At 45.5% G+C, this 71,707-nt stretch overlaps 2 protein-coding genes and 1 long non-coding RNA gene across 8 annotated transcripts; 1 reads left to right on the forward strand and 2 right to left on the reverse strand.

Moving 5' to 3' along the window:
• Window positions 1-2,103: 2,103 nt before the first annotated feature.
• LOC127593299 (enhancer of polycomb homolog 1-like) lies at window positions 2,104-16,995 on the reverse strand. 5 transcript variants are annotated; one of them, XM_052054645.1, is made up of 14 exons: window positions 16,667-16,995; window positions 15,703-15,817; window positions 11,134-11,293; window positions 10,766-10,911; window positions 10,416-10,622; window positions 10,148-10,296; window positions 8,890-9,037; window positions 8,138-8,296; window positions 7,566-7,655; window positions 7,298-7,446; window positions 6,253-6,674; window positions 4,717-5,148; window positions 3,924-4,326; window positions 2,104-3,490 (listed from the first exon to the last, which is right to left on the reverse strand). In XM_052054645.1, exons 2-14 carry the CDS (start codon window positions 15,805-15,807, stop codon window positions 3,418-3,420), a joined length of 2,643 nt encoding a protein of 880 aa, XP_051910605.1. In that variant the 5' UTR covers window positions 15,808-15,817; window positions 16,667-16,995; the 3' UTR covers window positions 2,104-3,417. The 5 variants fall into 5 exon arrangements, with proteins under 5 accessions (XP_051910605.1, XP_051910606.1, XP_051910607.1 ...); XM_052054646.1 differs by having other exon boundaries at window positions 15,721-15,817; window positions 16,667-16,994; XM_052054647.1 differs by lacking the exons at window positions 15,703-15,817; window positions 16,667-16,995 and adding an exon at window positions 14,347-15,673 and having other exon boundaries at window positions 4,717-4,855; window positions 4,928-5,148.
• A 6,383-nt stretch (window positions 16,996-23,378) lies between these two features.
• On the reverse strand, window positions 23,379-47,405 carry LOC127593317 (serine/threonine-protein kinase H1-like). Of its 2 annotated transcripts, XM_052054682.1 has the most exons (7): window positions 47,297-47,405; window positions 47,034-47,118; window positions 46,161-46,387; window positions 32,709-33,075; window positions 30,271-30,746; window positions 29,925-30,166; window positions 23,379-23,661 (listed from the first exon to the last, which is right to left on the reverse strand). In XM_052054682.1, exons 4-7 carry the CDS (start codon window positions 32,969-32,971, stop codon window positions 23,386-23,388), a joined length of 1,257 nt encoding a protein of 418 aa, XP_051910642.1. In that variant the 5' UTR covers window positions 32,972-33,075; window positions 46,161-46,387; window positions 47,034-47,118; window positions 47,297-47,405; the 3' UTR covers window positions 23,379-23,385. The 2 variants fall into 2 exon arrangements, with proteins under 2 accessions (XP_051910642.1, XP_051910643.1); XM_052054683.1 differs by lacking the exons at window positions 46,161-46,387; window positions 47,034-47,118; window positions 47,297-47,405 and having other exon boundaries at window positions 32,709-33,194.
• LOC127593333 (uncharacterized) lies at window positions 29,388-29,916 on the forward strand. Its single transcript, XR_007960380.1, has 3 exons — window positions 29,388-29,532; window positions 29,593-29,699; window positions 29,772-29,916. It is a non-coding gene; the product is annotated as an uncharacterized LOC127593333 (long non-coding RNA).
• Window positions 47,406-71,707: the final 24,302 nt, after the last annotated feature.

The raw sequence follows: 71,707 nt of genomic DNA on the forward strand, positions 1-71,707 counted from the left end.
AGCCACTTATGAGAAAACTGCTCACACAGACCCGCGCAAAAAAAACAAACAAACAGCAGGCATCACGAGTGGCCGCAAACATTTCAGCGGCACAGGAAAGACATGTCGCCTAGGTGTTGTAATTCCCTCACTCATGACGACAAATGGTCTTGCTGGAGCCCTTTGTGCCAACATAAAATGTTTGGACACCTCGTCGCCCGGCTTTCCATTGTCTGCCTGGCCAACAATAACGCAGTAAAAGGGAGTTGGCCGTTTTTTTGATGCCATCATGATTGTGTCTTCTCTGATTAGCCAAAAGGCCCCTGGGACTAATTTGCTATTTTTTGTGTGTGTGTGCGTGGGGAGGGGGACTAGCACTTGACAGACAGAATGGCAGAAATGTGATTTGGGTTTGTTTTTCTTTTTCGAAGGAATCTGCCCGTCAGATTCCTCTCAATTTAGGGGCTAACGGCGTCTGGTCCTAATAAACCGACGCGGCTTTCACGTTAAGTATCGGGTTGTTGGTCCTCGATAAGCCCTTGAGCCCCCTCCCGCACGCTTTCCCACAAGGATGACGAGCTCGGTGGAAGTGAGTGGGTCCATGCGTGATTCACTTGGTTTGATTGTCTGGAAGAAAAACAAAAACAAAAAAGTTGTCAAGTCACAAGTAGTTCATTCCACGACAGCTCCGGAGATTAGCTGTACTGTATGCATGCGCGTGTGCGCTCACGACAGGCTGCACTCGTAACACTTGTCCACACGGCGGCGCTAAAACATTTTTACCACATACGTATTTTAACGAGCTACATAAATGTGGATATATAAAATCACAAATTGATCAAGAACCATTTTATTTTACGTATTTTATTCATGCGTTTATTTACTTTGACTAATCCGACCAGTTTAAAAAAATGCAGTCTATATTTGTAATTGATGTTTAATTGGTTGAACGAGGGTTCATTGTTTGGTTCATAATTATTAGATTTGAAAAAAACGACAAAATAACGAAGTGGGTTAATAAAATAATCACGGGGGTGAGGGAAACCCTTCAAGTAATCAGCGTTTCATCTCCAGACTGTGATGTTATTGGTCGTTCACACGTCACGTGAAAAGATTATCCTTTAAAACAGCGTTGGCCATACATTTGCCTCTGATTACATGAAAGATTAAGGAATTTTTTCTTGATTTCTGTAGGCCACCTGGTAAAAATGCACCGCTGCCAATTACCCCAATTTGTCCCGGTGGACCTCTTGAAAGCGCAATGACGATGCAGTTGCGCAACCTAGCGGTCAGGATGGCCAATTACAGTGTCAATTGAAGAATTTGGACCGTGTCCTGAGATGTTCCTGATATTCGGTCCCTATTTAGCTGTGACTCGGTGTAATTTGATCTTGAAAATTGGTGCTTTGTGTAAATAGTTCTGTACGTGGGATGGATAACCTCAAGGATGAATGCTTTGACTATTTGAATGAGGGGGTTGGGCGGAATATGAGCCCTATGCTGCAATTGCAGATGAAACGATTTCCCCCCCAAGTTTCATTTTTATGTGACATCCAAAAGTCCAATTGAGCTACACAAACAGTTTAGGATGCACAGTTAGATTTAGTATCGTAGATGCGCAGGAGGAAAGCAGGTTTGTGACCCAATGTGTAAAACAATGTTAATTTGTTTTTAAGTCCAATTGAACTACAGAAGCAGCTCACCTAACTTCCACCGTGGCATTTTAGTTCAAAGGCTATATTATCCTCAAAAAATGCTTTTTGTCCCAACTCTTAATGATATAGCAGGTTTCAGCAAGTAAAGATAGTTCTGTGATATTTTCAGCGCACTTCGGTTATATTAAGTTAAATCAAGGTGCCGAAAAAGGAGCTTGCAGTCCGCTTTAACCGCAAATGCACGTGCTACCTTCCATCGGGAAACGCTCAAGTCTGCTTCTGGAGCTGTTCAGAATTTAAAAAATAAAATGAAGTAGGACATTTCAAAATAGAACATACTCACCATACTCACCAAGCAATCAAGAGGATGAATGGAAAAAGTCGCTGTTATTTCAGGGTGAATTTTAAATCGGAAGAATTGAAGGAACAGGCTCATTGCTAATGCGGGACAGACAAACAAAAGAAATCAACATTGTAAGTCACATTTAATGCCCTGGGCTTTATTGTCTTATTTTATTTGGGAATTGTCACATTTTCTCTTTTTTTTTTCTTACATTTTTTTTCAGCTTCCAGGTGGGACAAGTAAACCCCAAGGACATCCCGCCAGCTGAGCCGGTGTTCAAGAACCACCCCCCAGCCCCTCCACAAAGCGCACAAGCACTACTAAGTAATGCTGCCTTTGTGCCGGACTCTTCACAGAAGAGAAGTCATAAAATTCCCCAAAGGAAGGCACCCAAAAAATACTTGTGGTTTTGTTGGCTTCAAAGCCATCTGGAGATTCTTTTGTTAGTTTCTCAAATAAAGAAAGAAAAAAAGGAGGGGGGGGGGGCTATGATCCCCTGATTTTGCTTTCTCCCCTCTTAAAAAACTGGAATGATGAAACACGTTCAGTCGCCTCCCTTATCGTCATCTATGCATCAAACAAACCAAACCGTGACATTTAAAAGCTTACAATCGAGTTGACCACAAGAACACAAAATAGAAAAATAACTCTTAATACAAAAAAATAAGTTGGTGGGATTTAACGACTCAAATGATATCAAAAGAAAACCGGGGCTTGTTGCATGAAATAATGGACGATCCCCCTTCCAACCCAAAATACAAAAAGCAGCATTGTCGTTATCAAAAAGCCATCGACGGAAAAGACAAAACCCCCACAAAAATAGTGCTTTTAAAACGAAGCAGCAAAGGCTTCTGGGAAGAGACGTCATCCCCGTTTGAATAGGCGCCGTTCAGCACATCCGACAGGTTGGGGTTGACAACGTAAGAAAGATGCACGGGAGCCTGCGGCCAGCTGACATGTATAAGAGCACAGGAAGCGAACAAAAGTACAGTGTACAAATAAAGAGTCCTCCACTCCCACCAAAAAAAAAAAAAAGTGTAAACACGGCACAATAAATAGATCAAAAGCAGCATCTCGCACCATGCATGTGATAAAACGTCTCTATACAACTCCCACACACAGACACACACACACCGTACTTTTTTTTTTTCCATTCTCTTTTTCGCTCCCAAGTGCAAAACATCACAAACGGACAGTTGTGTATTCAAGTGGTATGTACAAATAAGTCCTTACTGTACACATATGCACAATGTACACCACACGCATGTCTCTGAAAGGTAACAAAAAGAACAAAACACGTTTTTAAAAAGGACGACGTGGTGATCTGCCCGTCATCCTGGCAGTTCCTTTTTGACCCCCCCCCCCCCAAACCCCACCACCCCGACGCTACGATGCACAGCACCTGAAAACTCAAATCGATTCGGCTGCCCTCCGCCGCCATTACGTCACTTCCATGGCCACTGTGTTGTCCACGATGTTGTTCAGAGACGATTTGTCCTCCTCGCGCTTCTCCCTGCCCAGAACGCACAAAAAGGGGTTGACTTACATCCAGCTCATGACAAAATGAAACATGTAACATGTCTCGATTTAATTTCACCTCAGAGGACAGACTGGAATAAGATAACAATGATTACAATTTGCAATATGATTATATTACGATTCCAACGGGCAAGATTCACGTCCATTCAGATTCAGATGTTGGACCATTCTATTAAAATCAAATTCCGAGAACTTTAATTAGAATTCAAATGGCCTGGGTTTGATTATTTGTCAAAAGAGGGCCGCCCACGGTTCAAAATTGAAAAATTATATTATTTTAGATAGTAACTCCGGGGTCATCGGATTTTTAACCATTCATGTTGTTAAGCGACCTAAAAAAACTGATTCCACTACATAATGCCAAACAAATTTTAATTTTCTTCTAATATTTCCGATCTTGTCCTCACCTCGAGTTGATGTCCAATGATGGCGCGGCAGGGACTTTGGGCTTCTGCAGGGTGGTGGCGGCGGACAGTTTTAAGGCAGAGGGCGGCACGCCGGCCAGGCCGCGCGGCAGATGGCGCCCTGCCAGGTTGCCGGTCGACGGAACGCTCAGACAGATGTTGTTACCGATGAGGACCTGAGTGGCGGGGGCGGGGGCGGTGCCGGTCGGCGCGCATCCCAGCAGGCCGAGCGCCGCGTGGTTGCCCGGGGCGGCCGCCAGGGAGAGGGGGACGGCGTTGGCGGTGGGCGGAGGCGCGGCCGGATGGGGCGGGGGCTGCAGGAAAGCGGGGGCGGCCGCGGTGGGCGACGGGTGGCTGGGGTGAAGCGTTGTGGCCGTGCTGGACAGATGCAAACCTTTCAAGACACCTGGCGACAACAACCAACCAACAAACCGGCTTTAGAAGGAAGATACGTGCTAACGACGACGTTACTGACATTTTAGCTCCCTGTGAGCTAATGCCTTCTTTCTTCCGTATGATTTAAGCCTCTCAGAAAATATTGATTTTGTCAGGTAGTGACCTGCGGGTGGCTGTCGGGCCACCGTTTGTGTTGCACCCTGCGTAGATGGGGGAACCAAGTGGACAAAAATAATACCTGAACCTTTCTTGCACGTCATGCTATTTTTTGTCAGCGAACACAAAGTATAGATCGGTAGAATACTTGATTCAAAAATATTCAAGCGCTGCAGCCCGATATGTCAACAGCGACTTGAAAGCAAACCGAGATGACAAAAACTGCGCGGCGGTTGCAACAAACCTGCTCCCAGGACGCCATTGACTCCACTGGTCAGCACCAGCTCCTCTTTGGACTTGAAGGTCAAGAGCTGGTCGGCGGTGACCAGGGCCGAAGCCGCAAACTGAGCGCTGGCCTGGTCCAAGGTCTTGGACACCAGAACCTGAACGGACGGACAGCGGATCGTCTCACGAGTGCACGGACAATGCGTGGTACCTGGCGGGGATGTAGACACCTGACTGATGATCGGGGCGGCCCCGCTCAGGGAGTTGTAGGCGTGTTGGATTTGTTGCCGCTGCTGCTCCTTTTGCTCCTTGAGTCGCTGTTGCTGCTGCTGCTGCTGTTGCTGCTGTTGCTCCTTTTTGTGTTGCTGCTGATGTTGGCTCTGCTCCAGCTGCTGCTTCTGCATGACGGCCAGCTGCTCTTGGTGCTGCTGGTACTGCTCCGCCGTGAACACTGAAACGGGGCAAAAGAAGCGGAGAAAGTGGATGTTACTTTTCCGATAAGGCCGGCAAGCATGCAAAGAGTCGCGTTGGCGTCCGGTTGAACGCCTTCAGGCCTTTTTGGCTCAACTCCCGTTCAGCTCGTTTGTGGCCACGTCCCGGTTTGTTTGAAAAACAACCTCAACTGTATATTCTCAGCACCGCAATTTTCAAATGATAGCATTCACAGTACTCTTTCTACTACAGCCAGTGGGGCGTGCTTCCGCTTCTGCAAATGGAAATTGTGTCATTCATTCTTTCTGATGCAATGCGGAAAGCCATGAAAATCCTCTTTGGGAAAAACAGTCTTTGGACTGAGCAATTATAGAAATGGACTTCTGTTTGTTTTGACGGCGTGGGTGCCGCCTGATTCCAGTTTGACGAGCAGGATTTTAAAAAGCTGCACCAAGTACCAAGATGTAGCGACGACAAAAAAAAAAAACAGACAAGACCAAGATAAACGACAGCTCTCGCGGGAGCAGCTGCAAGTTGAACTAAAAGGCTTCCATTCATGGAAGAGCCGCTCTCCAGAGGTGCGCTCACATCAATGAATGAATCAATACATGAATGAATCACACGGACTCCATCTTTTGAGGTTGAGCTCCACGGCAGCACAATGATGAAAGGCTGAAAACCGACACCGAGCGGGTCGACCTCTTAGATATACCGTAGCGTAATAGAAAAACATCGACGTACGATGAAAGCTGTCATAGATCGTTAATTTTTGATCTCGGGCTACCCAGTAGATTATTTTCCTCCGCTTTGTAACATCGCGGTACTCATGAGTAGCAAAGGGAAAATGCACGTTTGGAAACCGAGCACCTTCACCGTCACACCTCCACCAAGTCCGGCGAAGAAAGATTGAAATAGCAAGAAATGTAAAGTTGAACGACTGTCCAGCTTACTGGAAACAAAGAGATGCAGTCAAAATGACGCAAGAAGATGACTCGGCAAGTGCCACGCGTGTCCTCGCTGTCCCCGAGAGAAAATGGTGACGGAACACATCAGCAACAAAACATGAGCGTTAAGAGTCGGTGTTAAAACAGAATCGACGATCGAATAAATAACATCCACTTACTTTTGCCAGGAACAGCCGGACCAGTGCGGTTCTGTGGGAAGGATCCTCCAGACAGGTTCCGAGTTAGTCCCGATATGGCCCGACTAAAATCCCCAAATCCTTTCAGAGATGAGACCCCCGTTCCCCAAGCGTGCTGGGATAGCGTCCGCGGTCGGAAATGCCTCCAGCGGCATGATTTTATGTTCAAAAGAATCCGATTGAGGTCCACGGTCACGGTGGGCGACAAAGACGAGGAGGAGGAGGAGGAGGGGGAGGGAAGCGGGCGGGAGGAGCCGGTGGGGTCCGAGGTATTGGTTTCTGAGGTACTGGAGTTGCGGAGTGGCAAGCCTGGAAGCGGCGAGGAGAGCGAGTCGAGCTGCGGGTCCGAGTCCAAGTACTGACAGACGGCGTCGAGGTCGGCGTGCGCACGATCCAACAAGAACCTGGAAACGGCCAAAGACACAGCGTGACCCTTTTGCAAACGTGCGGGGAAGAACACTGGACACGCGTGTACGGTCGGGTCACTAACAGCATGCGTCCCCACTTTTCAGACTATGAACTGAGAAGAGACTTTGGACAAACACACGTCAAGAAGTAATTTTGCTTTGCCTTGCTGGCATGAAACACTCGGCAGCCCCACGGCCAGACGCCGCCGCGCGTGTCATCTGCGTAACTACAAGGTGACATGAGACAAACGCGGCGGGAGTGGGGGGGGGGGGGGGGGGGGGCTGGTAGCGGAGCGGGAACGGAGTCAACACTTCGGCAAGCGGCTTGATGTTCAGATGTGTCAAAAGGCTGGCTGGTGAGAAGCCGGCGTGCCGCTAACATCCAGAGCAGCTGCTTCTGCAGCACGCGCTATCATTTCCCCTGCTCGTTCAGCATTAAAAGAACATTTGCCCCCCCTCCACCCCCAACACGCACCTCAGAGAAGATCCTTGAGCCGAGTTAAATGCATATTAAAATTGTAGGGGGCCTGCCGCTGGCTCAAAAACCTCAGCCGCATTAAGCTAGCTAGCTTGGTGTCAAACCCGGGAAGCGCCTCGTGACTGTGCGTTTCTCCACTCACCTGCCCCCTCGGCCCACGCGGCGTCGCGCCAGACCCACGCAGCGCTGCGGCGTGTTTAGGGAGGTCAGGCAGTAACGGAAGCGCGGGTGACCCAGGCCGCCCTCCAGCGGGCTGACCCACGGCCAGCTGCCGCTCTGGCCGGGACTCGCCTGCAGAGACGGAGGGGGGGGGGGGGGGGGGGGGGGAGTCATCACAGTGCTTCAGACTAATGGGCGCGACATTAAAAATAGAAGCGCAGGAAAGGGAGAGCGAGCGAGAAAGCACTCACAGCGTAGTAATGGCAGCCGGCCTTCCTCCTAAATGCGTAGCAACCATCTGGGTCATTCTCCTCTTCCGCCTCCGAGGAACCTGAATGAATCTGTACAATGGACGAAACACAAATCAAGCAATAAAAACACTGGCGCGAAAATGAGCTCAGCCGGCTCAATGTTGATGATTACAGAGCGAGCGTGGCCGGATGCTTTGTTTGTTTTGTTTGCCCAAACAAAGACGCTTTTTGAGTCCCCCGGAAACCCAGCGCACATTTTCGTAAACAGAAAAGACAATTTCGACTCGTCAACACACCAAGTTCGAATTTCCGTCGCTATTCAAGATTTGAAGACAATTTCAAGTCTACAATCGAAAGGGTGGGGGGGCCTTTGTCAACACTGAAGGCAATTTGGACTGCTCAACAATCTGAATGAATCTTTTTTTAAGAGCAATGTTTCTCCAGTATCTTCAAACAAAAACAATGATACCGAACACAATTTTCAAATCGCAAAGGCTGCAATTTAGACAATAATCCAAAGAATAAAAAAAACTCTTGACTCTCTTTCTTTCTCTTTCTTGACTTGGTTTTACCTGTGACAAGGGTTCGTCGTCGGAGCTGGGAAAGTCATACTGGTTGAGGTCCTTGAGATTGAACACCGAGGGTCCCGCGTGATGGGGCGCTGACTGAGGGGGGATCTTGGGCTTCTTTTCATACTTCCTTTTGGTTCGCACAACCTCCGTCTTCTCCTGCTGGGGGTGATGGGGGGGGGGAAGGAGAGAGAGATAAATGAGGGGGGTGGGCAAGTTGGAGGAGACGTTTTTGGACTGAGTGAGGAAGAGCGCCATTGATATGCAGATGGCAACACGTGCCAGATGCCGTCGCCAACGAGCCAGATGGCCGTCCTGTCCCCCCCTCTCCCCCCGCCATAAACCATCCTTGCTCCCGCTCACCCCTCATGGAACACCTTCCCCCACCCCCAGACTGAGCACACTCAAGCAAGAATTAGTCAGATCCGTTTTCAGCTGTGAGGACGTGAAATGACAGCAAAGAAGCCACTCAACGGCAACTAAGGGGAGGCAAAAGGCATCTGTGAAACAAAAAGCTGAGGAGATTGGGGGGGGGGGGGGGGCACGGTGGCAGACGGGCTTGTTGGTCACGAGAGCTAATTGAGTCATAATGACGACGGATGACACAAGAGCAACTATAAAGCGGTGTAATGAGGTGTTGCGACACCCAAACAGACGCAATCCCAGCTCTCGATCAAATATTTTGGGTCCACAGAATTAACACGCTGCCACGGAACCATCCAAAAGGGGGCGGCGTGCTTGTTTTGCTTTTTTACCTTCTTGTAGTCCTTCATGTCCAAGTGGTCCTGGTGTCGGTACTGGTTGGCACTGGGAATAATGGGGATGGTGTAGACGGGCTTCACCAGAGCCTGCTGGGCCAGCGCCTCTGCCATCACCTCGCTGCCAAAGTCAGGCATGGTGTTTCTGTTTGGGGAATGAACGACCGGGATCAAATAAATGACTCCACACCAGCGACCGAGCCGTGTCGCGGAGGAAAAACTAAACAAAACAGGAAAAGACACCCCACAGAACTATGTCCAGAACTGCCCGTGTTAACGTTTTCAACTGTAAATAGACGACAAACTATGAGCCAAAAGACTTATTTACCGAACAAATTTACAATGACAACCTGGCCTTTAGTAACAGTTCACAACATTTTTTATCACCCATTTATTATTTTTTTTAAAAGGCTGATAAATGATTAAAAAATAAAAAAATGCACTAGAAGTGGGCGTCGTGTACATGTGCCAAAGACTTCGGCAAACTACCATTAACATGTTCCGATAAGCTTGTTTTATCTCTCAGTCCAGTGGGGGTCAGTTCAACAGACATCCCTATTTGTAAGCGTCAGACTACTCGATCAAACACTATCAGAATCAGAATCAGAATCATCTTTATTGGCCAAGTATGTAGAACACACAAGGAATTTGTCTCCGGTATAACCCTATTCTGCAGACACGCTCAAAAGTACAAAACCCGGAAGAGAACTCCAGGCACCAATTACAGCACTTTTTTTTTGCTGCAAAACCACGTTTCCTCCAACACTCGAGATCGACACTTTGCGACCGACGCCGTGCTGCTCGCTTTGCACCCGGGCCTCTCGACATCGGCGCCGGCAAACGGCGCGAACCAACACAAGTGCGGAGAGAGAGCGTCAACGCTGGCGACCGTGCAACCGAGACGGGCGGATAAGAAGCGGAAATTGAAATGTCATGACAAATCAAAAAGGCACTTCAAGGAGAGGGCTCCAATTTGCGCTCACGGTTTGGGCAGGAAATTCATTCCGTTTGGGGTGTCGTGTTGGGGTGGATAACGGGGGCTCCGCTTTGCGGGGCGAGGAAAAAGTCCGTGCGACAAGGTTAGAGCATTAAAAAAAATAAGGGGGGGGGGGTAGCTGTAAAGCACCTTCAAGAGGCAGTCTTCCTAATATGAAAGCACAACGCAGGGCCAGTCAAAGCAATGCACAAAGTTGCATGGAACGATTTTTTTTCAGGGGGTGGGGGGGGGGAGGCAGTAACGGCAGGTGTGTCTCACCGCTTCTCTACAACCTCCAGCGTGAGGTGCAGCATTTCCCGCTTGCTCTTCTCCCTCCTCTTGATCATCTCCAGGATGGTGACGGCGCGGCTCAGGTCCCTGCGAAGCTTCAGCATCTTCTCGTATGACGCCTCGTCATTCTTGCGGTTCTGAAAATGGCAACATCCATTTTTTTTCTCCCCCGCACCACTCCGTCACGTTCAGTTGCGACAACATGGGGGGGTGGGGGGGGGGGGGGGAGAGACTCCCGACATGTATGTAAGCCGACCTTCCGAGTCTGCATCTTCTCCGTCCGTCTGCGAAAGGCCACGTAGGGGTCGCTGGTGCTCGAGCCGTCCCGCTTTTCCTGCTTGATGTTGGAGACGAAGGTTCCAAACTTGCACGTCTTCCGCTTGCGGCTCCAGTAGTCAAACACCTCCTTGATCAGTTCGTCGTCCTCCTTCAGCAGCAGCTTGGCCTCTTGGAGACTGACAAACTACAAAGAAACGAGATCATATACATATATGTATTAATTAAGGCCTGGAGTGAAACGCTCCCCCCCCCCCCACACACACACACAAAAACGGAATTGAGCTGCAGTGTGAGCAATCAGCGCTCGTGCATTTTGATGAGCTTTACCTGCTGTCCGCTGCCTTTCTCCAGGCGGTCGATCATCTCTTCAAACTGCAGTGCTGTGATTTCCATTTTCTTCTTTAGCTTATTCACAAAAGTCTCGTCCCCCGAATCGAGGTCGTAGTCCGGCTGCTCCGTGTCCAAACCGAAAGCTGCGGCGAGACGAGAGAGGAGGAGACTGTGAGTGGCGAAATCAAGACGTAAGTTGTAACCGAGACACCCATTCACGCCACGTCATTCGAGAGATGACGGATTCACTCCCCAGAAAAGCGATTTCGCTTGACAGAACGCGTTTGGGATTTGCCGACGGTGGGCGTAAAGCAGCGGCGCGGCAGCTTCTTACAAAAACGATTACCGCGACGACGACGACTCACGCTGTATGTGAATAAGCTGCTTTGGCATTTTGAACTCCCCGGGGTAGAGCGACTCGTAGTGCGTGATGTTGCGTTCGGCCTCGGGCACGGGGATGACCATGTTGTCCCGCTTCTCGCCGTAGACCTGCTGCGCCGAGATGGCCCGTTGGAGATGGTGCTCCTGCCAGACGACGGGAGACACGAGCCGTTAACGCCGTTTCGATCGTGACGTCGCACGAACCTGGATGAGGAACGTCTCAAAAGCAGATGCAAGCTTATTAAAATAAGAAACATAAACTGATGTCTACAAGCAACAAACAAAACAAACGATGCCACTCATCAATATGAGTTCAAGTGAAGCTTCTCCTCACCATGCCAGGACTTGGAACAGGACGCAACAGATGGCTGATACAGTTACGGCTTGTTCTCTCAACTTTTTTTTTTTTTTGACAGAGCTCCCACTCGTTTTGACAGGCTACAACATTTTTACAGCCACATTTCCTTGGCCGGCATCTATAAAGTGGGTCAGCCAAACATGGCAAAAATGGCGTCACAGAAATATAGCCAAGATGCTGACAAGTATTTTTTTTTTTTAATCGTCAAGATATTGTCCTCATCAATAAGGGGCCACTTTGTTTAACATCTAGAAATTACAAATCAAACTATCACTCAAATATTTGCAACGCCATCAGGTTGCAGCTCAATTAAAACACAACGCCATTTCTGACAACAAATGAAACCAAAAGCCACAACGTATGCCAACTTCCAAAAGTCATGGTTTCAAATCCGCAAAAACGTTTGCATCCATTTAGTTTTTTTTTAAAGTCATGATTGCAGGAGAACTGACAAGATGTATCGTTATAATTTTACTCAAGGTTTTCATACCACTCAACTTGGATTTTCTCAATACATGCCAATTGCAACACTGTTCTGCCTCTTGGGAACAGTTCACAAGCACAATTTGCAACTATTTGGCAAGAACGTAATCAATGCTATGGTGACTGAAAACAAAAGTGAACAAAGAAGGTGTCTGCAACTCAAAACGGAAAAATAATGACAAAACACCTTTTGGTAACACACAATCTAGTCCAATAATCACAAATCTGCCACTGCAGTGAACATAAAAGGGCAGTCTGCGAACAAAATGTTCTGTGAACAAGCTTCATTTTCTGACAGGGCCACAAAGTTGCATAGAGTCCGAAAGGAAGAGGGGGGGGGGGGGGAGCACTTTCTTATAATTAAATGTTCCAAAGCAAAAGAAAATGCCTTCCAAAAAAATAAAAAATAAATAAAAATAAGGGTTCCTAAAGCAACCAAAGAGTTGCCTCCAGCATGCGTTTTTAGGAAAGTCGTTTATGATTGCCTGAGCTGCGAAGTGAATCAAGGCATCAAGGCCACATTGGATAACTAGAACATTCGTTCTCATTTATGTATTAAAAAAAGCGAAGTTTGTGCCTGCTGAACATACCCTTGCTTCCGTTTATCAACACAGGTGTGTTACTGATCAGTGCATGTTCAGCGGCCAACATGCGGTCAGGCAAGTCCACTCCCAGAGTTCTACTGACCCTGCGGTGGATGTAGGTCATGGAGTTAAGCCACGCCGCCTGTAGTAAAACAGCCCTCTATCTCTTTTGTCACTCGGTTATGTAATGCCGCTAGGGGAGGTGGGGGCTGAGGGGCGCGACAGGAGAGGGGCTGGATTTCTGCTGACTTGGCGGCCCCGTCTGTGTTTTCCCTGACGTTTGTGTCTGCCGCACAGCATCACAGATGGGCTCGCCTGCTGATGAGCTCTGGGACTAGAGTGTGGCAGTGGAGCGGGGGACACGGGAGGGTTTCAAATACAACCGCAATGAATGCACTTCAAGCTCCAGCTAATTTAAATGAATATGGATTGTAAAGATGACTTGCCTCGCCATTAAAAAAAAAAAAGCCCAAAGTTATTCATAAATGTGGAACATATGCAATATTTTGACCAAAAAGATGGAATCTCATCAACCGGCAAACACTTGTAAATGTAGTCAATTTGGTTTTCTTTATTTGGTCACGGTTTTCAGAAGGTTGACCAACGGTGAAGAACCATTTGGAACATATTTGCAATGTTTTACTTATCTTGACAATAAACCCCCCAAAATTGAATACTCGATGAGATACCATCTCATGGGATCACAATTGCAAATTTTGTGTCCTATCTTGAGCAGGTACCGTGTTTTATGCCTGAAACGATCAAGACTCAACCCAGCAGCCAATCAAAACATGCAGAGCGCTTGGAACGTCAAGGTGTCTACAGTTGCATGAACAGACGAGAGTTGAGAAAACAGGAGGAACTTTACACATTAAAAGAAATACAAGCTCAATAATTCTACAGTTCTTTAATTATTTTAAACTCCATTTAGAGCGGATTTGTTTGCTTAACTTTAATGGGGCAAGTGACTCCCATTACAGTTAAGACCATACATGACCTTGAATTTAGTATCAATTGAATTAAGTGTAGTTACTTTAAACACACCTCGTTCATATAACGTGTGAAGCACCATTAAGTCTACTAACTTTACGAAAAAAATATACAAAACCAACCAATTCAGGGGATGATTTTAAAAAAATTCCACAACTGAGTTGAAAAGTCGCTAAAATAATTGCGGCCCAATGGCGTTAGCTACAATGATGTAGTTAGCAAGCGACAATGTGCTGCCCTCCACGTGCACTGATTCAAAAGTGAAACTGGATTCAATCATCCCCGAGCCGGCACCGACAAGGCGGCGTAACGACGCACATGGCCGCCTCGAGAGCTGTCAACTCCGCCGACAACAGCTGTCAAAAGCCGGCGGAGGCTCAGCGTCTCCCCCTGGCCTTCGCACGCGGAAGGTACACCGCGGCCTTGCGGACTAGCCCAAACAGCCCGCCCGCGGAAAGTCAACAAAATGGTGGAACCGATACACGTCACGTGACTTCTTTGTGCGCTCCCCCGCATTTTGTGGCGGACCGAGCGGGCGCGACGCGGCCAACCGGCGGCGTCTCGACCGCTCAAGTCCCCGCGACGACGCCCGCGTTGCAGCGAGGCCTCTATGCGACGAATTGGCCGAGAATCCGTCGTCGTGTGCTCGGCAAGCGCAGACGCGGTAGCCATTTTGAGCGAGCCTGCGCAGGCAGCGTAGAGGCTGGGTTGTTGCCGCCAGGTGGGGGGAGGAAAAAAAACGTCGCCGAGACTCCACCGGGCCGCTGAAAAAAAAAACATACCGATTCCTCCTCCTTTTCCATCCCGGTCGGCATCTGCGGCACTGCCCGGTTGATCGAAGCATATTCGTGCAAGTCCGGTAAATCCTCGCAGCGGAAGACTGGCAGGGGCTTACTAGCATCCAGCGCCCGCGCCCGAAACGACAATTTATTCATTTTTTTACACTTATATTAGCCAATGCAGCATTAATCTAGTCTATCTGCGAGGAATCCTGCCTCTAGTTATCATTGATGGATCCGGGACGGTCTCTTTGAGCGGGCCGTTCGATCGGGGCTTGGCTGGGGTGCGTAGTGACGCGAGCAGAGCCGGGCGGGCCCGCGTCTCGGCGGCTGTGTGTCGGTGTGCTTTCCTCTGGCGCTCCGCTCACCCTCCCCGGTTCAATGCGCCATGGCCAACATGGCGGACATTAGGAACTCGTGCAGCGCTCGCTCGCTCGGCTGCCTGCGCGCGGCCCAACCCCCTCCATCGCTTCAACAGCCATTCCCACGCAGCTTGGCACGCGTGCGCGCTCCACACAACCGGCCGTGGGGTCCGCGGAGAAGAGGAGGGGGGAACCGGGGAACGCCAACGACTGGGACGGAGGAGGGGGAACTTTGCTCCAACATAAATACATTTTAATCCCAATTTAGTGATTTATACTGGGGTTGGACAAACTTTTATTACAGAACTAAATGCTAATACATATAAATAGTCGATGGAAATGACGTAAAACGGTTTAATATAATGCATTCAATCAGTTCGACAATTTAAAAAAAACCCTTCAAATTAGAGTCAAACTATTTCTCCTCATTTTATTCCCATTTCGTATTCCACCCCTTTGATTTGTTGGCAAGTTTCATTTAACAATATCAACCAATTTTTGGCCAGGGCCAAAATTTCAAGATGTCAACAGCTCAAATTTTTTTGTCACGTTTCAAACACAGACACCAAAAACTTGCCTTAACTAGCACATATGGAAGATTATTGGTGAGAAAAGCAGTGTGGTCAGTACAATAGCAGTCAATTGTTTGTTACGGGGATTTTAGTGGCATGTTCAGTGCTCATCTATTCCCCCCTCTGAAAATTCCTCAAATATTAAACTTAAATGAGATCAATACTTGCAATGTATACGCTTCAAGCACTGGATGAATAAATCTGACATAACCTACCTTGAAATCATTTCTCATAGTAGCAGAACCTTTGGCCACTTTCAGATTATTCAAACAAGTATGCCATTGTATCATCTCATGACACAACACCAAGAACATTGATAGGACAATTAAAAAAAACATTGCTACTCAACACAAGCTGAAACGTTTGCAACGATTCCACAGATAGAGAGTAGAACCCCAAAGTGAAAATATGGAACAGCATTTAACCTGAGATTCCTTGTTTACATTCCGGAAGCATCCAGAGAGGAAGAGTACCAGGCGAACCATCATCCATTTGCAGGAAAAGTCACACCGTGGCCATGTGTGAGGCATCCAGCACAACCTAGAGCAGTTGGTGGTGAAAACAACACGTCATCGGTAATTTTCAAGAAATCAAAAACACACCATCTGGCTTGAGTTACATCACATACATCGTCCTGTGTCCTATGTGTTGTGTTATTTTTGTTATTTTGACTTCAAACTGGCGACGCGAGAGTGGCTGCCTTTCCAGCAGCTCCTATATTTTGTTGTTCTACTTCTTTTCATAACTTTGTTGCTGTGAATTGGGAATTTCTCCATTGCGAGACTAATCAAGGTTTTCTTATGTTATCTTATACCATTGCCTAAAAACACCACCACCCCAAAATCATGCTCAACTGCGAATTTCACAACACACACAAAAGTTCTAAAGATTGTTTATTGGGTACTGTTTAATGACTGGTATCAGGTGTATCGATAGGATATTTCAATCGTGCAAATTTAAAGAGTCAAGAATAAAGCGTTTTTGTTTACTTGAGTTGAACAACTGTGACGCAAACAACGGTGATTCGTCGTGTTTATTGTACATGTAAAAACAAACTACTATTTCATTAGGAACACGATGCGTCCAAGTTAAAATGCAAGTCGAGGAACTTCTACTACAATACACATTTTTTTGAGTGAAAGCGGACAAGCAATGGAAAAAGAAATGAATGCAAAGAGGACACTTTAGGGACTCACTTGTCGGTCACAGCTGTTTACACAGGGCTAACATTAGCCTAGCCTAGCCGCCTGTTTAGCAAGCCTGACCCTGCGCCATTACAGTATCAGCACTTTGCCAACTCGCACCTAACGTGCCCTCGAAGCACAGTCGTGCCACCTGGATTATCCTCGGCCACACACCGGCCATCGCGAGGTCGTTGTGCCAACATACCGAGTCGTGGAGCAAAGTCCCCGGACTGGAGGAGGAGGATGATGATGACAGTTTTTCTTGTGGTTGACATACTGCTAGCCCAATGCTAACAGTGGTTAGCTCCCCCGCAGGTCGCCTCGGAATGGGAAATAAAAATATCCTCGTGAGATTTTTCTGGAATAAAATGTGCAAGGTGCTAGTAGTTGACAGCAAGGCTTGTGTTGTAAGGCGAGGAATTGGCGAAAGGGGCAGTATTGTCAGCTTCGCGACAAACTTGCAACGCTTTCCGAGGTTACTTCGACAAACATCCACAAAGTCTCCAGCAGGCAGAGATTTGATTAACAGCGGAAACCGCCAATCATGAGAGTGGACGGCTAAGACGCGGAGCTCATTGGTACCCTAGCCCCCGCCCACCCAGTGTCATACGGTTATAGATTCCGTGCTTATGATGAACTGTTAGCAATATTAGCGTGTTGGCCAATAACGGGGTTAAATGTTAAATCAATAAATAAAACAAAGACAAGGAAAGTACAATGGTACAACGTCGAATGAGTAAATGTGCAAAAACATCTGCATTTGTTGACAGCTGTGGAAAAACACCCAACAGGGAAAACAATAATAATCTCAGAATCACTACTTGATTTCTCCACTAGGAGGAAGTGGAGAGCCACATGATGCTAAAGCACCCCCTTGGCTTCCAATCAACATTGCCATGCACACTGCAGCGTGACTCCTACCTCGCAAGGAAGTAAGAACATAAATCAAAGTTCATGTCATCCTCCAAAAAGCTACACTACACTCCTGCAATAACCTGAAAGGTAATAATCAGCGAGAGCTTGGCTGGAGCCACACATGGCCTCTGGAGAGCTAAGTGTTCGTGCCGCTTGCGTTTGTATTCAGGCAAGGGAAGGAATGAGGCACGACGAGATCGAATACACACATCAAAAGAGGAAGAATAATGCATCCGCAACCATTTGCCTCCCCGACAAACAACCACTTCGATCGACTCGCCCTTGTTTGAGTGCGAGTCACCACGGCGATGCCGTTTGAAATCTGGATGAGGCTTGATTCATTCACTCCCCGGCACACAACTCAACTGGCTGTCACGACTCGCCGTCTGCCGCTTTTATTCTTCCCTCTTGGGGTGGATTTGTTTGGGACTCGGCCGGCTGCCTCTGGTGCAGAAGCAGGCACGCCCCCGAGGATGCTGGCCGGCTGTTTCCATGGCAACGGCAGCCTCACGCCCAACAACAACAGGAGTCGCGCAGCAATCCTCCGACCGATAAAATGAATTATTCCTGCTCTCCATATCAATAACCTTTGACGGACGCATGGGTTATGACAGTATTTTCCAACCTTGATTGACAGAACATTTTAGAAAAATCTAAAGGGGCAACACCACCAAACAACACTGTCACACAAAGTCTAGTTGATGCTCCTCAACTCACTTCAATGTTGTGATTTGGTACAGAGGTTCCGCAAGATATCAACAAAGGCACTACGTTTGTCAAAATGAATCTCCACAACTCACGTCTACATTTTTATGGTCACCAAGGTGCCATGAGATGGCGGCAAAGCACTACTTTTGTGTAGTTAGCACTTGGCTTATTTGACTATAATTTCTTGACACCATGGTGCCACGATATTGCAGCAAACACGACTGCTTTGACCTGTGCACAAAAAAAAAACATTTTTGGCACATCTGCATGAAATAAGAAGCTACTGAAACCAATGAGCAGATTTCGAGTGACATTTTTGCACTCACCGAGTCAACGCTTGAGTTGCTGAAGATGCTAAATTGCTCGCTCCTCTTGGTGGGCATGGCGCCACTCTACACAACAGGTGCAGAGGTCAACATGACCATTTAATGGTCCGGGAATGGGTAGGGGACCTGCAGGACCTTTGTCTCAAGGACACTCGTGGCTCACTCTCATCAGCAGGCTGTTGTGGAAGCTGCGGGCAACAGGACATGTTGTGAATGCACACTCTGGGTGGGGGGGCGGTTCATTAGGTACACCGGCGCTCTCGAAAAAGGCTTTGTTGTCATGTTAGGATGAAAATACATCTGAATGGAGCCGGAGCCAAGATCCCAGCTGACGTTGGGATTTCAGTACATAACTACAAATCGTAGGATATAAATGCCCTTTCAAAGGATGTAATATTCAGTGAGCTACTTCAGAAAATGCTTTAACAAAAGCTTTTTTTTTTTTATAATGAATCCTGGCTGCGCATCAATTCCCAAGGGCCCTTTCTGTGATGGTACGCCACCCCTTCCACATCGTTTACACTGGAAATCGCTGAAGCTGTTTTCGTGCAATCTGGTTGAACCAACGAAGCAAACGCGAAACTCATTAACGCCGTTAAATAATATCCATCCATTCATTCATTCATTTTCCGTAACGCTTGTCCTCATTAGGGTGGCGGCTTAGTTGGAGTCCTTCCCAATTGGATGGTGGCAACAGAATCGGTGTGTCGACCATGGACTCGCCGTCAGTCAATTGCACGGCTCATACAACAGATGTAAGCACTCCTGGAACACATCCTTGATGCACCAGCTAAGTGGTAGATTTTTAAGCTGTCATGATTTTTTTTTTTGTGTGCGTTTGCTTTTTACAGTATCCAGACAAGGCTTGGTTTGGAGCTTGACTATTTAGAGAAGTGTTCGAGTGAGAGAGTCTCAATACTCTCAACAACTTTTCCAAAAAGAGGCTTCGTGCTGTTTCAATGCCGTTCCCAGTTGAGGTTTACTCTTTATATAAACAGAAAAGAAATACAATTATTCGGAAACGCAACCGGTGACACACAATGAAAAACATCACAGGCAGGCTAACGTATACCATCAATGTAGTGCTCTAACCCCCCATCAATTTTGGATATTTGAACACAAACAGTGTAGCAACACATGTAGACAGACACTGTCACCAGACTCACAGGTATACGTTCTTTCTCCTGACCTCAAAAATGAACACCACTCCTTCTCACAGAGACAGCTATGACATTCTTCTTTGTGTCTGTGTTATACTGCCCCTTAGTGGTCAAAGCACATAACACCAGGGAAACAATGCACGGATGGAAGGGAGTAATTGCATCTCCATTCACTTAAAGAAGCAGATATTCATTTGAGAGAGCATTTTGGATGGATTTCCTTGTCGAAACAAACACACAGAAACTCGCCATTGCTAGCGCACCTACAAAACCGTGTCCACACAAAGCAGTGAGATTAAGAGGAGTGTTCACTTTTTTTTTTTTTTTTGCAGCGGCCTGCCTAACTCGACCGGCAGAGCCGTGGACGCCGACCTTTAAATCTTTCGTCTTTAACTCTTGCCTTCACTCGGGCCGAGCCTCCATTTCTGTGGCGGGATCGCGGGCGGGAATCAATTTAGCATGCGCTGCCGACCCTGCGGCGTGGGATAAACACGATCAAGTCCCTGCAACACAAAAAGCAGCAGAGCAAGCACATAAGGCACACTGACGGTTTTTTGGGCAAAAAGGACTCATTGATGTTGCCTGGAATAACATTTGGGACACTGTCACCAATCAAATTTCGCCCTCAATTTTAGCATCCCACACCACAGACAAAAACTAGTGCCAGTCCACTCATGGAAATAAAGGAAGAACCTCAAACAAAATAATCAAGCGTGACTGACACAAAATATTCCAGGCAGGCGTTTGGAAAAATACATTTCAGATTTGCTCGCAATCACTTACTTGTGGTTTAATACGTGGCACATATCAGAGTTGAAATGCGCCACAAAAAAAAAAGCAGCTCTCCAGATCTGAGAAAGGCTGCCTCGCCATAAAAGAATTAACAGTGTTTCAGAACGCCTTTATCCTTTTGTCCGTGCTGTTTTTCTCCACATGACTCACACGGCAAAAGGCAACAAAACAATCCTGCCTCTTGCAGGGTGTCCCCGTCTTACCTCGCAAATCACCGTGGCGATATCCAACCAACCTGGCATCAACGACGCGAAATCCGTGCAGTCGGATATCGGAGGCTCCGTGAGGAGCCACCGAACGGTAGCCTTTCACTTGAGATTTTCTGCTTGAAAAGGCCATGGATTGCTTCAAAAAGCTCAATAAACAGCATTGAACCTTCACCGCGAAGCCCCGCCTCCACACCTAACCTGCTCAAATGAGGAGAAAGGAGCATCAGGGTGAGCCAAAAACTTTGCAGGTCCCGAGGGTCGACCCAACAGCGCTGCCGTGTCAGATGAATTGACCATTGCATAGCAATCCGCTTCTATTCCCTGCGCAGTATGCTTCTGGTTATTGTCCATCTGCACTGCGAAGCGCTCAACCAATGAAGAATTTGGCTGAACATGAGCAGACAATATACAAATACAAACACTTTTGTCCTTTAGAATGAGGCTGTGAAGGAAAAAAAAAAAATCTGTATGCATGTCACCAGCCCGAGCCTGAAGGATCTCGAGATAATGACAGCAGGAAATTTTTCGAGCGGCGACAACAAACGGCGGGATGTGGGCGACGGACTCATTGACAACACCTGCCAAGGAAGAATAATGACACACTTGACTCCCGTTGCATTCTCAATGAGGGAAGTATTGAACCCAACGTCTTGCGGCAAAAAAAGAGAGAAAAAAAAGATAAATGTGAGGGAGGGTGGGGTGAGAACAGGGCTCCAAATAAGGGCCGCTCTTTTCTTTCGACGATCATTAAGTGGAGAGGATTTGTAATTGCTGCCCAAGGTAGATAATCTCCACCCGGAGCGCCTCACAAATGTTTCATCTAGTCGGGAGCGGTGGAATAAGAGCCACTTCCCTTACGAGCCTCAACGGGGCGGAGGTAAACATGACAGCAGGCAGAGGAGCCACTCGGGCAACGTTGTCGGCCTTTTCGCCATGATGTCGCGAAATGCCTCTCAGGGGGCAACAACCAAAGTAGACACACACACACACACACACACACACAAAAAAGCCTTCGGGCAGAATGATTGTGAGATGATGATGACGATTTTGGCCTTTTCTGGCTTGTCACTGTGTCAAGTGTCAGTTGAAAGGAAGACATGACACGAGGTAAATTGTTTCAAAGCGAGAAGGAAGGAAATATTTTTTTCGACACATCACAGTTGATTCAAAATGAGACATTCAGCCACACAGAGGTGCCTTGAGGCAACGCACATTTCAGGGAGACACATCCTGTAGCAGTATAAAATGTGTACTTTGGTAAAACATCCACTAGTGACATCAAGAAATCCATCAATGGGCTACAATTCAATGGACATTGCGCAGTATGTACATTTTGAGTATAACTTGAATACATTTATTGTCGTCTTAAAGTTACCCAGCAGCTATTAATGTCTAAAGCTTTTTTTTTTGTTTGTTTGTTTTTTTGAACAAAAGTGAGCCTAATAATGAAAGTGGTATTATGGTAATTATGGAATAAGCGGCGTGCTAACATTAATGACTCACAACACCGATTCTCGCGGGCTCAAATGAGAGGGGGGGTGAACAAACAAACTTTTCAAGAGCAACTTAATTCATCTCCGGGAATAAAGTCGAACAAATAAATGCCTGTTTTTATTCTAAATGCTTTTCCTTGGCTTTAGTCAATTTAACAAAAGTTAAAGATCGATTTGTAAGGGCCCCCTGCTGTTCCTATCTAGCCATAAACAAACACAAACGTACATGACATACTGTCAAACCAAACATAAAAAAATTGTAGGTTGTTTATTTGAAACACTCATCACTGCGTCTTAACGTCCGCTAGCCAAATGCAAACACGCCACCGACAAGTGAATGAACGGTATCCACGTGGCCGTGTTTGAACACAAAAGCGCAGCAACACATATAGAGAGACAAGAGAACAAGACTCACAAGGCATCCGTCAACATTATTGCAACTTGCGGAATTACTTATAGAAAGACGGTGAAGTCAAATTCTTCATTTGTGTTTCTGCCTGACTGTACATTACTGCCTCCTGGTGGCCAGATTTCAACATACCAGGAGGAGAGACTTAATGATGAACAACCTGTTTTGTTATTTACATTTTAGTCAATTATGTTAGGAATACATGCTTTTAATAAAATACAATACAATACAATAGCGCTATTTCCCTCATTTTTTTAATCGACGCTGGAATGGCACCACTGAATTATTTTGCAGACCCCGAAGTGGCACATCGTGGACCCCGAGTTGAAAAGCACCATTTTGGAGGATCCAGCCCGGTGAGCTCACTTAACAACCCCGACAATGCCGGCGGCGACGGCGCACACACACACACGGATGCGTGACTCACAAAAGCACACACTCTCCCCCCTCACCCCCCCAAAATAATGGTGGCCCTAGGAATGGAATTATCGTCATCAAAAGAAAAAAATAGAAAAAAAAGGTGCTTTCTGCGATTGCAGGCAACTCCGTTGTGCAGAGCAGCAACACTGTTATTTAAAGGATTTTTTGGGGGGGGTTGGGCAGTCTTTGGTTGCCTCCCCACAAGGAATATTGATCCAGGTCAGCCTGTGAGGGCTCAATAAGGATCTGCTTTTCCAAAGACTCCAATAATTCCAACTGGAGGGACAAATGTGTCCTCAAGCAAGTCACCAAACATCATTACGCGTCACAGATCTGCTGAATCTCGGCGGTTTAACGCAGTGTTGCACTTGTACACTCACTGGCACTTTAGATTGAAAATGATTATCCCAGACGCTGACGCTGTCAGTTTTCATTCGTTTTGAGAGCTAATGTAGCTCTCAAAACAAGCTAATGTAGCCCCCCCCACCCCCCTTACCAAGCTAATGCTGCAGCAGGGCGTTTGGATATCGGGCAGACTTCCGCCGCCGAGTTTGTGGTCCTGCTCTGGCATCGGGAAGAGTTCCGGGACGCCCGCCGCCGCAAGTTCCGGGAGATGGATCGGTGGAGGTTTTTCATCGGGGATCCGTCGGCTGTGGTGAGAATCCACGGGTGACGGGAGGCTTGCTCGGCACGAAGACGACGGGCCGGGTCAGATTCCAGCAGAGCCCGGATGAAGTCTTTGGCGGGATTGGACACGGAGGGCCATGGCTGCAGAAGATAGGATAATAATGAGCGTAAAAATATAGCATTTTGTGCTTGGCGGAGGTAATGAGTCCCTCCTGTCTCACCTGGCCTTGGGAAAAAAAAAAGATGATCTCACGACAGAGGCTCAAAGTCTCTCGAAAGCCCGACTTCAGCTTGTCGTGGAGCATCAAAGTGCGACGGAGAGCTTTAACGAGCAGAACACCGAACGAAAGCCGAACATCAGAGGGTTGAGCCTGACTAATAAGAGCGGCCTCGGCGGTTCAACCACTTTGTTCCTGACTCTCTGTGCTGCTTTCGAGTCATTGAGAGAGGAGACTCCAAGCTGTTTCATGCCATTCCCAGTTGAAATTTACTTGACTAATTACCCAACATTAAATAAATAGTCATACTCACAGGCATTTATTCTTTATCATCTGTGAAGAACAAACACCGTGGAATAATGAGCAATTGCTCCTGCATGTACTGTGCTATTTTTCTTTCAAAAAACTTGACTGTAACATTTACAATCGTGTTTGTCTGTAGGAGGGTGGGAACAGATTAATGGAATTCCCATTTATTTCAATGGGGAAAGATGATTTGAGACGACTTGTTCCAGTGTGAATTTGAGAGTAGCAAAGAACTGGGTGGCCGTTCACTGCTGCTATACAAGTTCAATTTAGAGGTCGACTTTGGTGAATATGCAATGTTCCTGACGATAAAGACCATTCTCCTTCTAATTCAACGTTGTTAAATAATTCATGGTGCCTTTTTTGTCTCGGCAGCAGAGGTCAGCCTGAGGAAAACTGTAACCTTTGCGGCGGAAGGCTTGTACGGAATCAAATATTTCACCCACGCAGGTAGACTGAAGCGTCGTTTTCAAACTGACAAACAACGGCAACAATGAAGTAATGTCTTCGCAAAGCTTTAATCCACTCTTCAATCCTCCCATTTTCCAATCAAGCGTTAGCGCGCAAATCTCTCGCTTTTGCCTTTGGGGAGGTCTCAGGCATCGTCTCTTCTTACGGGATAATGACGCTTAATCGAGTGTGAAATCGCCAATGGCAGGGAGCTCAATAATACAAAGGCCGGTCTGATGAAGAGGGCCTGGACAAATGTATTGGGACACAAACGTACCTTTTTTCTTCATCCGGCGCCATGATTGATGTTATGCATTTCGGAGGGGCGAAAACCCCCCCACAAAAAAAACAATCCAACATAAAGTATTGCAAATGAATAGGAGGACCCAGAAGTGATGCGGACACTGGTTTGAGAACCGATGCTCTACTTCAGTGGTGTCTAAACTATGACCTTGGGGCCATTTGCAACCATCCATTTGTTTGCGGCCCGTGACATTTGACACACCCCCTCCCAAAAGTATATATACTGTAGCATTTTCCATGATACACTTGCTTGTTCTTTTTTAATTAGATTCACCTTGCACCCTTTTGCAGCCCTCAAATGAAAAATGTGGACAGCTCTGGTCATTCATCCTAAGAGTGACATTGATGAGACTAAAATAATGCCTCAAAGCTACCCTGGAGAGTGTACCTGTTGGCATCTTTTATCCAACACTCTGCCACCACACGTACGCACACATGAGACAGTCGGGATGGGTGGGGTAAAAGCAAGTGAGCCTAGTAAAGGTTTTGCTCCCCTCCATCAGTGCTGCGGTGGCACAAACAAAGAAGTGTGTTGTTGTTCCCCGGGAAGTGAGCCACCTGCAGGAGGGTTATCGCCTCGTGCGCAAATTAACAAAGGTATTATTGTGTTGGGAGGAAGCGAGGGAGCCATATATCACTGCGAAGGAAGCGCGGAGCAGCTCCGATCAGGCATCGAGGGCGAAACCTTGAGGGGACGCTTGCTTCATTAAGCTACATCTCGTTAAAGCGTGAATAAGCATGCAGACTGAGTCACCCCCTCTCCCCCTTCTCACCCTCACCTCCCACTTCATAATGTCTGTTATCCATCCTGACCTGACCTGCAAGGCAACAATGAGATGAAAGAGCAAAAGGGATTCGATAACTCTGACGCTGCCTTTTCCGACAAATGCCATAATTTAAACAAATTTAAAAAACAAAAACAAAAAAAGACGCCATCAAAGTAGAATTTATGACAGCCATCATATTTTGGGGGATTCATTGTTGCATTCCTTTTATGAATAATTCAATGAGTTTTTACTTTTAAATTCAAATGTACAATGAGAAAAAAAAATCTTTCTGCGGTGACTTTATATTTGAAAATGATTTAATATATATTAGTTTATAACATAAGTTATACATGCACAACACATTTTAGAATTATATACAGGGCGTATAACATAATAAATGCAAATAAGATATCCTACTTCGAAACAAATAATTCTATATTTTTTTCCCCCTGACAATATACTGTACACCAAATTTAGAAAAAAACCCTAAAAATAAGAAACTCCCATTAAGTTCCCATTAAAAAGTAAAGATTTGCATTTTGTAGCATGATTCATGGCCATAGACATGCAGATTTCAATGATTATTTGATTCTTTTTTTTTCTTGGCATGGATTGAAAGTCACACATTGTATGTTCAGAAAAGCGGTTCGAAAGCGAATGAGTCATTGGAGCGCTTGCAGCGCTGACTGACATCCCAATGCGGCGTTTGATGCCAAACCCTCAAATGTAAAACCTCCTCCAAAAGAACATTCCACACCCCAACCGAATGGTAAGAAAACGCGAGCCGCCGCTCAACTCCCTTAATGTAAACATCAATACGGGGGATTGTGCTGTCATGTACAATAATCACACACCCGCCAGATATGTTCGCGCCGCACTCGCAAGGGGGCAGGCTGGCTTCACTCTTTGCTTTTCTTCCCCCCCCCCCTTTTTTTTTTAATCCAATGCTGGCTTGCTGCAGATGTTTGCTTTGGGTCATCAAGACGAAAGTGTGCAGCACAATGCAGCCAGGGGGAATCTTGTGGGAGGGAATTATTTAGCTTTACATCTGTCACACACACACACACGCACGCGCACACGCACACGTACACATACACATACACACACACACACATACTGAAAAAAGCCCCCCTCACCCCCCACAGGCAACACCCATTCTTCCTCCTGCCCTGCTTTTTCTCTGCCTCCCTAAATAAGCCTTGAGAGTATTTATTTGATATCCTACTTACGGTCTACTACGTGTACTCGTAGGTCCCCACTTCAGGGAAATGTCACTTGTGAGGAAAAAAAAGTTTAAAAAGGTGCCATAAAAGGTTAAGAGCTGCTTAGGAGCTTTCAAAAAAAAAACAAAAAAAAAAAACGTCCTGATTAGCCAAAGAGGAGCTCTGTGTATCGGCGATCGGTTGCTATTGCTTAGGTCTCTCACAGCTAATTTGAATTTGAATCGACAAAACTGAATTTGCTTTGAAAATAAAATAAGTGAAAATATTTGGACTCGCAGCGGCCCGGTAGTCCAGTGGTTAGCACGTCGGCTTCACAGTGCAGAGGTACTGGTTCGATTCCAGCTCCAGGCCTCCCTGTGTGGAGTTTGCATGTTCTCCCCGGGCCTGCGTGGGTTTTCTCCGGGTGCTCCGGTTTCCTCCCACATTCCAAAAATATGCATGGCAGGCTGATTGAACACTCTAAATTGTCCCTAGGTGTGAGTGTGAGTGCGAATGGTTGTTCGTCTCTGTGTGCCCTGCGATTGGCCGGCAACCGATTCAGGGTGTCCCCCGCCTACTGCCCGGAGACAGCTGGGATAGGCTCCAGGACCCCCCGCGACCCTAGTGAGGATCAAGCGGTTAGGAAGATGAATGAATGAATATTTGGACTGCATTTTCGGTGAGGAGCAAATGCAGGTTCAAAGAAACCGAAATATATTTCGCCGTCACACACTCAGTGTCAAGTTTTACTGGACTTCAGTCATACATTTGCTTTGCAATTTGTCACTGATAATGTCGTGGTTCACTCGCCTGACTTGAGAGCCAGCAGAGTGGGATCGGTTCCCACTCAGCGACGATGTGGGTGTGAATGGTTGCTCATCTCGCTATGTGCCCTGCGACTGACTGGCGACCAGTTCGGGGTATAGTCTGACTTACGCCATAAATTAGCCGAGATAGGCTCCGGCACACCCCGCGATCCTGTTCAGGATAAGCGGTGTTGGTGCTTCATGAATGAAGATAGGTGTGCACAGATATTAACTACTGCACAGTTTTGCCTACTTGTAAGGAGAATTTGTCCTATTAATGTGCAGAAATCCCATCCAGAAGTTAAAAAAAAAAAATGGAGCAAATACGCTCTAGTCATTCTACAAGCACAGTGAATTGTCCCGACTTGTGACAACGGCACGCATGCTAGTACCCTAAACAGCAGGAATGGATGCTCAAATGGCTTCCCGCTAAGTGTAGCACTGTAGCCACAGCGCCCACCACTCTCCCAAATCCCCCCCCTGCAATCCATCTCCGACTCCTCTGCTCGCCTCCTCCTTCGCACTGCTGGGTAAACACATCAGGGTGACACTGTGGCGCATGCCCCCGGGCAAGTGGTGGTTGCACCTCAGAGGAGTGTGAGCGTCTATATATGTGTGTGTGTGGGGGGGGGGGGGGTCGGGAATGTTGGCTATGTGTGATTGAATGTCAGTGGTACTGCGAGGGCTTTGCACGCAGGGACCCATAATGTAAGGTTTTGGGAAAAGCGCCATTTCTTACTGGTGAACTCCCAGGATGCGCACTCACGTGGACACAAAGACGAGCTAGCTATTTAGAAGTGGGCCGGCCATCGCATCGTGGCACGATCGGTGGACAATCCGTCGAACCGCAGTCCCATAAGTGTTCCACATCATCTGGAGCTACTACATGTATTTCAAAAGGCTAACGGACATGCTAGTAGCATTTTAGGTTAGCATACTAACTGTAACATACAGTACTGCACTGTAAATTCAGTATTGACTGAATGACAAACTCGGAGCTACTAGCATTCTTTGTCATGAACCTGAAACGAGTTACAACTTCAAAAGACGACATGGGACTGGGTTAAATGCTAACTTGGTAGCAGTTAGCATGTTACGTTAGCATAGTAGCTGCTAACATACCACACTGTTTCAAATTTCAAGTGACCTCCGTAAACTTTCAGCATCAATCCCGGTAGAAAGCTACGATATAAAAAGGCCAATGAAACTGGGTTAAAGGCTAACATGAGGGCACTTAGCATGATACGTTAGCCTACCTGCTGCTCACAAAGCATACTGTCTAAAACCTCCAAAAGCATTCTACATTCTTCTCTGTGGAAAGATACGATTAGGAAGAAGTGTAGTCGGGAGAAATGCTATGAAACAAAGACGATTGGCTGTTGGGAATTAATTAGAAGAATTTCGCAGTGTTTACAAACACTGGAATGGAGGTTCTAAATGTAGGTCAGTGCTAACATGAACAAGAATGTAGACAACAGAAAATATGGCAAAAAGCCAAGGTGAAACTCAAGTAAAACCAGAGCATTCAGTGGATTTGTTGTTTGGTGGGTGGAGTATCAAAGTAAGACCGGGATAACATTTCAAGGCCTCGGACTAAAATGTCAGATTATGGGCAAGTGAATAATCCGAGATAAGCGGGAACGCACAGTGCCAAACTCACCTCAGAGTTTTACTGTTAAAAATACACACCTCATCTCCCGGAGAACACGCGGTGCCCTTATGTTGCCTTCTCGCAAGTGCTGAAGCAGGCGGGAGATTGGGCTAAATTTAGCATATCCGTGTTCTTTTCTTCACAAACACACGCGCACACACACCCCGAATGCCTCTGCTGCAACATGCTCACTGTACATTTTTCCAATTTACACCCGCAAAGAGCTTGTAGGCTTTCAACCTCCGCTTGTGGGAATACTGCGATGGCCGAGGTGTGACCAACTCCAGCCAAAGGAAGTCACGGCCACAGGTAAGGAGCACAACTACGACCAATGAAAAGAAACCAGATTCTTTTGTTTTTTTTTTTCAGTGCTGTTACAAGGTCAATTTATAAACCCTGGTGGATCCCACCTGGTTCTCTCCATGGAGGTGGCACCCCTCTAAAAATGGCTCCTTCCGGCATGTCTGATTGACCGGGTAGGTTCAGCAATTTCACCGACTTATCTTGCTTGTGGGACTAACTACAGCTGCGGACGGTTCCATTTTCAGGGACTCTGATCAAGAGCACAAACTACAAACTATGGTCAAAGAAAAACCGATTCAAAGTATTTCAGGGACAACCCGTGAGACGAACGTCCTGCCTCATCATAAACCTTATCGCCTCTCTAAAATCCAGAACAAGTGTTGAAACTGGTAACTTACATTTCCACGGAAGCTGAACTTGCCCCCCAGGATGGACCTGAAGAGCCGAGTTTGGGTGTCATCCTCAAAAGGCATGCGCCCGCTCAGTGTGATGTAGGCAATCACTCCGACAGCCCACATGTCCACGGCACAAGAGTAGGGTTTCCTCAGGACCACCTCCGGGGCCATGTACTCCGGTGTTCCACATGTGGTTCGTAAGGACCATGTGCTGTTCGTCCAAGTGGCGTCTCCACTTTGGGCACCTGAAATCAGAAATGAACTCGATCAACACAATTCGAGTTAGACTTCAATCGCCAATTCTCGGATTTATGAAGGACTCGACTTGAATTGACTGCACGTGACTTACTCTGACTGCTGCCTGATAACGCCGCGCCTCCGAACGTTGCCAGTCCGAAGTCAGTCACCAGTAGGCGGGAATCGACGCCCGGGTGGTAGTAAAGAAGATTCTCTGGCTTTAAATCTCGGTGGGTGATCCCCAGGGAGTGGAGGTAGCCAACCCCGGCCAGGACCATACGCAGGGCCCGGGCGGCGTCCCGCTCCGTGTAGTGCCCCCTGCTGACGACGCGGTCCAGAAGCTCCCCGCCCGTGGCCAGCTCCAGAACCACATAGACGCGCCTCGGACACTGGAACACCTCCACCAGGCGGACCACGTTAGCGTGGTTGACCCGCCGCAGCACGGCAAGCTCGGCCGCGCACACCTCCCGGGCCTGGGGGGCCTCCACCTCCATCAGTTTGATGGCGAAGGGTCGGCGACTGGTCCTGTGCTCGGCACGCACCACCCGGCTGAAGCTGCCGCGACCGATCAGAGCCTTGATATGGTATCTGATGAGGCAGAATGGGAGCGCTGATGAGTCATCGGAGCACGGCGGTTGCATCTGTCGGAACATCTGGCGCACGTATGCACTCTCATTGTCAGCGAGATGGAGAAAATTCTCACTCATGAGGAGAAAAGTGACTTCTCGTTCAATGAAGTGGGACTGAATTGAATCAAGAGGGAGGTTTCGAAAGGGAGCCGAGCAAATCCAGGATTTGAAAGCTAAATATAACCACGATAGCAGATTTTAGGACTCTAACGGCGCGAGAAAAGTCACGGGTGGGCAAGTAACTTGGTTTCAAGGTGATGTTTCGGTCTACAGTGGGTATGGTTGGAAAGAATATTTTTCTTATTTTATTTACTTGAAAGAGAAACTCATGGGATGCTTACGGGGCAGTTTGCACTAACACAACAATATCAAATATTGATAACACACAAAAACAAACTTTGCTGTCAGTACCGGTGCTTTAAAACTTCGGTACCACTGCCATTGACAGTCACTGCACTGCGTTTCCATTATTTAAAAAAAAAAAAAAAAAGAAAAAATGAATGCATGTCTGAATATTACACCTCAATTTAGAAACACAATTGTTTCTGTGAACTCATACTGTATCTGATGTTTCCTGGAAAACAATTCCTCCCTACACATGCTCCAATTTTATACATTATCTTAATTATATCCTTCTAGACTACTTTCACCATGAGATGAGACGCTCCACAGGTGGCGAGCTTTATGTTTTCACTCTTTTGATAACATAATTACAAAGGCGAGGGAAGATACGCAATTAGCTGTAATGCTGTCATTTGGGAGATGTTGGCACACCATACAAAGTAGAAAGTGCTCACCAGAGCCACCGGGATACTCTTAATTTTCGAATACCAGAAGAAAGGGGGGAGAAAAAAAAGTTTATTAGACTGTGTACATAAGACGTTTGTTATTGCCAAGATGGTTGTGTCTGGAGTGGAGGGAATTAGTGACATGGGCGTAACAATCCATGATTAATTGGTCCTTGAGGATTCGGTGGATTTGTTGTTGTTTAATCATCTCTTGAAGTAATTGACCCACCCCGTGTTGTTGGGAGTTGCTCGTGTCAAGCAAGTACAAGAAGAATGTACCACAAGTGATGACAAAGTGACAAAAGAGGTGAAGTTGACATCGCATATGGACGAGGGAGACAAAAGAGACTGAGCAGCGCGGTTTAGACAAAGCTGGCTAGCTTTAGCTAAGCCCGCTAGCACCACAGCTACCGACTGGACCGCTACTTGCTGTCGTAATGTTAGCATTTTGGTGAACAACAGTCGAGTGTTAATTTACAGGATAACACAAGTACATTGCTCCCCTTGCTACGAACAGAAGAGTGATACTTTACAGGTAGTAGCAGTGCAAAGCTTAGCTTGTTGCAGAATTTGACAGATGAGCGGATACTGTATCATCATCATCACATCATGTTTAGCATATTGAACCCTTAAAGCAACACGTATTGAAAAAACAGTGGAGCAACACAGTTCGACATTCAATACAATAGTACACTGGACTACCGCACACTCACAGTTCAGCACGTGCGGATTCCCCTATTGACTGATTTTTAAAAAATATTTTAGAACATTCTTGAAAAAACATATTGGGGTGATCTGGGGGTGGAGCAAAGTCATTTTTTTTGGGGGGGGGGGCGCTGTTAAATTTTTTTTCCTCCACAAATGCAGGTAAATGGTCATCAGTTATACACCGATTTTGTCTATCCCACTGTACTCACAATCATATATTCTTGATCCTCTGTGAGGAGGAGGTGCCTTTACTTTACAGACATCCATGTTCAATATCTGTCTCTTATACTGCCCCCAGGTGGCCAGGCAGGCAGCAGCACAATAACCATTGAAATGATTGAAATGAAAACACAAATTAGTTTTCATTCCATCGAATTCCATCTTTATACGATGGGTTTAAACGTTTCAATATTTCAATTTCCTACCTTGAGGTGACCCGAGGGTCAAACTTGTCCTTGTATGTGTCTCCTCTTTTCACTTGCTGCTTTTCATCTCGAAACCTCATTTCACCGGAAGGAAGAGTCTTCTTGCTTTTAGTGGAAAACCACACACTGTTCTTTTTTGGTTCCTCACGAAGGTCCCGTTCCCTGGTGAAAGCGAGCAACGACTGCAGCACGCTCACGTGGCGCTTTGTCTTCTCATTTTCATTTTGGGTCGGAAGCACCTTGCTGGCCGTGCAGCCCATCATCTGATTTGACGGTGGCTTGCTTGCGCCACTCAAGTGAAGCCAGGTGCTTGATGTGAGGCGTGCGTGTGAAGTCCCGCCCACTGAGCAGGTGTCATTTCTTCATCCTGAAAGTGTCATGCAAATAGGAAAGTGCTTTGAAGGCATTGTCCGTGCTCAACTGGCCGAGGACACAATGGAGCTCAAATGACATGACGTTTAACCCCCGCCCCCCCCCCCCCAAAAATAAAATAAATACAAAGCTGTCTGAAAAGTAAAATATCATACTAGTTGTAGTTTTCTGTGGAAATTCACATGGATTTTTTTTTAAACAATTAGCCGAGTTTTTATTTTAAGTTAATACTCATAGCCACTAGCTTTCTTGTAGAATAAAAAATATATTAAAAAAATGCAATGATAAAAGTGCCCTATTCTGTGTGTGTGTGCGCGTTTGAGATATTATTATTATTATTTTTTTTAAGCGAGTGGTTGTCAGCACAGCTAGAAAAGTTGGGACAAAATGGCTGAATGCTTGGGTGGACGTGTTTACATGTGTCTTGCATCACCGTTTTGAATAGAAACACTGTGCTCGCTTGTTTTCACACACACACACACACACACACACGCCTAAATATTTCATTTTACTTTTTGGAACTTGTTCCTGAGCAACTCACAAGTGGCGCACACACACACATGCACACGCGCACACACGCACACTGTAAAAAGTCATGTGGTACTGGACACAAAATGTAATAGCTGCTGACTGCATTTATGCAGCTAATGGCTTAATTGATGCTGTTACACATGTACAGCGACGACAGTTCTCTCAAAAATAAAAGTATTAGTTTGAAAAAGTATTTGCTTGAATTTGTGAGGGCACAGCTATAATTTTTGGATGAACAAAACAATATATATATTAGAAGTAGAAATATTATAAACTGTGACATCACTTTTTTCACGGCCCAGGTGACGCATAGAAATATTTTTGGGGACAAAAATTGGATTCCATTTTTTTCTTCATTTTTTTTTTTTTGGGGGGGGGGGGGATTTTGTTGAGGGAAAGCTGTAGGGAACAGTCCGTTTCTGACAATGAATATTCTTGACTGCTTTGCTTTTCTTCTTTCTGTGTTGTTCTTGATTGTGTATTCCTTTGTGCCTGTGGCATTTCAGGCATCACCTAAGCAGTGAGGAGCTAAATAATCAATCGCACTTGCGAAGACCACCTACGGGGAGTCAGCAGTGTGATCACAAGATGGCCGCCCGCTCTGATAAATGACGCCGCGACACGCTTAAGTGAGCCTCCGGACCTTAAGGGCGGTCAGACCGCCACCAACCTGTCAGGCGCTCCATTACCTCCCCCGGGGAGTGTTTACGCTTTTATCAGCCTGTTTGCGCAACTTGATGCTGCCCCACCCCCCTTCAAGCTGCAACAGTTACATTTGGTGGAGAATCCAACAAGGTTATGAGAGTTGACAAAAGCTGAGAAAATATATACCACTAAAATTAATATTTTTAAAAAAACACAATGAAAACTTATAAACTACTAGCTATAATTATAGTGCAAAAAAGAATTGGTGTATGGGATATATGTGTATATATATATATATATATATATATATATATAAATATACACACACACACACACACACACACACACACACACACACACACACACACACACACATTTTCCACACTATAAAACGCACCAAAAAAGCATAACATTTTGGATCAATCTGAAAAAGGGTGCATTGTATTGTATTCCATTTAGCGTAGCTCCATCTACTGGATGCATAACACAACCACAGCCATGATTGTAGCTTCTATTCTATGCGTCTTATAATGCGGCGCGCCCTATAAATGAACACAGTTTTAAAATAGGCCATGCATTGCAGGTGCACCTTATTGTGCAGAAAATACGGTATATAAATTATCACGCTATTTTTCCTTAGGATACTGCCAATGCTGCCTTGTGCGAGCTCCTCTTTGTTAAAATAACAAAAAGTGAGGCAGAAACAGTTTCTTTTGGGATTGTGGCAGGGCGAGGGTCCAGATGATATATTGCATGTGGATCTGGAAGTTTTCAATTATTTAGCTTTGCTCGTGGCAGAAACAGAAGTGACGCGAGTCTAATATGTGCAACACATCCATCACCGTGCCACAGTTTCACCGCGGCCAAATGTCGCAACGCTTGCGGGACCGGCTCGTCTTGCGCTAAAACACGGTGCTTTGTTTTTTAGATTTTTTTTTTGGATGGGGTTAGCATGATGTCATCATGACACAGTATGATGAAAGTATTAAATACAAGGTGCTTCTGCTGCTTTTTTACATGCTCACCGTCACTCCAATACTCACCTAATCAAGACTAACGAATTAATTTAAGTGGCGCGAATAATGTGATTAAGATGCAAATTGATCATTTCTTTTCATTTCTCGGCATCACAAGCAATCAATCAAATTTGAGCCTTGCTGTGTGGCTTCCCCACCGTTTTTTCCCCCCTTCTAATTACATTTCACTGACTGAGTTGATTGTGTAAGCTACTTGTTCGCTCTCGTCATTTAACCAGTCAGTAAAAGTACCGAAACAGAAATTGCTAAAATTTATCGTTCTAATTGTCATCGTCGATCCGCAGGGATACGAATCAGGAAAGTTTGGATCGTCAGAATAATTTGGAGTAATGAAGACGTGTGGGGATCTCAAAGTTTACGCGCAATTGTCAAACTTCGCCACCGTACGCCATTGGCCAAGAACTCAAAAGCGTGACCGTTTTTCATATTTGGTAGCGACCTTGATTCGGCCAATTAGCGTGCTGAACCATAAAATTAAGAATTTGTCATCGTACATGTTAAAAAAAACAAAAACAAAAGCACCCGTGTCGCCACTTGGTTTCTTCAACGGGCGGGAGCGATGCAAGATGATCCTCCCTCTGTGTCGTGATCTATCACTCGCAAAGGTGAGAGTGTATAACAAATGGATCAAGCAAAGGCCTCGCAAAGGTTACGTCCGCCTTTCCAGCTAAGGAAAACCTTGGGTGTGCGTTTGTGCGAATAATTCCCAGGCAGTGCCAATCAAAAGTCAGCACAATTATCCTTGTGTAACCAACGGACGGTCCTGTTTGACTTGGTACAATGAGGACGCGCGAGTGCCTGTCACCCGTCATGTCCCGTCGTCGATCACCACCACAAAGACGAGCTTGGCTAATTTGCGGCAGGAGCCTCCCAATTAGCGCCTGCTGGCGCATCAATCAAAAAGCAATCGCCAGCCACTGTACGTCCGCGTTTAAAGGGGCGGTACGCGTTCAATTAGCCAGCTTGAGAGACGGCGCGCCACACTTGACACTATAAATTATCTTAAAAGGGCTGTTTTAGCTGTCATAACACATTTATTTGACGCCAAGTGTCATGGAAATTTACCAGAACAGGCTGTCAACAAGAGAGTCTGACTTGGTGAAGCAGTATGTCGCTCAATATCCGAGGTCATTTTAAAGGCCGCAATGGTTCATATAAGATCATGTTTATCATTTCTCACAATAATCAATGATTTCATTTGAATGGAATCAATGTCACGATGCAACGCTATTTCTATAAATATCTGCAAATATAATTTTCAACTGATCCTTTCACTCGTGAGCTATTTTTAGAACAGGACCATGGGTTGCTCATGGGGTCCTTGGGGTGACCTGCTGCACTAGACGAGAGCGTCACACTTACAGGGAATGAAAAGTGAGCCCCTGATTGGCCATGGTTGAAGTTGGCTGTGACCACTCCCACAGCGGCGCAGACCTGTCTGTGAAATTGAGTCTAACCTGACTCTGCGGAGAATGCATCCTTAAAAGCAGCGGCCGGCGGCAACGCTGGCAGGCAGGAATCAAACAAGGCAGCGGGCCAGAAATTCGGCATAAGCACCCGCCGTCGCCGCCCGCGACATTCCACATCAGCTGACAGGCAGCTTGATTGCTAGAGACGCCTCGAGAGCAACCCAGGAAATATTCCTGTGCGCTGGTTACAATCAGTGATGAACGGGAACACTTAGTGCCAGGGTAATCATTTCTGGACGATTCAATCCAGGAGTCCTGCTCCGAGATGATAAGACGAAGGGGGCGGCGAGATAATCGCGTGCCGAAGCACCTGAGGGGACCTGGGTCAGCGCAGCTAGTTGTGACAACAATGCGGCAAGGTGAGAGGGACGGGATGATTTGTCAACAGCTTTTCCTGTGTTCTCATTGTCGAAGTTCTGGGAAACAACCGTTGAATGGAAAATGTTCATCGTCTTAACCCTGACATACTGTTCAGGTTAAAGTCGAGCCGTTTTGACTTTTAACAGCGACAACAACAACAAAAAGCAACAACCCCAAATGTCATTCTGACACGGAAATTTGATGACTTTGTCCGGAAATGAAAATATTTGAAATTGATATTTATTGTATAGCTAGCTGCGCCACATTGAGGCTGACTCGACTTGGGGCACGATTGAAATCGGAAAAATCGGTTTGGATTTACAAAGATGCGAATGCAGTGAATCAAACTGAATCTGATCTATGCTATGTCGACATACTATCGAATTGTCTTTTCTTGGAGAGGTATAGCTTGAAAGGAAATAACACGTTATGGTTCTTTCCTCTATATAAAATGATAACAAGACACTCCTTGCATCATACTCTTGCATTGAATCGCCATCACGCTAAATCGAACTGAATCGTTCCGCTTTAAAATCGACCGTCCTTGAAGCGCATCGCAACCTGTCCGTCGAAATGCGTATCGAATCGTCTTTTATTGGAATACATGGCGGGAATCTTGAAATTGAGAAACGACGCATGCCGAAGATGCCGAAAGCCAGTTTGGTAATTCATGAAGCATGTTGTCCTCCCTCGTCTTTGCCTTTCGCCCGCCCTCCCCATCTATGACACTCGATCAGGGATGCTTAACCTTGGCGTTCTCTCTCGTAACCTACTTACGCCGGCATCCAATCACAAAGCCACATTTCATGCTGCGCCGTGAGAAAACCATTGCTCATTGCGCCTTTCAATATTTATCGCGGTATGATTTCGAGCCCTCGCTTAGCTCCGGCGTCGCCACACTCTCAGCAGCCCGATTGATTTACGCCACCACTCTCCCGCGGGAGAGGTTTTTGCAGGCGTGGAGGAGATGCTGACAAAGGAGTCGGGGGGGGAGAGGAAAAGTAGAGGCCACGCCCACCTCGCAAACAGTCCACTCCAAAAGTATTGGAATGGCAAGATCAATTACCTTGTTGACCATGCCGTTCCAATACTTTTGGAGGGAACTTGCGTGTCCTGTCCTGGTTTTTCTGCTTCCAACTCAACAACTTGTCATATACATTCCCTCTCGCAGTAAACAATTTAGAGGTGCAGGCTAATTTTATATTACAAATTTAATTTAGAATAGATTTTTTTGTTAATTTCTACATTTTTAACATTTTGCGGGCTAATTTTATATTACAAATTTAATTTAGAATAGATTTTTTTTGTTAATTTCTACATTTTTAAAATTTTGCGGGCTAATTTCATATTACACATTTAATTTAGAATAGTTTTTTTTGTTTTATTGTTTTTGTTAATTTCTACATTTTAAAAATGTTGTACTTTTTTTTGTCATTTTCAATCATTCATTTTCATGACATTTTAATTTTTTTGGTTTAGATACCCGATTAGATTTTATTGGATTTATCTGGGGGTTGGGAGGGGGTGGGGGGTTTCTGGGTAATTTTTTATTCAATTTGTAGCATGTTCATATTAATTTTATGAAAAATGTTAATGCCAAACCAACATTTTCTATTACCACCAATTTTATGCACCAGCCATATTACGAATTACATATTTCACGGGACAGCATTGGACAGCTTTTTTGGATATTGTAGGATGGACAAGGTGTCACTGACTTGCAATTTTTGTTTAAATTCCGAGCTGGTTGTTCGACAAACAATCAATATGTTTAGTTCTGAAGTTGCGGCGCATTTCGACTTTATATTTTTACATTTTTTACAGACCGGCACAGATTAATCCTCTAAGTGCGGCAACTGGCGATCGGTGTCAGACAAGGTAGTGTGCAGACGCTTGCGTGTTTGGCGGCCAACTGGAACTTGTGGCCACCCGAAAGTCACCCCATGTCTGGAAAGGCCAACGCTCGCGGCAGCTGCAGCTTTGTGACCAAGCTGTAATAACGAAGCAAATCAGAGCTTGTTATCTGGCGCTTAATGATTGGGCCACTGATTATCAAGTGTCGTGGGGGTCATCGGGTCCCGCTTTTAATTCACCGTCTAATTGGCTCAGCTGCTCCTTCAGTGGGGAGGGATTAAAATGAGAAAGAAGAAAACCTTTAGAACTCCCGCATGCCCTGGAGCGATTAAAAAAAAAAAAATCTGACTGACTTTTGACTGTTTTTTTTTTTTGCCCCTCATCTCACCTTTTTCCACCCTCTTGAGGGAACATCTGGAATAAATTTATGAGGACTCTCCAGAAAGAGACATGACTTAAAAAAAAAAGTACAATACCTTACGTGTCTTATAAATGAACGAGGGCTCGTCAGACTGCGGCCCTTTACGTGGCTAATGAATGAATGAATATGGACTCGCCACAGTGTCCTCACTGCAACATTCGTCAGTAAAAGGTACTCGCATACCTTTTAAATGACTGAAGGAATGAACTAATGAGGACTCCTGACTCAGGCGGTACTAGAAAATTGACACATTCACGTGGCTTATGAATAGATGAACTCTCCCGATGGACACATTACTACAAAGCTAAAAACAACTCAATCGACACACAAATGAATTCGATTTGGGACATGGCCGCAGTGCTAACACAATCAAAAAGGTTGATGAATGGGTGAATGCACCAATTTGGACTTTGATGACTTACGCAGGACTAAAAAGCACGCTCGCTTGTTTTGAAGATCAAACCTTTTTAACATCTTTTTCAGAAGGAATGTGTCAACAGAACAGTGCAGCAACAACAACAGATGGCCGCCATCATGTCTTAATATAGAAATGAACGCAGGCGAGTCGTTTTCCGCTCCGAGTGAAATTAACGCGCCGTCTACCATAGCAACCTTCACAGCACGAGGCGAACATTTGTTTGGATTTCTTTTTGTTTCTTTAATTCATATGAAGGTATAGGAGCACCTGCTGCAAATCCATTTTTAAATATAACACTATTGGAAAATACAAACGAAAAAGCAAGTGGAATAATGAAACAAAAGGAAGCATGAATAATATTAAATACGCGCGTGGAAACACATGCCCTTCATTTATTCCATTTCATGAACAGATTTTTTTTTTGAAACAAGAATGTATTTTGGTATCAAATGTACTTTTTAATTGATAGAATGTATTCCGTTATTAAAACTCAACAGATTTTATTATAACTTTATGATGAATTCATTTGTTCAATGCACTTTGTATTAATAGCTTCAATGTAACGACTGGCATTTAAAATTATTTTTATTTGATTAAATATTTTTCATATTTTTTTTAAATGTCACTTTTGCGATTCCATGTAATAATGTTTCTTTTATCATGAAAGAAATAAGAAATAATTGTGTCAAATATATTTTTTTTCTTTTAAGAATGGGTTTCAGCATGCAATGGAAAGAATCATTCAACATATATAATATGATGCAGAAAATATTTTTTTCCAATTCAGATTCAACCATGACATATTCACGCATGCAACAGCCTCCAAATGAAGACCAGCATTATAAAAATGTGCCGACCTGCTGACACACTTATTTGCCGAAAGCTCCAAGCGCCACGGGCGTAGACTACGCCAGCTCGCATTGTAGCCACCCAAGCAATCAGGTGGCGAGACGTGACAGCGTTGACCCAACAAAGGCGTCTTATTACCCCGCCGTAATTGGAAACGGCGCACAAGGACGTGGCCGTTCCATTTGCAATATTTACAAGTCAATAAACGTTTGCGTTGGCTTCGCCGCTCGTCCTTCACGCCTGCGCCTGGCAGATAAGACGGACGAGGTCAAAGGGAGCGCTAAACACAAATTGGCACAAAGCAGATCATACATGGACGGCCGGAGGACTCGGCTGTACATTAGCGCAAGCGTAAATCAAGCGTCGGATACCAATCGGGAGTGGGAGGCCCTCCAAGAAATGAGATACGCTTCAGGCATGTTATTGCGATAAAGATGTAGTCAAGCTCTTCTGCTGGAAATAAGATCCACCTTAGTGCTCTTGGGAGCAAAATGGAAAAACAAAAACAACAAAAGAAGAAAACAACCATGCTCAGATGTACCTGTAGCTACATGCTAACGTTGCATGCAAGGTCAAAATCAATAAATGCAGTTCATTCACAAAAGTAAATAAGAGGAGAGTTGAGTAATGGCCGTGACATTTCTTTTGGGGTATTTTGGCAAATTTATCCAACATTAAATAAAAAAAACAAAACTTCAAGAGTATTACAAACATTCAACAGAGGGGCAACTCTGATGAACTTGCTAGCAAGCTAGTTAGCCAACTACCGATCTAACGAAGCAGCCCAACTTAAAAAATTACGACAAATGTGACAAACTAAAGAAGGAGTGATGGAATGAAAAAAAAACATGTTATGTCTTGTGACTTGATATAACTGTCGTATGCTTATTTAAGTGCAGGGGCCTTTTTTATCCTGGACTTAAATTATCCTCAGAAGAGGATAGTTCGAGCGTGTTTTTTTTCCCCTTTCCCTACCCAGCGTTTTCCTTTCTGAATTCTGATTGTAATTTCCCCATTGCGGGAAAATAAAGAATATTTTAAAGGAAAAAAAAAAAAATAATCGGGTTCACTCGGCGAGCATCTGCTCTGCCATACGAGGGGAGATAAATCTGCAACAGGCGTGATGCATCTTCATTAAAGTCAGCGCTCAACACCTCTCTCTGAAAACTGCCAAACTGTCCAGATGCCACATTTAAGCTTTGCGGGGGAAGAAAGGGATGGAGTGAGGAAGGGAGGGAGGGAGGGGAGAAAAAAAAAGACGACGAGAGCTTCGGACACGGACGAGCGGCTCCATTTGGGAGTGTTTCGTGCCACCGCCGCATGAATTTAGACATCAATCTTGCTTAAACAATTACAGACTAAGATGGTCATTTGCATAGCGCTTGGAGGCATGAGCGGCTCGGCGAGCGCACATACGCTTGCAATCATACCAGTCCGATAAACTCATTTTTATATATATGTATACATACAGTACATACATATACACACACACATACAGAGAGGGGGGGGGGGCGACCTGGCGAAAAATCTGCCTTGTTTCGGAGTGGGTGATAAACCACTCCATAAACAATTTCAGACAGCAATATTTTAGACATTAGGAAGTATGAAGGAATAGCTAGCGTCAGCCATTTTGTTTTAACTGTTCATTTGATACAATCATTTGGCACGCTGACTAGCTATCTTGAAAATTGCTAGCTTTTTTGGCAAACTAATTAATTAACTAACTTCAAAATATCTTTGCATCGAGCTAGCTAGCAATATCTTTGGCTTGCTAGCTAGCGAATTATTAATTAACTAACCAAAACTAACTAACCAAACTTAAACTTCACTAGCAAACTAGCTAATATATCCATATTTATCAAGACAATATTTATTTTCATTTGCTGAATGCGTGTGTCTCACGGTAAACATGAAAAAGATATGATGAAGATTTTCGCATTGTTTACATTCACAGGAAGCTGGTCGCTGTGAAGTTGCCGCTGACATTTTGGCCGATGCCGAAAAATGAAGAGTGTGCGAAGGTCACTGCTAGGTACAAAATAAAAGAGGTGACATTTGGAATGCGACAACGCCAAATGTTTCCACTACATACTGACACTGAGACACATGCGCACACACACACACACACACACACACCGGGATAACACAAAATTAGAGACAAAACCCGTGGTCAGGTGCGTAATTATGAGGACAGGTAACTTTTAGATGATCAAAAGCTGTGAAATAGTGGGAATAATTCATTCGGTGGTGCGATACCACATCCTCCCTACTGTGGTGTTACCTCAGATATAGTTCAAAGACAAGATGACGCACAACTCATGTAAACAGGACTTATGGGGACATGTACGAAAACATTGGATTGGAGCTTCATTACAGGCTCAGAAACGCATCTGCGTTGTCCAAATTATGAGGACACTCCTCAAAATTGACAACGTCCTCATCGTCCTGCATGTATTCAGGTGATATGCCAGCACACACACACACACACGCACACATTGTCACGTACTACCTTATATGAGGGGCCCTGAAATGTCAGCTCATTCTACTTCACTAATTGCGTAGAGCACATCAAACATTAAGAAGTCTAGGTTAAGGTTTGAAGCAAGGATGAATGTTTTAAAGTAGGGTTTCAATCCAGGGTTAGGTTTTTAAATCAGGGTTGGAAATACCATGTATGTAGATGTATCAGAAATGCCCGGTAGTAACCATTCGACCAAGAAAGACACGAGCACGCACACACTCAGCCCGATGTCCTGTAAACGGTCTTCGATTGCGTCAAAAGAAACGTCATGATAAAAGTTTGACTTGCGGCGGAAAAAAGTGGGTTGCTAGGACAGTTCAAGATGACATCAAAGCAGGGATGGGACATCTTTCACGGTGGCGGCGCGGGCGGAGTGACGACTTTATGTGTCGCGCTACGCGACTTAATGACGGACGAGCGCTGATTTACGGGCGCGGCGGTGCCACCGCTGGCGACAAATGACTTCATAACGCAGCCCGATAGTATTTCCATTGCTATCCGTGAGCCAACGGGACGACCCTGAGCGACGCCTAACAAACGAGTTGACACGCAAGGACGTTAACGCGCGTAGCTATGTTGCAAATGCGCCGTCTGTTTTCTTGTCGCCGCGTTGTCACGGAAACAAGGTATCGATTGAATCTCGAAAAGAATGTTGAAATAGCTGCGGCGGTGTTAAGTGATCCCCCAAAAATCTGATTTAACCCTTTCAGGGACAGCGTTTACAACAGTGGACGGCTTACCATGTGATCAAGTTACAGCGTGCAGGAAAGGGTGAACGACAGAGACGCATTCGCGTTTCAAAGCATTTTCGCACGAGAGCGGCAAAAGGATTTGTCGTCTGGCATTTTGGAAGTAGGGTTTTAAGCCCTGAGTTAAGGTTCCAAGTGATATGTCAGTGAATATTTAAAAGTCTTAACTCAGGGGTCACGGGGGTTCCAATTCACGCAAACAAAACTCCCTCCCGCGTACGTTGACAATGATAGCGCGGGCGTTTGCCGCGGTTGCCGGATGCCATATTGCAAGATGACGCTTTATTCAAAGGATGAAGAGCCTTCGGGGCATTCGCTCAGTCATGCTCATGAATTATTCATGGCGATAATGACTCCAATATTAATAATACAAAGAGTCATCTCCCGGTTATAGATTTGATAAATGTCCGACAGGAGCCGCTGGGATCACGGTCCAATGTCATTTTCGCCAAAGACACTTGGATTTTGCTTTCATTCCGTCGCGGCTGGGTTGAGAAAGGCCCCGCCAGGGAAGACGAGCAAATAAAAATGCTCACTTGCGGCGCCCGCCCAAGGCAGGCTTCAAGGACAAAACCAAATCGGTGGGATGTCTCCTTGTGTGCTTTTTAATTCAAGCGCCTGGAATCAGCGTGAACACCTGCGTTTTATACAGCGGGCGCGATAAAACAAACCCGGCCAAGGCGGTGACATCCCGCTTCCCCCAGTCGATGCCTTTCTGGCTGGTTATGCTTTGAACAAACAGCGCGGCCCCTTGAAACGCGTCTTATCTCCGCGGCCATACTGTCCTCGCCTCGATGAGGTGGAGGGTTTTACAACTCCGCCAAGACTTTGTGGACGATAACTTTACATCCCGCAGGCTACGAGGACATTAGCTGCTATCACTCTGTGCGAGTCGAGCCTGCTATTTGGAGCCTTTTAGTTTTTTTTTGTTTTTTTTTGTTGAAATCTCAACTTGGGATTCACACGCCTCCACACAGAATCGCAGCACAACTTTACCCGCGCTCGCCCCGCGGACGCCTCGGCGGAGAATTAAAGTCCTGACAGATGTGCGGAAAGGCGGCAACTGATCATCGCTATCGCATCTCCCCCCCCCCCCCCGCTTGGCCGCGGGTTCTCCCGATGGGTGACACACACCGCCAGGCTCGACTAAACGAATGATGAAAGCCAGCCAGATGGGAGCCCAACAACAGCTTTAGGAAAATGAGAAGGAGCGGAAACAAAGTGTGCAATTGAATGTCAGGCAAAGTCAAAGGGAGCGCGCCATTTCATCCACCAGTGGGCTCAATTCCGCAGCGAAAGAGACACTCCAGTGATCAGGAAAGTCCACAGATGACTGATAAAACGCATTTGCGGCGAGCTGAATACTTGTCAGCGTGAAGGCTGACATTTCTTGCGTTTGTATGCGAAAAAAAAAAAAAAAAAGTCAAAAGCTGCGCCAGGGCGGAGGTGGACTTGGTACTCGCTTTGTATTTGTCTTGTATACCCACTTTAGTTATACCGCTACTGGTTGTCACATGGGTGAGACTTCATCTTCCTCGCAATCCCGTAGACAATACGGAAAAGAAAACGACCGGCGAGCCAGGAAGTTCAATGACAGCAACTCTGAGGGGAGGAGGGTGATTTGATTGACTTGATGCGAGTTCCTGTCGCTATCATTTCCTGTCGCACCGCGTCCTGACGGATGAGGGCTGCTACTACGAGGTCACGAGTGTGATTTTTTTTTTTTGACCTCTGCCGCCAACACGCTGGAGGGGAAGATTAACGTGCCCCTAATAAAAGCGCTCAGAGTTATGGAGGTCCAACAAAAGTCAGAGGTTAACACGCGTTGGTGCGGTGGCGTGACCTTCCGTCACTCAAACAGCGACAAATATTTTATGCAGTCGTTTCGTCGCAACAGGCAGGCGAACGGTACATTTATCATTTCAACCGTTTTCCATCTTTGCTGATTTTTTTTTGTCATTAAAGTGTTTCCGTAGGACTTAATTATTGGAGATTTTTTTTTAAACTCATTCACTCCCAAAGACGTTTTTAAACGTCTTTTCAGACTTGGTCTAGAATTGGCTGGTACTCAATGAGTGAATGGCCAATCATCAATCTTTGCCACCGCACGCCACAAATACAATCACAAATAACCGAACAAAATCATCTTCACAACCCCCAGTGGGAAGAGCAAGGCTTTACTTGGCCGGTTCTTTGCACGATAGAAAGAAAATTTCCAACACTTACCCCACGCCTCGGCGATTCAGGCCGTCACCCGCCGCCTGCTTAGCGTCGCGGCGATTGGCCTTTCCTCGCGAAGTACCTTGGCGGCCGAGCCGGCGCAAACTGGGAAATCAGGCAGCGATACACAAAAGGTCAACTTGCTGACGGGATCGAGACATATTGTGCCCAGAGAAGATCCTCCGAGGCGGACGGCGACTTTGCCATTTCACCCTTCCCTGGCGCACGTTCGCCTGGGGGAGAAAATTGCCATTAGCATTCAAGGACAACAGTCGTGCTTCAAAAGTCATTTGAATAGGTTGAGATCTCTTTGGCTTTCAACCGTTGTTAATGAAAATTGCCCCCGGCGATGGCGGAGTGTGACTTTGTTGCCAAGGAATGAGAGAGTGCAGAGTTTTGGACATTATTTGGCACTCATATTTGTTGCGGGCCATATTGCAGTTAGGGTTTCCCTTGAAGGGCCGCTATGAATTTTGGGAAACCATATAAATGTTTAATCCCCTCTACATATTACATACACAGCGCACAACAAATTGATAAATAACTACTTTTTAAATCAGAAGTCAAGAATAATGACTGTTATTGTGGATTACAAATGGCAATTTTGAAATGTTGGTTCAGACTTTAGCAAGCATCATGGAACTTGACATGCTTGATTTGCTTTTGCGGACCATATATAATGATGTGGCGGGCCAGATATGGCCCCCGGGCCTTGACTTTGACAACATGCCCTACACAATTTTTCAAAAATCAATATGAGATAGCGCCTGTGGAAAATAAACTGAAGTTACGGCTGAACATTAAACATGAACTAAAAACCCACACCAAACCGATAAACGGGCTCGCTAACTTATCAGATGGGCAGAGAAAGAGACTCACGAGCGTATAATAGCTTTCAAGTTGGTCCAGACTTCCACCAAGAATCACATGACAGCACAATAAGCGAGTTTCTGGTCCGCATCAGCTGTGAAAAAAAAATGAAAAGGAGAGTTGTCAGGGTTTCTGGCAGGTTTAGGACAGAATTGGACCCCAGTAACATGAACTCAGAAAGAATTGACAAAGAGATTTATCAAATAAATAAATAAATGGTCGCAAAACTGGCGAGGTCAAAAAACAAAGAGCACCAAACCGAAGAATTCAACCTTTGGTGGCAGAACCGTGAGCAAGATGAATTCTCCTGACTTGGAAGTCCTTAAATAGCGTTGAACATGGCAGCAGGTGTGCACGCCGCAGGGAAGGCCCTCTTTTGCCACCTGTTGGAGACACACAAGAACAGAATCATGACATGACGATTTCTGGCAGGACTTATTTCATCCGTCTGTTGCGTAGCTGCCAAGTTACATTGTAGAATGAGTGAGTGAGTTAATGAACTACATTAGTTACTCGAGCCGAGCACAGCTAGCTATAGCCAAGCATTGTTAGGTTGCATACATCTCTGCTCTGAGAGGGGTAAAAAAAACAAACAAACAAAACCCCAATTCATTTTTTAATAAACTGTAGCTCTGATGTTCCATGTGGATGTTGAAAGATTCGCATTAATTCAGACAAATGTTCCGTCGCTTTGTAATAGTTGAGTGTGGAGCTCGCAATTAGCGGCTATTAATGAGCCCCAGGCAAACACCCACACGCGCAGGTCACATAATGTTATACAAATGGATGTTAAAGTGCATTGAAGTGAAGTACCGCTGCGACGCCGTCTCAACGCTCTTTCTGGAGAGCAAATGACTGAGTGGAGAGAAGTGCTCTACACTTTGCTATTCAATCAACATTTGACGCTAGTTTGCTGCAATCCATTAGACTCTTGTGTTAGCTGACGTTTAAAATAAAAATGTATAAATGACGACAACGAAATAAGCATCGGCGCATGTTAAGTGGGATTTTGCATTAAAGTGGTTGCCCGAGTCCAATGCAAAATTCCGTTGACGATACAAAGAATGACATGTGTGATGTTTGTATCACTCATTATTAAAGAAAAAAAAAGATTCATCACATTACCTTGGCATGCCAATGCAAAATACAATACAAACACCAATGCACTGACATCATGTGCTTTGGTGTGTGCTGAAAGAAAAGAAATAAATAAACCAACATTTTTTGTGTGCGATAAAAGCATTAAAAGCACTCACAGTCACTAATATATTTGAATTAGCGCTATTTGATTGCTTTTCCTGGAACATGACTGACCCTTTTCTGGCAGGGGAAAATGCTCGGCCTTTCATTTTGAGCTGATATGAACCTTTTTGGTATAACCTTTTGAATATGCCAGATCCGGTGTGATGACTCAGCATTTTTTGGATAGGTGTAACTGACAGGTTGGCGCAGACTCACTGACAGTTTCAACCTCATTTGTCACTTGTTCAATAACAGTGACGCTCCAAATGCATCGTTGTTTTGGCATGCAAAATAAGATGCATTCATTTGCTCGTGTTTCGCAACAGTTTGTTTTAATCATGCAATTTGTTAAGTTTTGTAGTTAGCTTTGTTGGTCAGTTCCTTCATTAGTTATGTTTGTTATGTTAGCAATGATAGCTGGCGGGCTTCGTGAGCTAAATCTTTTTGTTGTTGTTGTTGCTAATTTGGTATGTTAGCTAGTTCAGTCAATATGTTGGGAACATTAATTTAGATGCATTTACACTGTATAGTTTGTTGTGTAAGTGACGTTAGCTCGTCATTTACGTTTGTGTCCTATTAGATTTGCTAATCAATGATGCTAGTTCCCTACGTGGAATGAATAGGGTGTGTGATGATAGCTGGCTAGCTAGCTAGTTGCGTTATATTAGCGAGTCGAGTTAGGAATGTGACATGAGTAAGTTACGTTAACGTGTTGAATTATTAGTTACGTTCTGTTATCTGGTGACACCGGTCACATAAGTTACTTTAGTTGCATGCCTACTAGCGGACGCGTTAGCTGCTCTAAAATCCGCAACATTACGGGGGTCCAAAGTAATCCCTTTACACAGACGCAAAGAATACACATTGGAGGAGAATTAAGAGGCTTTTTCCCCCCAGTGACGTTCATAAATGAGCATCTTGGCGAAAACTCATGAGCCGCACAGCGACGACGACAACAGTAACCGGAGTGAGATGAACTCATTAAAAAAAGAAACACCCCACAACAACAACAACAAAGGGTCAATGTAATTAACCCTGTGGATGTGCTTACCACGCCGCCGTGACACAACCGTCACAATGGCTGCCGGCATTAATTGGTCACGGTGTGAGAGGGCCGTTTGTCGGCGGCGTGGAAAGGCCAGCGCTGAGGTGCCGTGTAAACACAGAATTACGTGCTAATTAATTAACGGTGCAAATTTCAATTCCGCCAATGGATCAAGTGCAGAAAATTGAGAGAAATGAAGAAGGGGGAGGGGGGGGGAAATATCATTGTGATGATGTATATAAATGTGTGCTACTAAAAATGGCGGAATGTGTCCGCAGTCGGGTAATTGCTTATCACTAGCGAAGCGTTTACTCCTAAAACGTAAACACCTCTTAAGTGTTGTTGTGTGAGCATAATCTGCCAAAGTGTGATGAAGGGAGCGGAGGAGCAGATGAGCGCCGCGTTGTTATTCATCTCCACTCCTCATCTCATTTCTAATGGCGAGCCGGGCGAGGCCGCGGGCACGCTCGCCCTCTCGGTATGCTTTCCTCTCATGAAACCTATTTCAAGTGAGCTCTCCTCATCACGCATCAAATACATGCGTGCGCATGTTTGGCTTTTCAGATCTGGCTTTTTTTTCCCCTCCCCACCAGCCTGCCAGGCGGCAGATAGATGGGGAGGTGGCGCATGTAAAATGCATGCATCCTTCATGCCGGCAATACGTGCCGTTGGCCAGCTTGTCAATCGTCACAGGAAGAGGTGGATGGCGCTTTGACAAATATCATCAATGCAAGGGAATACGATATTTTTTTTTTCCCCTTTGCTAAAATGTATGTGTAAAAAAGTATGTACTTTCTGAAGAGGATAACAAATGGGCATCATGTGTGCATTCTTCAGCCGCACGCAATCCATTCGTAAAGAGGTGGTGGTTCGAATTTGGGAGCAATCAAACACTCTCAAGACAAGACAATCATGGCTTCTTCCGATTAATTTTCAGGAAGGGCTTCCTGAGATTTTTTTTTTTTGTGGATTCACACATGATAGACAGGCCTGCCAAATTTCATGATGCTCAGTCAAATTTTTTTCAGGGGCTGAATTTTCGAAAATAAATTGGAAGACTCTTAGAAGTAGCAAAAATAAGAGTAAAATGTCTGCTTTAAAACAAAATGGCAGGCCTCCTCTGTCTTTTCAGACATGGCTTCTTTTTTTTGGTGGTCTACTCATGATAGACATAACTACTCAGTGTTGCTAAGTCAAACTGGGCGACATTTTCTCAAAATTCAAAGGGGAGCTACGTAGCCCGTTTTTGAATGTTTGAACACGTCAGGAAATTGTGACATTTTGAGAAGAGCAAAACCTTTAAAGTAGTGATTTATTGAGAAGTGAAGAAAAGCGAAATGAGTGTACAGAGCAGAGAGCAGACGCAGAGAATGCAGTGCGCAGGTTCTTCGGGAAAAACGTTGCCGCCACTGCCGCACTTTTTTGTTTTGTCTCTCATCCATAGTCATAAGTTTCCTCCCGTCGCCACGGCATTCAAAGCGGGTGAGCGTTTCTCGTCTGTTTTGAAAAGAATGCAAAGTGACGAGAAATGGAAATGCGACTGACATAGCGCTTCGGTGGAAATGCAATCGCGGGCTTAATGCTGCGCCGCTTCAACAAAAAACACAGCGACGCTTACGGGCAACGATAGAACCGCGAGTCAGAACCAATTTTTTGGTGCTTTTTGATCCTCACGAGCGTCATGGGCGAGCTGAAGTCCATCCCAGCAGGCTTTGGGCAGTTGGCCGGGGACACCCTAAACTGGTTGTCAGCAAATCGCAGGGCACAAGGTCGGAGCCTGGAATCGAACCGGGATCTATGAGGCAGACGCGCTAACCAGTCACCCACCGTACCGCCCTGTAAATGATCATCCTTTGGAAACAACTGGATACCGTAAATTACTCTAAATAGTTGTTTACTGTATATTACAGTCGGCAGTTGCTTTCGGTGGGTGGTCTCTTTTGCACGGATGCTAACAGAGAGCACCAGCGTTCTCGCCGCCGGACACACAGCGAGTGCGGGTAAATCCCAGCGAGTACGCGAAAGCACATCAGGATCAAAGAGGGCCTCAATCAACTTTATGCATTGGAAACTCTGGCTTCTATGATCTCAAGCAGTGATAAACCCCCCCCCCCCCCCCCGCCCCCCCATGCTGGCTTTGAAGCTCCCTGTGAGGGTGAAAGCGCCCCTAATTCCAGCCAAGAGTGCTTTAGAGCTTTTCGAGGAGGAAGAAAGACAGCGAGGGAATGTAGAGCAGTCGACAGCGCCCGCTGACAAGCGCTGACATTCCTCCCGCTTGAATGACCGACTCTTCCCTCTTTCAAAATCCTTTTCTTCACGCTTTCAACGACTTCAGTGGAGGCCCACAAACGGGCAAAGAAACACGTGCTTTTCCTCATGTCGTAAAATGTTTGTACAAGAGTGTTATTTTCTTCTCTTCCACAAGATTTCGATGATGGGGGAGCATATCTTAAGTCGGAAGCAACCAAACACGGGCAAGATCATCAGACCTTCACGTGACCGCTAATTTACCGATAACAATATGCTAACGCTAGGCCGCTAATCGGGCCGGGTTAATAATAAAAATTATTAACCTGTTCATGCACCCTGTAACCTGATAACACAATAAACTATCCACTGTAGTAACCGCTGTCCCTGTTCACGAATCACTAACATGTAACCGATTGCTAACATATGACAGCTAACGTGACCGTTAGCGAATGTTTACTCAACGCTAGCATGTAATCACAAACATAGGTATGTCAATACTAACATGGAAGAGGACATGCGATCCCTTTGGTGTGACCACTAACGGATGACTTTGAACCATTTACGTGACCGCTAACACATGACCGACGGCTACGCGCCTAATTATGAACACACGTGATCCGATGCGTCCTTCTTCGAGGTCGGCATGTCCATTGTGTGGTGCTGTGCACGCGTGATGATGTGCTGATCAATGTCGATAGATGACTTAATCTCAATCTTAATTGCCGCGCATTTGCTCCCGAGGTTTGTCAAATCATCTTGGTATGAGATTACGGCTAATTTGATCATAAGGCCTTTCGGCTAAACGCGCTTATCTCAGCAAAGCGACGGAAGAAGACGAAAAGTCATCCGTGAGTGATTTATGGACACGGACTGCAGATAAACTGACGGCAGGGAGTCATTGGCGAGGAGGCAAAATTAGCATCGGAAGCAAGAGTTTGGGTGGCAGGAGGAATCCTGATGAAGTGACTTCTCACTTTGACACTCGGTAGCAGCCATCTTGTGATGACAGACACCATTTTTCATAATTCCGCCGTTTGCTTACCGACGCCCTCCGTGACTGATGACACTTACTGCCTGCCAACGTTAGCGCCTTGAATCCTCAACCGCTTCCTTCGGGCACATTTGGAAGAGCTTTGCAATTATCACGTCAGATGCTCAGATGAATTATCGCGTATAACCTGTAGGACTTCAAAGAACAGCCGTCAGAATATCGACATAACTGACACCTGATGGTACAGTACCAAGAGCAACAAGTCATTGCTAGCACGTGACCGCTAATATACAACCGCTAGCTTGTCCGCCCGTGAATGTGAATATACAAACCTGAAAATTGGAAATGTGACTTACCGTGGTTTATGCAACCAATTCTACACTTTAATGCCTCAATACGACTTTTCTTTATTTTATTTTTTTTGGTGGCACGCAGCCGCAAAACAACAAAAACAGTGTGGCATTATCTGTATGCTAATGCATACGTGCAGGGAGTACAGTTTTAGAGGCAGCACGTCGCCGACTCAGCCAGGGAAACGTCAGTGTCAACGATGCTCGCTCGCACCGCTGTGTCTTATCAACTTAGCCTTTCCTCACTCGCGCCTTATCAAAAGTAATTATCTTTATTCTCGGGGCCTCGCACCGCTCAGTTTTTTTATTTATTTAAAACATGACCTGTTATCTGGTGACTGGCACGCAAGATTTATGTCATTTATCGGCCAGCCAACTCGCGACCCAATATGGTTTCTATCTCTATCACCGCCGTTTTATACTCCCGAGGTCCCAGGATGCCCTTAACGGCCACTCCAAAAGGATCGTGGGAGTCATGGCCTCTTAGAGGCAACGTGTTTGAGACACACACATGCTCCACAAGCTCAGCTCAAACACCCTCATGGATAATCATATTTAATCAAATCAAAGGGGACTACTCTACTGGTTCAACTGTGCGGTCCGGTCGGAACAGGGCTGGATCCTATTTTGGACACTTGCTAAAAACAGTGGCAGAGAGTCAGCCCTAAATATCGAAATTGGGGGAGAAATCAGATTGGAATCAGGTATGGTGGTAGGAATTATTTATTGTTATGGGTTCTTTAATACACAATTGATTGATCAATTTTTTCCGTCATTGCCGGGCATCATTCTCCCCCTCCCCCCAATGACCGAAATGATGATGAGCACAGAGACTCTTGTGGTAAATGCATCTTTCGCTTCGCACTTGACACTGCGCTTCCTTGCCGACAGCGTCGCTTTACGCTCATTTCCATTTGGCTGATGATTATTTTCCTCCCCTTAATTGCAACGCGCGACTTCCTGTCACTTTAATCACCATAATAAGAGCTGGTGTTCAATTAATGGCTTTTGAATGACACAAACAGCCTCATCAGCGGCGCAGGCGGCCGCGGCGCAATAACGGCGTGACGCAGAAGAGGACGTGTTTGGGGATGAAAATGTCACATAGGTCCTCTCTCGGTGTCCGGCGGATGTGAAGATTACGTCCACGCCGTCACATTGACCGACGGCACTTTATCTCGCAATAATGATGTCATTGCTCGTGGTGTCTGACCACAGCATAGTTCAAATTGGCGCCGATTTATTTCTGCTTAGCCGAAGGCTAGCTTGCCGGTAGTCGGTAGTAGAAAATCCACCCTAAAAAAAAAAAAAAAAAAACATCAGTCAGTATCGGTTGAGCCAAACCGCGCTTAGCTAATTAATACTGGGTAGTTCGCAAAGGATCCAAAAGGCAGCTGGGACGGACAACTCTTCTGTGCTTTGTCTGATGACTGACATTTAGCCTGACCGCTGGCTGCATCGAGATTGGATGCAACAACCGACTGACCGATGATGACATTTCACTTGGACCAATAGACTGCGTCGGACTGAACTGACAAGGCAACGGCGCTCCCATTTATGACGCCGCACGTGGCCCGGCCAACAACTGAATGAAGACTGAGCGATGGGAGCGATCGTGGAGCTCAACAGAATTATTTTTTCCTTTATTTAAAAAATAAATAAACAAACAATATTAGTTGCGATCAGAGGTCACCCCCACAGCCCCCCCTCATAAATAACGTTGCCTGATAGACATGTTCCCGGCTTGACTGTCCCCCAAATGTCACTCGCTGCGTAAAGAGCGAAGTGGCCTTGAATGTTTAAACCAAGGCCTTCGCCGCGCCCATCTGTTGTGGCGCGGGCCGTAAATAAGACTCCGCAAGGGGGAGGGGCGTCAGTCACCTTTAGGTGCTCAGAGAAACTGTCCAAACTTAAGCGGCTACCCTTGACACAAGGGCGCCGGCTCGATTCCCGCGGGGATATTAAAACTTTGCCGTGCAGTCATTTGGGAGCTGGCCCTTATTTTGCTTCAATGTCTGTCGAAATATTAATTTGACTGTGGATTTTAAATATGCTTATTTATGGTGCGCACTGCAGAAAGCTCGAGATCAAAACGCGGTCGAAAAGAAATCGCATTATCCACGCGGATGCCGCGATATAATCTTTTACAAACAGAGCCCACGTCAAAATGTCTGATTGTTTCATCGCAGTGACAAAAACAAACAGAGTACAGCAGAACACTTTTGAAATCATGAAATGCATAAAAAATTTGCAATTCAAATTTCATCTTTTGACAATCAAAGGCTTGTTGTTTATGGCTTTCGGCTCGTCTCATCGATGAATTGTTTGGTATCGTTTTTAACCCCAGATGCTTTTCCTGACACAACTTTCCCGTTTTCGGTTACAACAGTGGACAGCTTCTCGGGTTATCCGGTTACAGGGTGCACCAAAGGATTCATCTGGGCTTGGGTCTGGCAGTAGCTGAAAATGTCGACATTGGCTCGGAATCAAACCCAATACGCTACACGACTTCATTCTAGTACACTTCGGTTGTGAGATGTGAAATCTCAAAGTGAAATCAAAGTGCAGAAAGTCTGCTCAGGTTAACTCTGAGTATTTGTTTTCCTGATCACGATTCCTCCCGGCAGCAACAAAAGGTAAAAAAAAAAAAAAAAAAAATGTTCTCAGAAAACGTTCAAAGAAAACGAGTTTACCCCATCTCCCAACAGAACATAAACACATCGATCTGACCTTTCAGTTGCTTGTTGTCTGGAATGCATTCTTAATTATTTGGATTCTCAACAAAAATAAATAAACAGTATGAAGTACATCAATCATTCGTTTATGTTTTTAATATACGTCCGAGCGAATACGCCAGCAGACATGTTGGACGGAAATGTGCGTGATTGGTTATATGTGAATAAAACCATATAGTCCAGCAGCGGCACAAAAGGCCGCCGGAGGGCACAGAATAATCAATACCTCTGCAGCACGGTCGGCCATTTTGTGCCACTGAACCAGCTCGGTGCCGCGGGTTGAGCAGAGACGACGCCCCCGCGCAAAGACATCGGCGCACATCGGATCCATTCGCTGAGGAACTTGTGTCCGCGAACGACCTGGAAAAAAAAATTAAAAAATAAGCGTCTTATCTTCATCAAAAAAAAAAGAAAAAAAAACCAGATCCATCAATTGTAAATCATCTCAGATTCATTTCTCCTTCCTGCTAATTTTTTCCCTGGACCGCGTTCCAAAAACATGTATGCTAGGTTCCTGTTCAAAGATTTGATGCACAAGAGGAAGAGGATTTTTTTGGAAGTCGGGAGTAGGCCTGAGCCCAGATTTGAATTGGAGGGAAACTTGCTAACTACAAGTCAGCCTACAATCAGCCCCTCCCACCCCATCGCGTTCCTGAACACAGAAAACGCCGTCATAAATCAAATGTCGGAACATTCCGATTCTTTCATCTCCGTCTTGTCGGATCTGCTCGCTTGTTGTGTTTCTGAGGAGGGGGGGGGGGGGGGGGGGGGACTAAAACAAGGCGACTCATTGGAATGCAGATGCGTTTCTGGGCAGCGTTATCAGACGCCATCGGCAAGACGCCGTCGCGGTGACTCATGCGGGGACGCGTGACATTTCGGGAATAATCAGTCTGCCATTTGCCGATTGTTGCTTTTGTCTGTCTGTAAGATCGCAATGGTGATAAAAAAAAATTAATAAACGGTGATCAAAGACATTCAAATTCCAGATGAATGTTGAGGATCTCGATGCAGGGACGCGAGTCAAACGGCAATTGAATAACTCACAAATTGTACGATTTTTCTTTGTTTTGTTTTTATCATCGGCTACAAAAACAAACGGAAAAATGAATTAAAAAAAAAAAATCACCAATTTGCTTTATTTTCCAGAGGTGCCGCAAGATTCTGCCAAAGCACCGACTGAATTGGAAATCAGGAAGGAAGCACGTTGACGTGAACTCCCTGAACAGAGAGACAAGCTTTGAATGTCAGGGAGGAGCGAACGTTTAGCCCGGGTTGTTATCATGCAGGAAATCAAAGCTCGGTCCTGGAACCTTATTCCCATCCCCTAATTCCGCTGGGGAGTTCAATGCGCCTCCCTGGAAGTTTGCGTGTCCCAGAGCTGCGGTTCACCGAGGCGCCGAGACGTGACACATCAATCACACGTCGTCAATGATCTATTTTTCAAATGCAGCAAAACGGCTGCTCTTTCAGTTTTTGAAGTGCTTCCCGGGGGACGGCAAGCGAAAGTGGAAAAGATAATCAGCACTTAATCATCAAAAAAAAATAATAATAAAAGACCTCGTTAAAGGAGATTATTTCCTTCCAAATGCAGTGGCACTCGAGCACCCGACCTTGATGACAACTCCTGAGTTTTTTCCTTGTTCTGCTCATTTATTCTTCGTCCTTGTCTCTCTGCAAGGTCTCTGCCTTTTTCTCATTTTGCTTTGAGAGTGAAATAAATGATTTGTGACGAGGAAAATGTATTTAAGTGGCCGCCTGGTTCTTCTTCACTCGTCTGTGGTTTGTGTCCGCCGGCTACGAACGAATGCCAAATTGAGAGGCTAAAAGTAAAAAAAAAAAAAAAACCCAAAAAAACACTTCTAACGTCTTGATTGTGTTCTTCAGCCAGGACTTTGTCCACACCGACACAGATAGTTCCAAACATACACATTTTAAATCATTCATTCATTCATTCATCTTCCGAGCCGCTTGATCCTCACTAGGGTCGCGGGGGGTGCTGGAGCCCATCCCAGCTGTCTCCGGGCAGTAGGCGGGGGACACCCTGAATCGGTTGCCAGCCAATCGCAGGGCACACATAGACGAACAACCATTCGCACTCACACTCACACCTAGGGACAATTTAGAGTGTTCAATCAGCCTGCCACGCATGTTTTTGGAATGTGGGAGGAAACCGGAGCACCCGGAGAAAACCCACGCAGGCCCGGGGAGAACATGCAAACTCCACACAGGGAGGCCGGAGCTGGAATCGAACCCGGTACCTCTGCACTGTGAAGCCGACGTGCTAACCACTGGACTACCGGGCCGCCCCATTTTAAATCATTCACTATCAAAGACGTTTTTAAACGTCTTTTCAGACTTGGTCCAGAATTGGCTGGTACTGAATGAGTTCAAAGCGTTTTAGGATTTTGGTTATCATGAAAACACACTTTTTTTTTTGGTAATGATTGATATGTAGCGTAGCCAATGGTATTGTTGCGCTTTCGTGGCATCATCCGCGACTTAGCATCCGCGACTTAGCATCCGTGACTTAGCATCCGCGACTTAGCATCCGCGACTTGGCATCCGCGACTTAGCAGTGCGACGGCATAATGTCTTGTCGGTGTCACTCTCAAAACAAGCAGCAAAAGCACAACAAAAAGAGTCAAAGCTTCGGTCATTGGACAAACCCCATTCGACCAAGTGAGCTACGGCAAGACCAAATCGATGTTGTTGTCCTGCTGGGAGCGAGTTGATACCAGCAAGACTCGAGCTCATCGACAGCTCCCAGCAGCCTCTCAGTAACATTCCGTCCCTGTCGGGCAAGAGACTTGCTGAAGACTCAACAACAGAACTGTTTCTTCGGACATGACAATATTAAATGTGTCATAATGGAATGTGTTTGCCCTTAAGCAGCCAACAGAACACAAGTTGAACTACTTTGGTTGGACCACAGTTGTGTGAGTGCGAGTGCGTGTGTGTGTGGTTGGATTACTGGCTAAGTAGCGATGTTGGCTAGTTTAGCGCGTGTGGAAAGTTCCAGGGTTGAATCCCAGTTAAATGAGGTTTGAAAAGGCATCTCGGAGGGAGTCGAGTGCTCGGGCTCATTACCACAACTGAGAAGAGGTGAGGAAGGAGCTGCGACCTGGTGGTCGCACTCATTAGCCCGCATGTTCGTTCCTGCTGGTATGTGTTAGCGATCGCAAGGCTGCCAGATGACAGCACACAAAAAAAGTGGCGCAAGTGAGGTTGTTTTTTTATTTTATTTTAAAAGAAGTAAAAATAAACGCTCATCACCAGATATTCCACTGTTAAAAACCAAACTGTTTCCGTCCACACGGTCAGAATGTTGGGAGAAGTTTGTGCAAGATGAACGGAAGGTGCCTGGACTTCCTGATCACTTCACGGATGAGGGGAAAATGTTGAAAGAGACAAAAAAAAAAAAAAACAGTATGTCTGGAGCCACAAAAAATTAAACGCCTTCTATAAAACTTACAATGAAGGAACCACATGCCGTATTTATGTAGGAGACCGGACTGTCAGAATTGTTTATTTATTCCTTTGCTGTGTGTTCACAAATTCATTATGTAATTTCCTCGCTTGATTTTTTTTTTGTTTCGGTGTATTATTTTCGCTTTTCTTAGTGTCAGTGAAGTGAAAATTAATTTCCGTTTTTCTGAGGCTGTCTTTGAACTCCTCTCGAGTCGAACGACAAGAGGGAAGGCACCGAGTTGGACTGCGATTTATCCATTTTGTATTTATATTGCACTTAATTGAACGGTGTTTGTTTGTTTTTTCTTCTTTCTTCTTTCTACCCACATTCTTGCTGCTGGAGGCTGCAAATTTCCCCTGTGTGGGACAAATAAAGGATATCTTATCTTATACCTTATGTTTTGAAACCTGATGGGTTAAGTCTTTGAAATCACGTTTGGGTTGAAAATGTGAATTGAAAGGGTTCGGGCTTAGGATTGGGTTTCCAAATAGAATATGAAGCCTTTTGTAGGGGTTCAAGCCATGCCTGGTGCACAAACGAGCCCAGATAAGAAATGGGGCTGATGTACACAATGTCACCTGCATAAGTCGCGGTCCGTTAAACCAAAGACTCGTGCGGCCTGGTGCGTTTTTCGGCAGCCAATCGATACAAGCGCCACACAACACTTGACACTCGCCCAACAGCTGCCTCGTTACCATCCGCTTTAATGGCGCCGCGTCTGCACCCTCCGGTGCTTTAATTATTCTTATTAATAGCGGCAGACGCTTTCTTTTTACGCGCACTCTTGCTGTGTCGCCGCCCTCTGTCGCGGTGCGACGGCGTGCGATTTAATATTCTCCAAATGTCCACATAATGTCTAGAGCGTAGGAATACAACAAAGCGCCCGCCGCGCGGCAGCCTCGCTCTTTATTCAAACCAGACGAGAATATAAAATGCAGAAGCAGCCCCGTTAACCTTCAGAAAGTCTCGAGGGAGCTCCGCCGTGACTCATTGTCTTGGAGAATCAACTCGCGGGTTTGAAAATTCTTAAATGACACGGAAACAACAGCGGGCCGAAGTTTTGTTGAGCACGTCAAAGATTGTTTGATTCGCGCCCTTCTGTCATTTAAAATGCAATTTAGCCACGATGCTACACTAATTTCGAGTTCGAAGTTCGTCACCGAGGCATAATTGGGTGCCTCGGTTACGAAATGCCTCAATGACGAGGCAATTGCATCAGCGTGTGCTATTTCTAAAGCTAGCTAGATGTATAGGTTGTTACTTCGGTTAAATTCAAAATGCAATTCTGTCTTCATAAGGTCCGATATAGCTCCTCATGCTAATTTTAATGCTAATTGTGACTTGGACGTCATGGTTCTTTTTTCAGTGAAATAAATTGAAACATTCTTTGAATCGTGTCATCCGGTCTTCCCGCATGCTAAAGCGAGACAAACATGCTAATGCTAAAAAATAACAGTAACAGATATAGTTGTGCGTTTTTATTTACACAATTTCCGCAGTTAAATTGCATTTTAGGGGTTAAGTTGTTAGTTGATAATAAATACTCACGAAAAAAAAAGTTCTTTCTCTATGTCTATTTATTTTTTATTTGTATTTTTGGGGCAATGGCTCGCAGGAAAGCACACTGGGAATCTGCGGCTCCAGAGACAGCGTAATTGCGACTTATTTGGAAGGGCAAAATGTTTACTGTGACGGCAAAGCGCTTTGGAGTGTATTAGCTTTTTTTTTTTTTGCCGCGTTTGTGTCTCCCGTCTCAGCGGGACAAGCCCTGCGGGACCCCGATGAATATTTCAGGACGCCGCGGAGCCGATCCGGTGTGGTCCCGCTCGCCGGCGGCCTGCACAATGAAAAACAAATTCGCAAAGCGGGAATCCTACCGCCAAGCGAACGGCAGGAATTATGAGCGTGCCGCGCACAATTATGGCTTTAGTGATTTTTTACGTCAAGGCAGAATACCGACGGGATACTTTTTACGGCTTATTAAGATTTATTTGCTGCCATATATTATTTGGGCGTTTATAGAAAGATCAAAAGTCATATAAAGTGCTGTTTATTTGTGCAAATGAGTTATCAAGGACAACACATTTAAAATGTAATTGGATCTTACGATCATCAATTTTCGGTAAATCATCTCGATCTTCTTTCCTCAACGTTGAGGGACTCCGCCGTCCAAATCATACCACATCACGTCACGCGGCCACATCGTGTCGTGATGTTGGGGTCAAGCTCGGGTTTTAGAGTGACCGTTTTTGAGGCTGGGTTAGTTTTTACGATTTGGGTTTCAAGCCTCAGTCGGGGCTTCAAATTGAGTTGAGGGTTTAAATTCAGATTTCAAGTAAGTGTTAAATCATAACCCAAATTTAAAACCTTAACAAAAAAAGTGATCTATCAAACCCAGGTTCCAGTTTCTAACGAGTCCCCAGAGCGCTTGCCTGTTTTGCTACGAAGCGGCCATTTCCGAGGTGCTCACTCCAACTCTGCCTGTTTTTGCTTGACCACAGTCCAAATGATACCACATCGAAACCTCCCGTTTCATTCTCCTTCCCTGCGGGAAGTCACATCGTCTCCTTCATTGCTGCTGTATTATTGAATTGTGAAACAGTTGGACTGCAATTAACCAGCGCCCGGTAGTCTCTCTCTCTCTCTCTCGCACACAAACACACACACACACACACACACACAGAGTTCCTTATCACTGCACACACCCAGGCTGGTGAGTCATTTACATTCCCTGGCAACTGGTGGATTAAGAGCTTTGCAGGTTTAAAAAATAAAAAATAAAAAAAGAGGAAAACAAAAAAAACCCTTTGCTGTCATCACACGAGTCAATGACCAGCACTCAGTCAGCTTTGACCTTCCTCATGTCATTGTTGACTCAATTACAACCAAGCACCTTCCTGCCTGAATTAATTTGTGGCAAAATGCAAATCCTCCAAATGGACATGCGCTCACCTTTTGGCCGTAAAACACTTTCTCAAGGACTCAAAGCGCCTGTTTTCTGTTAAGACGACTGTATAACATCATTTTGAGGAAATGATCGATGACAAAGAAGACACACGCAATTCTTCCAATTAGAGACCCAGCATGTTTGCTTCGAGTTATTTGTCACTTCCGCTTAAAGTTTCAAGTTAAACGGACACATTGTAGGTGCAATTTTCTTGTCATTTCGTCTGAAAGAAATCTGCTGGCTGAATGCTAACATCACATCAAACAAAGGTTGGAACGGAATTGGGCGGGAATCCCGGCGCCGTTGTCTTTGCACGGAATGAGAGCATCCGATGAAGCCATCAACAGCTTGCTTAAGCGGAACTCTCCAGAGACGTTTATCGCCGACAAATTTCTTTGGTTCGGCGGGATAAGAATTGACGGCGCCTATGCTCCGGAATATCTCGCGAAACTCGTCCTAATTGGTCCCATGAGCTTCATGTCGGATAAGTCGAACAAAGATCCAACGCTGCAAACCGGAATACTTCCCCAAGTTCAGGTACGCTAGGAGACGCGAGTCCAACATGGCTGCAGTAATTTTTCTTTCTGGTTTCAAGTCAGGCTAATCATTTCAAGTGAGCCTTTGGAGAAGAGGCGAATGTTTCAAGGCAGGGTTTGAAATGAGGCATTGGAACTGAGGCCTGTGTGATGTTCCTCCTCGTCATTTGCCGGTAAGTGCGGCTTGTTTATTTGCCGCCTTGTTTGCAAAACGGCTCCCCTGCGCGCCGCCCGCTTTCATTTCCTCTTCTGTTTTGTTTCATTTTAATCAGGCGGCGCTCCAGCCAATCAGTGCGTCTTGCTACCTCGCCACCTTTGTCTTCTTCTCGTGGCTGATTAAGTAATCACTGATCAATTTACCGTATTTAGTTTCAGCGTGTTTTGCTTGGTCGCAAACTTGCACCGCAGTTATTTCCGTCTTAGCTCTCGCTGTTTGTTTGCGCGCATGCATTATTCAAGTCAATAACGCAAACGGCATGTTGATTTGTTCCCGAACCTCGACGCGCCACCTTCTCTTGCCTTTTCTATCCCCCCTCCCCTCCCCCTCCCTACCCACTCCACGCCACCTGTTTGTTGCGCCCAAGACCAAGGCAACCAGCGGTGCGACGGCTCGGTTCTTGAAAAGAGAAAACACTGAAAGGCTCTTTGAAGCATATATGTGTGTGTGTGTGTGTGTGTGTGTGTGTGTGTGTGTGTGTTGGGGGAAGGGGGGTTCCAAGTTAGCCTTTTATACATTGATCATCCATTTTAAACTGCAATTTTGATGTGGAAGCCGACCTGTGCTGGGCTGCATATCTTCGAACAAAGGAGTCGCGCTCACCGTTCTCCAAATAACAGGCCAAATGCTCATCATGCCAAGTACATTTGTTGCAGGAAAATGGAAAACTGTCAATTGAAACACGCCCCCAAAAAAACTTCAAGTCAACAATGCGATTTTGTCCGATCAATTTCAGCTAGCTTCATGCTAACATGTAATATAAAACACCATTGACGGGCTACTGGGAATTAGCATATAGATGTTACGGTAGCGTTATTACAAAAAATGAAACATATGCTACTTGAACACAAACGAAGCAGCGACTCTAATTTTCGTAGACAGAAGCACGGACAACAAAACTGCAAGTCAAGTTGACCATTTTTCCCCCCTCTCACAACTAACTCAGAAGGTGAGCGTTGGTGAATAAGGTGAATGTTCATTAATAGCACTGAACATCTGGCTAATGCTACACGCTGACCAACTGCCACAATGTCAGCCAGCTATTTTTTATTTTTTTTAGTCACATCATCCGCAAACGTTGGTCCACCGGCCTCAAAGTTTCTAATAATTTGGAGGGGGAAAAAAACGGTTTGAGATAGCGTTGAATGACAGCTTACAAAACGCAGCAACGTGTGGCAATCGTAACGTTTCGACGGCGAGTTAATGAATTCCTGGCGCCGCCGGATGTGACAGCGGGCTAACAGGCCCTACGCACATCTACACGATCTTGACATTCCGTATTAAGGAACTAACGACGTACCCGCTTTCCGGAGCAGCTGTCTCATGCCATTCCCTTCCTCCCCCTCATCTTCCTCCCCACATGACTGACTTTCATCCTCTCTCGCCGATGCAATTGAGTATTTAAAGGTGGGACCGCACCTGGTGATGGATGGCAATGGGAGAAATCAACGCGAGCAGTCACGCCATCCGATTTTCTAATCAGCCAATACTGTCAGCCATTTTTTTCCCCCGGCTTCATTAAACAGGCGATTTTTAGGCTTCTGCTTCCCTCCAGTTCACCCGAAAGTCACACAAAAAGGCGGCGCGAGACCATTTCTAGATATCAGGTGCACCCGTATATCATTTGAACCGACTGCAGGGAAATGATATGAACCAAATTGATCGCTAAACGCCGGGGCGCATCCGTCATGACCGAGACTACGCGGGCGTGATGTTCGTATTTGGCCAAATGGCGGCGAGCGGCGCGTGAAGAAAAGCGCTACGTGCAATATGCAGCTCGCACCTTTTAATGGCGTGTTGCGGCTAGCGGGGGCCGTTATGTAAGATCGTTTGTTTCTGCAAGGCTGTTTTGTGTCGAATCAACGTAAACGTAAATCTGATATCGCTTCTATTCGTTCGGGTTCATTCTTGGCCTCCTGCGATCGTGAATCAGAAGACAATGGTCGTTTCTCGCGATGAGGAATGCACACTACAGTGTCGTAAACTCGCCGAGTGTCTTTGTAAATCGGAACGGCCGGGGGTTTATTAATTTCTGGCGTACAGTTTTACGTCAAAATACATTTTGGGATATTTCCCTCGCCAAGCCTTGATAAGTGTCCAACCGATGCATCCTTGGTTTAAGCTAGCTGACAATTACAACAACTGATCCTAACGAAAAAAAAAATGCTAATTGAGAACCGACTAATGTTTAGGATGAAAGTTACGGAAAGAGATTCAGAACACAAAGCGGAGAAACATACAAGTCCTGAATTTCAAGAGGATGACCAAAGCGACAGAAAGAAGAAGCCAAGTGACCCACTTTCATTAGCTCCCTTTGTTAGCAAAACAAGCTAGGTTTTCTTTAGCCATGTTTACATGGAGCCTTGTACAGTCATACCTCGGTTTTCAACCATAATCCATTCTAGAAGGCTGTTCGAAAACCGATTTGTGCGAAAATCGAAACCACGCTCTTAAAAAAAAAATCTTTATTAACACTTCTGCTCACAATGGAACGTTATACGACGAAGCGTCTCTTCCTGATGCAAGGACGGCGAAAGGAGTCAAGCGGCGCATTCAAGTGCGCTCAGTTTGGTCGCGAACCGATTTTCGGTCGTAATCCGAGGGCATAAAAATTTCAACATTTTTGGTCGAAAACCGATTTGGTCGAGAACAGAGACGTACGAGTGCTTAAAGGATTCCGTCAGGGCGGCGCGGAAGGCTTAGCGGGTGCTCTATCAGCGAGACGACTTCATTGACAACCGCGAGATGAATCACCTGCGGCGCGTTTCATCCGCACCGCGCAACCGGCGGCCTCATCCACTCGCGCCGGGGCGGGGGGGGGTTGGGGGGGGGGGGGGCGGGGACGCGATGCTGCGGGGTGCCCGAGCATACGCGCTCGTGTGAAGAGGGCCGAGTTGTTTGATGAAGGCTGCTTGCGTGTTTGCTCTGATCGACGCCCCCAAAGCGCACACGAGAGGCTCATTACGCCGCAAGCTTTGTACCTGAAGAAAACATGTCGGAGGACTCCGACATGACGACACGTACGATAAATTTTCGAAACGAGTACGGGTGTCATATACATCAGTGCCGATTTGGATCGAATTCGGACCGAACTGGTCTTTGAAACATTGCCCTGGCTGGAAACGGGACCCCATATTTAATACCCTACCACTTGTTTGAAATCCTAACCTTCATTCAAAGCCCTAAACCTGTCTTGAAACCCCAATTTTTAACACCATCTTGCATCCTAATTAGCGAACCCCCAAATTGGAACCGGACACCTTTCTGATAACTATGGCTTGAAACACTACTTTTGAAAAAATAATCACGGCTTCTTTATGCTTGGCTCTCGACGAAGGCGGACGCTTTTTCGCACAGCTCCTGACAAATAAAGGATATCTTAAACCCTAACACTGTTTTGAAACCCTCAGTTTTGATAAGACACCTCAAAACAAGTGAGCCGGTTAGCACTCTGAAAGTTTGCCTGTCAATCAAATCGAAACCAAAGCACGGACTTGGGCTATGTTAGACCAAGCAAAAATACAGAAATATACATATCGGCCGGACACACACATTGCGAGCGCGAAAGATGACGCTCAAAGTCACCAATCCGTCCTTTCGCGTCGCCGACGGCTGTCGGCATCGCACCTCTGATGTGGCGAGTCGCCATCCAACGCCTCGGACGCTCAAAGACGGCAAGCTTTCGAGTCAAAGCACTGGATGAACATTTTCAAAGTCACAAATTCAGACGCCGGCTCGCGCACTCAGAACACTTGTTGTCGCGTCTGAAGCTGCTTCAAAATAGGGTATTGCGACTTGCGAGCACGAGTTGCGGTGGCCGCGAACTTCACAACTAGTCTTTTCTTACCAAAGTCCTCTCGCTAGACGCTAACACGCAATACAAACGGCCGTAGGTGGGCTAGCAAAGTTAGGATTGATCTTGCAATAATTACAATTCTTTCAAAAAACTAAAATAAATTTGAACACAAGCATTAGCAACACATGCAGACGGAGCAGTCGCGCTCCGCACTGAAACCAATTTTAAACGTGAGCACAATTTTGGTTGCCACGATTAAAGTGACCTGACCATGAATGCTAACGCATTGAAGAAAACACGTTCTCAACCAGTAGTCAGCCAACCTCTTTATGTAGGCAACCCTTTCTCCTTAGCCTCGATACTTACGACCAGCCACAAATATATAAAAACAGATTATGAACAGGATTAATCGAAGAGAATTTCATAAAACATGAAATGAACAAAAATAAATGGTTGAAATTGATTTATCGTGCTGAGAAAACTTCATTCGTTTCTTTTTCAGCCACAAGGGGAGCTGTCCTTGGTTCTTAAAGAGGAACCGGAGCTGTCCTATGTATCTAAAGAGGAAGTGAAGCTGTCCTTGGTACCCTAAGAGGAACCGGAGCTGTCCTTGGTACTGTAAGAGGAACCGGAGCTGTCCTTGGTACTGTAAGAGGAACCGGAGCTGTCCTTGGTACTGTGAGAGGAACCGGAGCTGTCCTTGGTACTGTAAGAGGAACCGGAGCTGTCCTTGGTACCCTATAGAGAACCCGGAGCTGTCCTTGGTACCGTAAAAGGAACCGGAGCTGTCCTTGGTACCGTAAGAGGATCCGGAGCTGTCCTTGGTTACCCAAAGAGCAACCGGAGCTGTCCGTAGTACCGAATGAAACTGCCTAGCTTGGCTGCCAATGTGTTCGTTTTTTTGTTCTCCTTCTTTCAATCCATTGTTAGACCTTCCAACGAGGGTTTTTAGTATAAGGTTCAAAAGTATCACTAGCTTAAAGTCAGGTTTTGAGTTTCAAAGTAGGGTTTGAAGTAAGTGTTTCAAGCAAGCATTTTGGGGGTGGGGGGTGAAGAAAAGTTTTAGCGTTTAAATGTTATTTGTTTCTCAACGTACTTCAATGGCCGTCGATTAAATGCAAATTTCGGCTCGTATTTATTTTATTTCTATTCCACAAAGACATCATTAATCATCACAATGTCATGTTTTCGACGGATTGGGGAGGCACAGACCATATATAATTTTAAAAGAACCGGTTTTGGGTTGACTCCCCCTTTATTTTTTATTATGATCACACTGAGAGGCATCAAGCAATTTTGTGGAAGAAGCCAAACAACATCACAATGGGAGAGGAAGGCGGGGGAAAAAAAATGGTAGTAAAGCCGTGAATGAAACACAGTGCTTGTGTAAAATCCACCCAGGCGGATATCTCTTCCCACACAGGAGTTTACTTTTCATATGCAAATCACGCTCAAGGTCTTTTCTCTGCAATCTCCCCCCGCGCATGACGCGCGTGTGAGCGTGCGGTATTAACACGACACACTGGATCTAGAAACTTGATCCCCTTTCAAGAACGCGTGTGAGCAAACAGTTTCTCTGAGCAGGAAAGACCAAAGGATACTCATAGTACTTCTTGTTTTTTTTTTTTTTATGTTGCATGCAGGGATGCCCGTAGAGGTGCCTGAGTAGAATATTTTTGTCAGTTTATTAATCACGCCAAGAAAAATAGTGGGGAAAAGGCTAATAAATATTTATGGGACATACAATAGGGATTAGAATATATATTTTTAAAAATCATTTTGAAAGTGTTTCTTCCCAAAGTGACTTGGGCAGTGTTTCCAGTCAATGTTACAGATTTTAAATAATGTACAGGGCGCCCGATATTTTGCTTCGATATCACCAATTTTTAAGCGTACGTGTTTTTTTTTTCCAAGGGGTTTTAAAATACACAGAAAAGTCAAAATTTAGAGCTGTGTACCAGGTCCAGCTATGCTAATTTCCACAAACCCATCTTTAGCATTTTGGATGATCTGTTAGCATTAAGCAGGAGGACTTTTGTCAGTTTAAATTACAGAGCTTGGTTGAAGATTGCATAAATTCTCTTTTCTTGAATGTGTGTATTATTGCTCCATAGGTTTAGAATTACCGTCACATTTCTGCTCATTTCCATTAGCCCGTCTTTGGCGTTTCGCACAATATGTTAGCATAAAATTTTGTTTGACTTTTTTTTTCTCCTTAATAGCGTGGTTGAAGATTTGGATGGTAAAAATATATGATCGTTAAAATCACTTTTATTTGTCTATGGGTATGTGTGAATGCTCCGTGTGAAAGGTAGCAACTGTTTGACGGTTTCTAATTACGGCTCTATGCCAGTTTCCGTGAGCTCATCTCGACGAAAGTCTCACATTTCTTGACAGCGAAATAGCGCGAACAGGTGCTCAGGAATGTTTTACGCAGTTCATTTTAATTAGTTTATTTTTTTTTATGTGGTCTATCATAGATATTTTTTTAAAGCTATCGCGGGGGTTTTTGGTTCATATCACCTGCGATGAAAAGTTGGAACATGGTGTGAACCACAGGCCGCCGGCTTTACTTTCCCATCAATTTCCTTTCTTTATTTGGCCTTTGCAACGGCATTTCTCCCCATTTTCCCGCACTTATATTATTTTCTAAAGATTGAAATGCACGCTGGGTATTCATACGATGCTAAACCCGATGACGTGTGAAGGTCGCCGCCGCCGCGCGCCGCCGTCGTTGTTTGTCCAGCATAGACGAGGAGCGCGACACCGCTTTTCGGGAGATTTATATTCAGCCCAATCATCAGACAAGCTGTCACCACTGAAGGATGGCGAAGGTTTTATTGCATTTTGCCGCTCCTTCACCGGGGACTTTGCTGGACTGCTAAGTGGATTTCCTTTGTCAGACCTAATGTATCCTTTGCCAAACTTCTTATCATAATTCTGTCAGATGCACAATTTGGATCGGTTACGGGACGGATTGAATCCTAACTGTCCGTTTTCTTTTCAAGATTTGTTTTTTTTTTTTTTTATTTGTCACCAGTAAACATGTAGTAACATATCATACTGTAAAATACGACACGGGAGTGTACGATGTATACGGTGTCGTACCATAACCTTACAAGAACAAATGATTACGCACCGTAACAATTTTTAAGCACACAGAGAAACACCAGATGCATATCATTCATCACTTCATCTCGGCGGAGCTGACATTTACTCAAACCTTCAGCCTCCCGCTCCCCCTTTCTAAAGTTCGAACCCACATTTGCGCATTGCTTACACCCGTTCGGAGAGTACGGCATCAACATGGCCGCCCACGCCGATCAGCGTGAAAGAGCGATTGTTAATTACAGCGCTCGCGCTGTGGTGGAAGGAACACGATTTGGGAGACGGCCGCTCGTTCGTCAGCACTTTTTGACGTCTCCCATTTCGAACGCTTTGGTATTCTAATCAAGGTGTTTAATGGCTTTGAATGGAACACGTCTTGCTCCCTGAATCGCTTCCCCACGCGGGTGTTGTTAATGAACCAGAAATGACTCGACACCAAGAAATTACATCGGATGAGCAAAGCCACAGGAAGAAATTATACCTTAAACAATGCTTTGACATCTACGGCGAACCAGACACTGACGATCTAACGATAACGGTAATATCGTGATATTACGATATTAATATTTCCACGATATCGTCGGCGTCACGTCATGCTCTTAAAAGCAGCACGTGTTCAATCGACCTGGTTGCTTTCCACTTGTGCGCTTCCAGCACCCCCTGGTGGTTAGTTTATTAGTGCAGTTTAATTTGAATTAGGCCTGTTTTGGCCACCCGCGGTTAAGACCCAACGTAATCGGCAGATGAAGCGGAACTTAAGTCTGAATTCCGCCAGAAACTGACGCGAGTCAGAAAATGTGTGCGCAAGAACGAGGGAGTCATAACGTTCCAGTCGTACATTCACCAAAAAAAAAAAAAAAACAGTAAAGGAAGTGGCGGTTGATGACTGACAGCTCTTCCGAGGGCACGATGCCCATCTTTACACGAGTTTTCCCATTTCGGGTAAGGCATAGTTGCAGCGCTATCGTCGATCGGAACTTTTATTTTCTCCCGGCGTTAACTTGTGAGTAGCAGACGTCCAATCATCCTCTCCAAGGCAAGGGAATATCTATGGCTTCTTTCTAAAGGCATATGATTATTTCCATTTGCGACTTGGCCTCGGGCAAAACAACAATAAGCTTTTCAAGCCTCCCCGAGATTTGAAGGAGGACTTTAATGGCTTCGCGTTTAAAAGGCTGCACTCATGACTGTTATGAGCACATTCGATTTCTCTTAAAGGCTCCAGAAATGCAGTAATTATCAGGAGTTCACGGACAATTTCCACGCACGGGGAATAATTATGATCAACTTGGGTTTTGACTGATTACATACCGTGCCTATCACATTATTTCATTTGGAAACGCAAATTATTAGTATTCCCCCCCCCCACCATAGGCAACAGCAAGACTTTGTAGCCTGACTTCAAAGCAATCATTGGCTGACATCATACATTCCCATTACAGTGAGATTTTTTTTTTGTGCTTCTCCTGATGTTTTTCCACACCATACTCGCGCAATCACGCATTTGTCGAGACACGAAACGAACTCCCCCAAGGCTCTCAAATCTACCCACTCACTCCCTGGCGACCCGATACTCTTCTCCAGTTACGTAAACTTAGACGAGGTTTTTGGCGCGATTTAAAGCCGGTGTTATTTGCGTGTTAAACACCGCACGGTGTGTCAATTACCTGTTACAATCTAATCAAGCGGGACGCGAGCGGCTAGCTTTGAGCGGCGCGATAACCTTCGCCGGGCCGCACAAAGACGTCTCTCTTATCAGCCTTAGTAATTTGCACTCCTCTCTCCGCCGTTCTTTTCATGTGCCTCAGGTAGAGTATGAGACGGCCAATAAAGGAATTTCATGCTAATTCCGAGCAGCCGCGGCGGGTCGGCGTGCGTCTGGGTTATTTAGGGCCCCGGCGCTATGAGAACAAATGGAACAGGACAACGTGACCATGTGCTTTTCTTGACAACTCCGGCTGTGATAATGTCGCCTCGGCATAAAAGTCATCGTT

The sequence above is a fragment of the Hippocampus zosterae genome, chromosome 20 (genome assembly GCF_025434085.1).
Source record: "Hippocampus zosterae strain Florida chromosome 20, ASM2543408v3, whole genome shotgun sequence".
Classification (NCBI taxonomy): Eukaryota; Metazoa; Chordata; class Actinopteri; order Syngnathiformes; family Syngnathidae; genus Hippocampus; species Hippocampus zosterae.

Coding starts and splice junctions, on each gene's coding strand:
- LOC127593299 (XM_052054643.1), bottom strand. CDS start 14,499: ATGAATAAATTGTCGTTTCGGGCGCGGGCGCTGGATGCTAGTAAGCCC. Junction 10,297..10,415: donor AGAAGATGCAGACTCGGAAG/GTCGGCTTACAT, acceptor TGCCATTTTCAG/AACCGCAAGAATGACGAGGC. Junction 7,447..7,565: donor CCGGCTGCCATTACTACGCT/GTGAGTGCTTTC, acceptor CCGTCTCTGCAG/GCGAGTCCCGGCCAGAGCGG.
- LOC127593317 (XM_052054682.1), bottom strand. CDS start 32,971: ATGATGGGCTGCACGGCCAGCAAGGTGCTTCCGACCCAAAATGAAAAT. Junction 30,747..32,708: donor GACCCTCGGGTCACCTCAAG/GTAGGAAATTGA, acceptor CTGCCTCATCAG/ATACCATATCAAGGCTCTGA. Junction 23,662..29,924: donor AGTTCAGCTTCCGTGGAAAT/GTAAGTTACCAG, acceptor TATCTTCTGCAG/CCATGGCCCTCCGTGTCCAA.